Source organism: Phytophthora cinnamomi (genome assembly GCF_018691715.1).
Source record: "Phytophthora cinnamomi strain GKB4 chromosome Unknown Contig131, whole genome shotgun sequence".
NCBI lineage: Eukaryota > Oomycota > Peronosporomycetes > Peronosporales > Peronosporaceae > Phytophthora > Phytophthora cinnamomi.
Window position 1 is genome coordinate 293717 of NW_027151064.1, and position 70611 is coordinate 364327.

Genomic DNA, 70611 nt, shown 5'->3' on the forward strand with positions numbered 1-70611 from the left:
ACGATGCTTCCGTTGCGGAAGGATCGGTCACTTTGCACGGGAGTGCACAGCTCCTATGCCCCGTGGAGGTGGCCGTCGTGGCGATGCTAGGCATCGCCGCGGACCAACAAAAACGCGATCATCCAGTAGGCGCGGGGCGCCCTACTGGTAATGCAGTCACGCGTGCCGACATCGGGCACGCGACACTGAGGACTGCAACCCCCAGTGAGACTAGCTCTCGCTGCATGAAACAAGATGACAGGCCGAATCTAGTCATCTTGAAGGTTTACTCGAAGAGAGCGAGTGGCTCTTTTCGAGCTTTGGTAGATTCAGGCGCGTCGAACAACTTTGTTCGACTACGTAGCCTGCCGAAACTTGACTTCGGGGAGGTAAATGTACCTCGAAGTCTTCTGGAGGTGCGACTGGCAACGGGTGCCATCATGAAGACTGAGAAGCGCGTCGTGAACGTGCGCTTCTCGTACAAACAACGAGCGTTTGTCGAACGCTTTATCGTCCTGGACCTGGACGATAAGTTCGACGTTGTTATGGGCATACCGTGGCTTGCACGGCATGATCCGGTGATAGACTGGAAGAAGCGCACGCTCGTGCGCTTCGGCCGCGACAGCGGAACAGAGAGCGATGGCCCTGTTACCGCAGCGCACGCACCAGCACGTGCACGCGGCTCACCAGTAGAGACAGCGCTTAATGCTGCTGACCCGGAGTGCCCAGGAAGTGCGCAAGGGTGCGCACAAGTGAAGCCAACGTCGGCAAGGCTGCCGACGTCAGGGGAAAAAGACGTACTGGTTCCGGGAACCAATACCCACGTTCAAGCGTGTAAGGGACAGTCCCTGACCCGAAGCGGTCAGGTCGACAACGACGCGTCGGCTCCGTGAGCTGACGCACCCTCGGTCGCGAGGGGCTCCGCCAATGGATGGCGTCGAGGTGACAACGGCGTGTCAACTCCAGGAGTTGACGCTGCAAACACTGCGGACGGTTGCAAACGTCCCGTACTGACGCAATTTGCATGCTGTCGTGCAGCCGGGCTGCACGACGAAGCGCCATGCGATCAAGCCGGGCTTGATATCGCGCGCACGCAGCCAGGGTCTGCCGGCGAAGACGAAAGCGAGAGCGCTTCGAGGAACAAGGTTGGGACTCGCTGAAGTCGAGTCCCTATTACGAATTATTGAGGAAGTACAAAGACGTACTCCCGGAAGAGATCCCTGCAGAGCTTCCGCAGGATAAAGGCATTCAGCACGAGATTGATCTCGTGCCGGGCACGAAGTACTGTGTCACGCGGCAGTGGCCACTGCCGCGAGAGCAAGTAAAAGCAATCGACGACTTCTTTGAAAGTCGTCGCAAAGCAGGGCAAGTGCGGGAATCAAAGTCCCCGCACAGTGCTCCGACGTTCTGTGTTAAAAAGCCACAGGGCGGATGGCGCATCGTTCATGCATACAATACGCTGAACGATGCGACGGTACCGGCAGACGCTGATACCACGAAAAGATGTCATCATCGATTCAATGGTCGGGAGCACCGTTTACAGTGCTATCGACTTGCGAGATCGATTCTATCAGATCCTAATGCGTGAGAGCGACATCCCTCTCACGGCAGTGAGCACACCAAGCGGCATGCTTTGGGAATGGCTAGTAATGCCGCAGGGGCTTAGGAACGCCCCTGCGACTTTCAACAGGTGCGTGACGCACTTGTTGCGCTCGGTGCGCGACTTCGCACCGAGCTACTTCGATGATGTGTTCATCCACAGCCGAGCTGTGGACGGGAAGACGGACGTAGAGATGCACAGGGTGCATCTCCAGAAGCTACGTGAGCTTATGCGAAAGCATAAGCTCTACGCGAACCTGAAGAAGTGCATCTTCGGGGGCGAGCGAGATACCCGTCCTCCGGTGTCTCGTAGGCAAGAATGTCATTCGCCATGACCCGGAAAAGGTCAGAGTGATTAATGAATGGCCAACGCCTTCAAGTGTCAATGAACTGAGGCAGTTCCTTGGCTTGGCCACGTACTTGTGCAAGTACGTGGAGGATTACGCGGGCAAGATCCGCCCGCTGTCACAACTTCTTAAGAAAGAAGCTGTGTGGAAGTGGACAGCCGATTGCCAAAAGGCATTCGATACAGTCAAGCACAACTCGACTGAGGCGCCGATCTTGGCAGTGGCTGACCAAGATCGCCCATTTCACGTAGTGTGCGACGCATCCGACTTCGCGATCGGATGCGCGTTGATGCAGCACGATCACGAGGGCCGTGATCGTGTCGTCTACTACCAATCGCGTCAGCTGAAGCCAGCTGAGCGCAACTATCCGGTACATGACAAGGAATTCCGTGCCATGAAATACGCACTCGCAAAGTTCCGAGTGTATCTACTTGGAAGAAGACCATTTGTGGTCTACATCGACCATGCACTGCAGTGAAGTCACCACACATTTCACAGAGAATGGCGAGATGGCTCTAATTCTTTGCGGAGTATAACTTCCGGGTCGAATACAAACCCGGAAGATTGAATGTAGTGGCCGACACGTTATCACGTCGGCCGGACTACGCAGAAGCTGCTGACGTCAATGTCATTGACGCCTTGCGATCGAGCAAACCCACATCGTCTCTGTTGGACGATGTGAAGGCCGCGTACGCGCACGACGTGGACGCGAAACTCTTGCTGGCCTATGGCACAGCGCCCTCTGACAAGTCCCGTCAGAAGCTGCCCAAGCACCTTCGGGCGCGTGCACACCGTTTCGAGTGCACGACGGTATACTTCTTTATAATGCAGTCGACGACAACGCGGACCGCGTTGTCGTGCCAAATGACCATGACCTGCGACTCAGGATCATGTACGAATATCATGATGCCCCGACTGCGGGACATCTCGGTCGTGAGAAGACATACGTCCTTCTCACGCGCGACTTCAACTGGCACCACCAGTATATGTGGGTGCGCAAGTACATCCGTGCTTGCGAGGTATGCCAACGCGTAAAGCCTGCGCCATTCGCGCAGGCTCCATTACAATCACTACCGACTCCGTCGGAGTGTTGGAAGTCCATGTCTTTGGACTTCATCTGTGGTCTTCCCCCGGATAGCGGAGGGAATACCGGTGTTGTGGTCTTCGTCGACCGCTTCAGCAAGATGGTACATCTTGCTGCGGTGCCGGCAGTCGTGACCACGAAGCAGACGGCCCGTCTGTTCGTCGACATGGTGTTCAAACTCCATGGCATGCCGACCGACATCGTGTCGGACAGAGACCTGCGCTTCACAGCGCACCTGTGGCAAGAAATGTTTACACTTCTTGGGAGCCAACTTTCAATGTCGACTGCGGATCATCCGCAGACGGACGGCCAAACCGAGCGAGTGAATCGCGTGCTCGTCGACGTTTTGAAGCCCTACGCTCACACGTTCCAGTACTGGAGCGAGTGCTTATCGATGGCAGAGTTTGCCATCAACAACTCAGTGCATGCCTCGACCGGGCATACACCGTTCTACGTGAATGCCATGCGGCATCCACGCCTACCGAGTTTACTCGGAGTGATGGCTCCCACTTTAAGTGGGGGAGGATCTACGACTGCAATACAGCAGCCGCAGAAAACCGCTGACACTTGCACAGTGTCAGCTGCAACAACGGACAAACCACATGAGTCAGCGCAGGGCGCAGACTCCCCCAACAACAAGGAGAAAGACCACGGGTCTGCGCAGGGCGCAGACACCGCGAAGAACCACGCAGAGGCCGGGCCTCTAGCGGAGAGCGAGCTGAATGACTTCAGCTCGGATGCAACCAACTTCATTACCAACAGACAAGCCGTAATTCGGTTTGTCCAAGATGCAATAGCAGCTTCGGTTGATCAACAAAAGCTGAACGCAGACAATGTGGGCAGAGGCAACACAAATGAATTCAAAGTTAGCTCATTGGTCTTGTTAGCTACACAAAACCTGCCTAAACATGCAGTTTCGGACTTCGGAGCAAGCAAGCTTGCTCCGCGCTTCATCGGGCCGTTCACTGTGTTGGCACGGCACGGCAACGCATACACGCTAGACATACCGTCTAGCATGCGCCTCCATCTGACCTTTTACGTCGGACGGCTGAAGCCGTACCTGCAGCACGAGCCATCTAGCTCGGCTGACCCGAAGCCTCGGCAGAAGCGGAAGCCTTGGCCTCGGCGACGAGCAGCCTCTCCTCCAGCGCGCGGACGCGCTGGAGCAACCCCTTCATCTGGGTCCCCAACTAAACCTGGATATTCGAGGCGGTCTGCGAAACCGCCGCGACTTGGGCCTTCTGGTTCGCCAGCTCCTGCTTCAGGGTGGCGAACCCAGCGCCCTACAGACGCTCCACGGCGGTCACCCGGTCGTGGCGAGACGCGTACTGATCAGCCCGGGGCTGGTCATACCCGGGGCGTGTTCCCCCCGCGCCACCGCCGATCCGTGACGCCCGAGGCTCAACCCACTGGATTGTTGAGCGGATTGTTGACCATAGTATCCAGAAAACGAACCCTCAAGGGGTCGTTTTCGCATTCGTTGGAGAGGATTTCCTCCCCATCAAGATACATGGGAGCCGCGGAACGTCTTGCTGGAGGACGTTCCGGAATTGGTGAGGGTGTACGAGGAAGAGTCCAAACAAAAGCATTCCAACTTTGACAAAGTGCCTGCCACTCAGGCACTTTGCTGCGAGAAGATGTCTTCTTGCTTTGAAACCATCGGAGCTCATGGAAGAGTCCGATGTAATAATCGCGCCTTTGATGCGTTTCCGCATCAAAGTGCAGCTCGGCAGCCACAGCGTCATCTTTGATGGCGCTGCACACGTACAGCGGCACCTCATTCGGAGGTACCGAGTTCCCATACCGGTCCGAGATCTCGGACGCGGACGGCATCCACGGATCGCGCGCTGCAGGCGCAGCGCGTGGAGAGCCTTGAGCTTTGAAATCACGCGCTGCAGCAGCAGCGCGCGGAGTACTGAGAGCCTCAGCGGAAGCGAGTGGGGTATCGCTCTCAGTTCACGAACGCTTCGAACTCGAAGCGTCCGATTCGTCCCCTTCACGCGGGCGAATGTTCTTGGCATGAGGGTCGAGCGATTTGCTCGACACTGAGTCTTTGCGCTTTGAGGGCGAGTCCTCCTCGTCCTCCATGTCTTCATCGTCGTCGTCGAGGTCGACGACGTCGCCATACTTCGCCTTCTGGCGTTCGAAGTAGTCATCGATGGAGAGATGACTCTCCACCGACTTCGAAGTCTTCTTCTGAGGCGCGCTCATCGTTGAATGAGCGCGGATTTCTTCTCCAAACGCGGAGAATTGACGAATGGTCAATTCCGAAGATTGACGTGCAGAGACCCCGCGCGTCTAACCTTAAGGGGGGGATGGTGTAACGGGGTTAGACGTACAAGTGGCTACAAGCCACTTGTGATTTTAACAGATAGGTTATCTGTTAAAAGTTTTAGATACTTCCTCACCTTGGTGTAAGTCACACCAATGGATACATTGAAGTGGGCCACCACAATGAGTGGTCCACACCTACCCAAAAATCCTATTGGTAGAAAGCAGCATCTCTCTACCAATTAGAGACGTGCATAATGGTGGGGCTCTGACAACCAGTCGCTGTCAACCCCTTTTATAGATGATAATCAGTTTTAGCAGATTTAGGAGAAAGATCAATTTACAAACAATACAGTTCTCATTTTACCTTAAAGTAGCTACTTGGAGTCTTATCGGATTTAAATTATATTTGTGTTTTCAAATATAATTAACCTAAGTAATTATTAAGTACTTACGCTTCCTCATACACGTAGCGCGACGTGTAAGCAAAAGTAGTGAGTCAAGTTAGACCCACTACAATAACGCTCGCTGCCATTCAAAGCTTCGAGTGTTTCATCAATTCGGGGTAACGGGTATACGTCCTTGATCGTAACAGCATTTAGAGCCCGATAGTCAACACAAAATCGTACAGCTCCATCTTTCTTCTTATCCAGCACGACTGAGAACCCCCATGCACCTTGCCCTTCTTTGATAACGCCCTGCTGTAGTATGGCGTCCACTTCTTTGTCAATAATTTCGTTCTCAACTACAGCTTGCCGCCGACGTCGGAGCATAATTGGCGCTGCATTTCCAGTATTTACGTGGTGCTCGACCGTCATCTTTGCAAGTGGTGGACAACCAAGTTTTTTTTCTACGATGCCAGCATATTGACGAAGTAATGCAATCGCTAAATTACGGTCTTCAGTCGCCATCTCTCCAATATCAAGGTCGTCGTCATTGGACAGAGGTGCAGCGTCAGCTGTGCGTAATTTCACCACCCACTCCATCACTCTCTCACGTTCTAACTGCCCATTTAACGTCAGCAACTCCATTGCATCATCTGTGGGTATCCACGAACCGAGTTCAGCTCTGGCGGGCAGCTTCTCTCGCTTGCCTTTCAGGTTAAGAACTGCAACAGGTACCATACCATTTCGCACGGTTCCAACGGTAGGTGCCAGAAACAGATGGCGTTTATGTGTGGGTATTGGTAGGAATATACTGGTCGTTCCATCCACCGCGCCGACACTAACGCGCTGAACGCTACGAGTATTTGTTGTGAGCTTCACAGTTTTGGCCATGCGTACAGTAGCAGCCCATTGATCTGGCGCAGCCACCAGCGGTGTCCCTCCTACACAAGTGAAAGGCACAACCACTTTCTTCCCGCATTCATCTTGGTATTTGAGCTCCCGCTTGCCAAAATCTAGGTTCACTTGGTGCTCTATCATCCAATCTTCTCCTATTAGCAACTCGTTATCATGAGCGTCGACAACCAGTGCGTTGACCATCACTGTTTGTTGATACTGTGTTGTTCCCCTGAATTCCCATACTCCAAGCACACGTGAACGACCTCCACCAAATCTTTCAATTATATCTACGGGACCTTCTCGAGTGACACAACGTCCGAACTTTCGCAACCCCGCTCCGGCCACGCTGTACTGGGCACAGGTGTCAAGCCAGACATCCTGTTTGTGATACTTCCCCATCGCTAGTACTATCTTAGGAAGACTGATCGGAATACTCCTACCGACAGCACGAAGTTGAGCGAGGCGTAGCATTTTGCTATCCTCGTCTTCCACTAGTTCTGGGTTACTGTACACGCCTTGGCGCTCGTAGTGATACGGTTTTGTGAGGTCACCACCACTCATCGCTGCATCCTGATCCACACCACTTGGCGTCAACACATTTACACAGCGTACTTGTTTCTGCTGCTGGAGGCGCCGTAGACGTCGAGCTGTTTTCAATTGTTTCACCTCCTTCTTCACCTGCCGCCTTACGGCCCTCATCTCTGCAAGCGTTCCTCTCTCTTCTAGGTATTTTGGGACACGCGCGTCAAACTCGGCCACTCGTGCTGCCCATTCTGCATCACTGTCTGGTCTCATCGGCTTATCTCTCGGTGGCGCGGAACTCTCGCGTTTCTGGTGGGGCAAAAGCATATTGGTCTCGATGGATGCTCCATGATTGATCACCTTCACTGCTACTTTTCGCACTTGGGTCACCGTGCGCTGAAAGTCAGCTCGTTGTTGACGGGCTGTCATAATATCGTCACGCTCACGTAGCTCAGCTAACATTTGACGTACGGCAGCATGTAGTTGTTTAGCACGATCTTCATGACGTTCACGCAGTTCGCCGACTAGGATTTCCTGTACGCGAGCCATATCGTTTTCAGCACGGCGCTGATGTCGCTTGGCTGCTGACGTTGCTCCGCCGCTCAACGCCACACGAGTGTTGTGTAATGCACTCGGCGGTATGTTCGCTGCACCCTGTGTATGCTGCTGGACCGCTTTGAAGTTGGCTCGATCTGGTGCACCTGCGGCGGGATCGTTGTCTATGGCGGCGTCGCCTACACTCACTTCTTTGGTGTCAGCACTGAAAGCGGTTTCATCCCCGTCCATCGCACAACGATTGGAACTTGTCGATGTCGCTGCAATGCTGTCGTCATCACCAAATAGCTTGCTCTCGAGGGTCACGGCGCTGATGGCGACTTCTTTACGTGGCACGACCTGTAGTGCTTCTATTCCACCTACACCTTGTAATCCATGCTCCGGACGCTCTTCCCTTTCATCTATTCGATTCGTCGGCTCCATAGCGATGATTTCCGCTGCAGCGGCAGGTAAGTTGCGATCCGTCGCATCTCGACACGATATATTCGGCTGCACTGTGACGATAGTTTCTGCTTCGTCTTCACTGCTTCCATCGTCATCCTTTTCTCGCTGAACTGCCTGTTCTGATTGACTTTGTCTTCCTCCATCTGTTCGATTCTGATGCCGCCCAGAATTCATCTGCTGCTCCACAGCTTGAACGCCTCCGAGCATGCTCTCCCCCTGGGTCGGTGCACGACCCGTTGGCACGATTTCGTCTACCACTCGGCTAGTTAAGGGAGTGGCTGGCAGATTCCATCGAGAGTGCCGTCGTCTCCGCTTTGCTGCCCTTTGTTCATTGCTGCTATTCGGAGTAGTTTCATCGCTGGGGTGTTTGTTGTTTACCGACAGTAGAGTCCCCACCTCTACTGCCGTGCAGCATTTCCCGGCGACGCCTGCGGCTGCTGTTGCTGGCTTGTATTCTGGTTCGGAGTTGCAGATACATTTGGCCCACTTGGCTGTCGTGCTCTCAGCGCTTGTCGTTCTTGTGCATCGGCGATTCTCGCGGGACACTCGCGATACCAGTGGCCAGTTACGTGGCAGTAGTGGCTGTGTGTGTTTGCCTTCGCGCCTGCTGCAGAATTAGCGCTTCGTTCTGGTCCTCGCCCCGCCCAATCATTACCACCGAAGCGTCCTCCTCCTCTTCCAGGATGAATACCACCGTATCGGCCTCCTCCACGTCCAGCAAAGTCTCCACCGTATCGACCTCCTCCTCTTCCGGCATAACCACATCCGTATTGACCTTCTCCTCGTCCTCTATCACCGTAGCCTCGGCTGTTATAGTCTCCAGCTGAGTGACTGCTTGCATACGGCTGGCTACCCCCATAACGTCCACCAAATGACTGGTACACGCTGTTGTCATGGATCAACTGATTGTCTTCACGCGACCAGGTCGATGCCGCAACTTGCGTGCTAGAGGCGAGTGGAAGTGGCGCCGACGTCTCTTCCTCCTCCGCCTTCACCTCCAGGGTCTTCTCGACCTTTGGCTTGGCCTGATTCGCACTGGTCTTGGTGGCGGCTGATTTCGGCTCTGCAGCGGCAGCGGCTGCTCTTGCTGCGACAGCGATATCTTGTAATGCGGCCAATGGGAGCGAGTTCTCCATCTCCAGACCCCTCATGGTAGCCAGTTGCACCCTGTGTCTTTTGCGGTCATATTGTGGAGCTTGTTCTGCTTCGACCGCCCCAAGATTCAACCCCAGCTTTGTCCAATCGAGTTGATCGGGAGAGATCACCGCAGGCGTCGTTTCGACTGTGGCTGCTTTTCCTGCACTCTCCAGCATTCGTCGTTGCTCGTACTTCTTCACGGCCAGCTTCCAGTCTTTGATCGCACTGCCTTCTCCATAGCGCCCGCAGTTGTCGGTCGCAAAGCTGACGGCTTGCTCCAGCGTCGGCATTCTGGCGGAGGTCACCGTTTGGGACGAGATCGGATTGTCCAAGCCTCTCGCGAAGGCATCCACGTCGAGTGACGGCGCCAAACCAGGGTGGTCAGCTCCTAACTCGGTAAGGCTGTTCGAGTAGTCCAGCAAAAGTTCTCCAGATTGTTGCCTACGCGCCATTAACATGTTTTGTATATCCCATGCTGTTTCGCGACTGTCATAGGCCTCACGCAGCTTGCGCTCCAAGTACAGCAAATTGCGGCGCTTTGGGGCCGTCTGCTTGTTCAGTGCGCAGAACCAAGTGTTGGCCGGCCCTTTTAAGTGTGCAGCGACGCCGTAGTACAAGTCCACGGGCGACCATTCATCGCCGTTCAACACAAACTGAGACTGCGCTGCTATTGGGACCGTCTCCAGCCACGACCCAACGTCTTCGGTTGCCTTGCCAGTAAAGTCATCAATATCCAGCTTCTTCTTTCGTCGTCGCGGTTCTGCTTGGGGCATTGTCTGTGGTGGTGGTGTGGGAGGTGGTGGCGGTGCTGCTGCTGCTGGGACCATTGACGCTGGGGTAATCAATTGCAACGCGATGGTCCGCTGCTGCTCTGGCGTCAAGGTGTCCCACCAGTGTCGTTCTCTTTGGCCACCTTGAGGTAGCGCATCGCTGTTATTGCCACCTCCTACTTGTCGCGTGTCATCGTGTCGTGCTCTCCCGCTACCCGCTCGCTCGCCATGACGTCGTGCGTCTCCTCCACGATTAACATCATCTTCGCCCCGAAGCCCGGAGTCACGTCGACCGTCATCATCAGCATTATTGTTGTCGCTATCTCCTCCATTATCGCCAGGCTCACCTCCGCCAGCACCCACCGTGACCACCGTGGCACCCACTTCCACGTTCTCATTGCCGCCATTGTCGTTGGGGTCCACCGTCACCCTGGCCGTCCGCTGTCGCTTGTTTCTCCGGCCCCGTCCAGCGTCATCAGCATAGTCATCCAGCTCCATTCTTGTACTTCGCGTCCATGTTGCCGGCCCGAGCTGCGTGGTATCTGCTTGCAAATTCTGTACTCGCGTCATCTTTTCTTTGCGTTATCAATCTCCAACTCTGAATACTCCGCTTTTTTATCCTTCCTCTCCTCCTTTCCGTCTGCAAATACCAGCGGCACTCCACGCCGATACACACTCTCGTTCAGACCGATCACCCCGCCAGGAAGATTCACAATCCTGCAGTACGCCTAAGCACCACACAAGCGCCCCCTTGACTTTTTCTTCTTCTACTTCTACTACTGGGATTCGCCTGTGTCTTGCTTCTCGGCCGCAGTCAGGTCAACGATGTATCACGGACCCCCTTAGTTCCCTGCGACTGCTGTGCCAGGTGCTCCTCTTTGTGCCCGCGGGTGAGGTGACAAGTAGGTTACGTTCCGCGCAGCTTCGTCTTTCCGACTCCCCCTTGTCTCGCCAGCGCCTTAGAGCTCTAACCCCCAAAGTTTTGATCTGTTTGTGGCGATGCGGACTCCAAAATCAGGGAATAGCCTCGCGGCTAGACCTCGATCTCAGACCACTCAACTCAGAATCTGAGATTAGATCTCAGATCCCAACCTGGGTGAGGCGTGTGTTCCTCACTCTTGCAATCCCTTGGCTTGGTTCTTCCTAAGGCTACGCTGTGGCCCAGACTTGCGTCAGCCACACCAGCTGCCTCCGAACTCGACAGTTCCCAGATGCCCCCAGACGAAACTTGCTCCTTGCTTGGAAGGCCCTTGTACGCACGTACTGAGTCCGCTGTGCCCCGTTTTCTTGAATATAAACACGTTCACTCCACACACACTTAGTCCACTTCTCTTCTCAGGCGTTGGACTCTGGGCCTTAACAGCCTCCTCCTTGCTGAGCGACTCCGGCTTCGAGTCGCTTCCAGTCACGACACTTCCTCCGGCGGCTCAGACTGAGAGCCGCACAACGGTCTTCACTCGCCCCTCAGACCAGAGTGGCCCCGAGCGTTGGCTCGGTCTGAGCCTGCCTTGATCCAGGGTTCTCGCTCTGCACCCTGGGACTTCCGCGCACCACGCCTTGATGTAGGCGACACAGCGAAGCTGGAAACCACTATCCCAGACTATTCGCGCCACACGGATACCACTAGCAACCCCAGAAACCACTATCCCAGGTGTTGCTCTGCCGAAACCTCAGAGCGGAGCACCTTCCGCCCGAAAATATGAAGCACCGCCAGGAAACCAGCCAACCAGCACGAAAAACCAGCAAAACCAATGTCCCGCGTGTGGAAATACAACAATGAAGGCAAACCGGGCCGAAACACGAAAAGGCTTGGTTGCTGAACTTGAATTTATTTGGAGTTAGCTGAGCTTGACCGTAGAACACTCGTAGCGACTCCACCTGACCTTGCGCGCGCCGCCGGGGGCAGGGACTTGGTCCCTGTGAAGCAACACGCCCGTCGGCGCAAGCCGAACTCCGCAGCTTGCGGTTTTCGGGGCAAAACAGACTCTGATTATTATCATGCACATGCACATACAAAGGGCCTATCAAGTAAGGGTGCAAACATCTCCTAGGTACACCTTGAACAAGGGTGAGACACCCACTATGCTACTGGCTTGGCGGCGCCCGTGAATGCGCGTCGCTGCCTTGGCGCCCTTCCATTGGCCTGTCTGTGTTAGTCATCACTTGATTACACTGATTACACCTGGGTGCAAATCAGTGATATCCTGATTACGCCAGGATCTTGTGGCCGGGATTGGGCGGACTTGGTCTGTCATCACCTGATTACACTGATTACTCTGGGTACGAATCAGGTGTAATCCGGATGACGCCAAGATCCTGTGGCTCCCGTTGGCCCAGATCCATTGGCGACTGGTCAGGCCGAATCTTGTGTGCCTGACACCAAGGGCCGAAAAGCCACAACGGGGCGACCCTTCAGAGCGACCTTCCAAGCGGCAACCGCCAACTTCAAAGAGCAACTACCGCAGCTCCCAGACCGGCAATGTAGCCATCGCTTGTGTACCTACTTCATATACGAGACCACGAAGTCGCACTTCAGGCCCTGCAGGCACGCCGTAGGCTTTTAGTCACGTCCTAGGCTCGGAGCGCCAGCTGTCTTTCACCAGTTGCCGCTTATCCTCACGAACATCGTGCATCCAGACACACACTTGCGCCCACAATCACTGTGTCTCAGTTTTGGCACAGGTTGAGGGACTGCCGGGCTGAAAACCTGAGCTGGGAGCAAAAATACGATGTTGATTCCATATCCCGGCTGTCCAACCAATTTGACGAGTCTCAGTTTTGGTTCAACTTCTGGGACTCTGAGTCTGGGAATCTGAGCTGGGGGCAAAATTACGATGTTGACTCCATATCTCAGTTGTGGCACCCCAGAGCCGAGATGAAATCAGACGCCGCACGCCACGCCCTCTTCCCAGACCCCAGACTGCACATCTCAGGGTCTGGTCCAGAGGCAAACCTCAGACCGAACTCCAAATCACAGTCAGACTTTTGCCATCACTCTCAGGTCTCAGAACTCCGGGCATTCCAAACTGTGAGGTCACCAATCTGAGACCTGGGGTCTGAGACTTAAGCAACCATGAGGCTTCAAATCACAGACCCAGAAGGCCAGGGCTCAGCTCTCCGCCCAGAGTCCGATTCAAGGCCTGGAACCTCAGATCTGTGGCCTCTAGAGCGATTCTCAGACCTAATTCAAATCTCAGACCTGGGGATCTGGGGTCGCTGCAACTCGACGTTCGCAGAGCTCAATTCCTGATGTAGCCAGCACAACTTGAAGTATGTACAAAAACCAGACTTGGGTCAAGAAATATCCAATTTTCAAGTGACATGTGGCCGGTACGTGATAGGGTTTGGGCTTCTGACTGATGGGTCCTGGCCTAGAATTGGCTCGGACCTCGTCACATGTTTGCCTGAGTTCGCGCCCGCTCGAACCGAGTCTTGTGAAGGTTACAACGTAGCCTCAGCAGTAGGACCAACCGTGTTGAGCGGCCCCTGTATGACCACCAAGTAAGCTACCTCTGTCTTGCCAGCTACCACCTGTACCTTGCCCGAATCTCGCGCCTGCAGTCGTGAGGTCTTCGGTGGCTAACGACGACAGCTCGACTATTTATGCAATGTACAATATCTACTGACAGGCAGAGCTTCGCTATCGCCGAAATTGTCCCAGGTACTGCTTGCACGTGCTCTCGACCCTTTGTTTCTCCTTTAGGCCCAGAGAGGCTATAGCTGGTTGGAGCTGTCACTATGTAGACCGTGCCCACGTGCGCGCACAGCCTTCGTGTTCTCCCTTCCGACGGTCTTCTACCGTGGGGCCTGTCGACGAACGTCACCAGTGGTACGGCGACTACGGCTTGCTTCGGCTTCAGCTGCTTCCGCACGACTTCGCTCGACAGTGGTTTCTTCACTAGCGCTCCTCTAGTTGACTCAAGTGGATGCTCGCTCAGGAACTCAAGTATATTTCTTCGTTAGCTTGCTGCTGCCTGTACCGGCAGATACAATGCTCTGGTTGGCGCTTGCTTCGCAGCGCACGCTCTTCCGCGTCTTCGGCTTGTCACCGACTCCGCCGATCTTAGACTGAGCCGTCTTCTGGGTTCGCTATCCTTGGTCCTGGCTGAGCGTGTCTTTTGGGGCGGGCGATCTTTGGCAGCGACGTTTGCTAACACGCCTCAACCACACAATTCTCAACCATACAGACGATGTCATGGCGGTCTGCACTCGCTGTCACCTTGCTCACCCCTTCTGGTATCTTCGCCCTCGCTGGTGCTGCAATCTTTCCACGCCGTCGCCTGCCGTCCTTGATCCGTTACGCCACTATGCTGCTGTATCCTGCTGTCAACGTCGTCAAACACCACATTAAACACCACATCAAACATCACCTGCTCTCCGCTGTCCATTGTAGATGGTCTCCTTCACGAATCAGCGTGACCCTGAAAACCACTCTGCTTACTGAACCTCGCACGCAAATGCACAGTGCCGCAACTTGCACATTGCTATATCCCTGGTGCGCTGTCTGGGTGTTATACAATGGGTGGTATTATACGTAATGCCTACGATTAGGAAGAAACATATCCTGGGCTTTTGGCCCACCAGCTTCAACGCGCAAGTAACGCAACCGATCGTGACCATGCCGTACACACCGAAGGAATACAGTACATGTACACGAGTGCACGTGCTGCTGCGTTCGCACGTGTTGTTGGAGGCGTCCAGCGATGCATGTCCCGCAAACGCTGAGCAAAAATCCATTCACCAAAATGTAGTCTCATTAATGTCGCTGGCGGCATCTCATACCGGACAACATGTTGCTGCACCACTGGTGGGCATGCGGATCTGCTCGGCTTCGAGCGCAAACTCTCCCTGCTGTCGATGAAGATATGATCGCAGTCGGTGGCTTAGTACCCCCATCACCAAGTCTTCGACTTCTTGAAGGCAGTCTTTCTTCCCGGTGAAGCCGGTTGTGTATTCGGCGTGGAGTTGCAGCATTGTTCGGACAACCGAGCTTGGTCGTGCTTGATCGTCGGAGCGAGTGATGATAGTCCAGCGATGCATGCGGAATTGGATTCCTCCTGTTGCGAGAACCAAACGATCGGCCTGGACCAGTACCACGCGGTTCGGTTCTTCGATCTTGCGCACGAAGGTAAACCCGCTGAGCTCTCTCGCACCCACATCGCTTTGCAATAGCCACACGAAGCTCTTTTCCACGGAGGCTGGCTTGCGCTGTCGGTGCTGGAAAACAAGCAGCGCGCAATGTTGAAATTGAAGTTAGTATCTACGGGTCAGGGCAACAACCTCAAATTGACTTACGAAGTGGTACGACTTGTCGTTGTATTGCCGAACAGCGAGAAGATCTCGCCAAAACATCGCGCTCGCCTCCTGCACCGAGCACGGCAATGTGGTCGTCATTGTGATCTCGACCACCCTGCCACGTGTAGGCTCTTGCTTTACGCACAGGACGGAGTCAGTCGAAGGAGTTTCTTTGTGACGAAATACTACTTCAGAATCGAGATACAGCCCTTCAGTCGTCTTCTCCAGCCCGTCGATCACATCCACAGCGCATCCTGCTTCAGTCGACGGAAGTTGAGCTAAAGGGGAAGGCTGTCTGCCAAAGACAGATTCAAAGTTCTGTACATGTATAAACGAAAGCAAGGTTAGGAAAAAAAACTTGAGATAGAAATACATTACAGCAGAGTACGTACTCGAAGAGAGATCTGCGCCGGGAAATCATCACGTAGGGCTGTATTCATCTTCATTTGCTCTAGCAGGACCGCTCGTAGCTTCTGGTTTAGCTGTTCCGACTTGAGGCGCTCGTGGTATTCAGTTGAAGCAATCGTAGACCATGAAGTCGGCACTAAACTGTTTTCTCCATTTTCAAGTGGGACGCTCACCAAACATGGTAAAGTAGTTGGTCCAGCGTGATTCCGTTGAAGTCGCTCCAATTCCCTTTCTAATTGGTGGCTCTGAGCCCGCAACGCCAATATCTCGGCCTTTTTGCGACGCTGTAGTTGCGTAGATGCGCCCGGAGCTTTCTTCCTCTTCCTCTTCATGGGCTTTGGAGCCTCTAACTGCTTTTCTGGAAGAAAACTCGCCTCCTCCAGCACACCGTCAAGCGAGTCAAGCAGCACCGATTCCATGTCTTCGTTACTGTAAGGAGAGCTGTCGTTTTCACTCTCACTCGTAGTGACGTCGCCGGTGCCGTTGCTGTTACCATCATCCCACGCGTCGATAAAAGTCACCAGCTCCTCTAGCGTCGATATGGTATCCGCTTCCCCGACCAAGAAGCTCATGAGAAGCGATTACTGTAACTAGGTCCGATCACGCAAGACGAAAAATGAGCGATGCGGTCCACCCACCCGAGTTAGTGATTACGATAGCAAAAGGTTGACGAACACCGGGTGTTTATGCAGGCCCAATACTCACGTGAACATCGATAAGCTGCGTCGATAAGATGCAGCCGCGACAACTGGAGCTCGCGCCAGGATGGGTGAGGTCCTACAGCAGTGCGTTTCCACTGTGCAAAAAGCAGATACCCTGAGCCTGAAAACGACGCTTTTCATTGCCACCGCCACTGTTCCACGTTAGTCGATCTACGCGCTTTGCATCATCGCCGGCTCTGCTCGTGGTCCAAGACGCTCTGATCTAGCGCTAGTGCTTTGGAAAGGTGTTGCTATGGTATCGTTGCGGATAGCTTGCTGGGTTTTATGTGAAACTCCGGTTCAAGTTCATACTTGCAGATTTACGGTACTCAACACGCAGCTATTCATACACAATCGCTTTGCTCCATTCAGCGCACGCTCACACAGAGATCCCTTGTATCATCACCGCAGATCGAGTCTCGTTCAGCATCACGTTCTGTTGCGACTGCAAGTAGTGGCGGTACAGCTCGCTCAATTCCTGAAACGCTGATTCTCGAGCAAAGGAAGCTTCTTCGACTGGATGACTCGCTTCCGAGTCGAAAAATAACTGCTGAAAAGAGCGTAGTACTGATGTGTCCTTGGGGGCATCCGCCGACGGCGTGATGAACATCCACGACTGATTGCGGAACTGCAACTGGTACTTCGGCAGCCGCAAAGTGTCTACCCAAATAATGACGACTCGATCAGCTTCTTCGTACCTGCGTACGAAGTTCTGTTTCCTGAATTCGAGCGTGCCAATTTGACTCTCCAGAATTAGCGCGTAGCTTCGCTCGAGAATATTTGGTCGATCTCCCAACGACTGACAAACAGAGGTCCCCACTGTAAGTAAAAAATACTGCGTATCGAATACAAAAAATCACGGCACGTACCTCGGAGAGACTGAACCATTTCCACAGCGTATCGCTCGCCTCCTTCAACGGGCACATCATCGGCGTGGTCGACATAATCTCCACCGTCTTACCCAGCGACTGGCTGTGCTTCACCATCGCTTGCACACTGATCGACTGCAGCGCCTCCGGCCGATAGACCGCGTCTGCCTCCAAGTACAAGCTCTCCACGCTCCTCTCCAGCAACGCCAAGCTGCACGCCGATTCATCGACCAGCGGTCGACACGGCTCCGGCTGCAAGAAGTCCATGCCCTCCATCGCTGCTGTCCCCTGCAGTAACTTTCGCAACGTCTCGCTGACCTTGAGTTGGTTGGCCATGATCTTCCTCAGCTTGGTATTGGTCTTCTCCGCTTGGAGACGCCCTCGCCACTGCAGCGCCGCCTGCTCCGCGTAAGTTAATGCCCCCGACGCTGCCTTTTGTTGCAGCAACGTAGTATCTTCAACATCCAGAGCTTGTGTTGCGCCATGCTTAAGTTCCTCCAACCGAGTCTCAAGTTGCGCGACTTGGACTCTTAGAGCAACAATCTCCGCCTTCTTGCGGCGCTGTAGCACGGTCGAGGAGCTGTTCGGGTATTTCCGACGCGGTTTCTTGGGCCCAGCAGCACAGGGCTCGCCTTGTTGCTGCTGCTGCTTCTGCTGCGGCGTGAGGCACCTCGGCGCGGTAGAAACGCCCATTGGGGAGCTCCATTCGTCCACGAAGGCCAGCGTGGCCTCTAGCGTAGCGGCTTCGTCGGCGTCAGTGACCAGAATGCTCATTATTAGCTGTCGAGTAGGGGAATACCAGTCACTTTTGCACTGGCGCTGACTTATGTGGACTACATAATCATATTGACTGCGTAATCACAGACCAACATTCACACGACAAGGTTTTCAACCAATGGATGGAGCGATATGGTGTGATTGGACAAAACAGAAAGGCAAGTTCTAGTTGAAGTTGGGGCTCTGGGGGCTCTGCTGCAGCACTTGGGTGAGCGTTTGGCCCACGAGCGTTTGGTTGTCGAGGATCGTCTTGAGCACGCGGTTGGCCTCCTCGGATTTTTTCCGCTCGATGAACTGGTCCAGCGCCACCTCGCGCCAATCCACGCCTCGGTCGTTCGCGACAACGGCCACTTGCGGCTGCGAGGCTCTGGTTTTCAGCTGCTCGAGGTACGTCTCCAGTTCCTGGACGTGCGCGCGAAGGAACGCGAGCTCCGCCCTTTTGCGTCTTTGCAGTCCCGTAGACGAGCTCCAGCCGGTGCGGATACGCTTGCGCTTCGGGGGCGGCTTGGTCTCACTGGCGGAGGTCGCTCGTCTGACGGACTCGGTGCTCTCGACTAAGGCCAACTTGAGGTCTGCGTCGGCGATACCGCACTCGTTGAAGGCCCTTTCGTCCATCTTGAATGTATCGACAAACGCGAGGATTTCCTCAACGATAGCCATGTCGTCGTCCTGCAGTTGCAGAGTCATGTTCGTACTCGCGTATTTGTGTGTGTCGCTCTGGCTGTGAGAATTCGAAAGTGACGAACTACCCGAATTCCGTTGGACGACGACGGCGATGGCGATGCCAAGTACTATTTCATGGGGAGACCTCATTGGCGCCTGCGCACGAATCTATTGGTGCTGGCTCGTTGGACCTTTCCTCTTTGATGCTCATCTGCAACGTGTGCGTCCGCTTAACGCCAGCTACACGTCCACCAAGCTCTCGTAAACCGTCGTTTGGCGCAGTTGCTGCAATTCGCTAGTAGAAAGGGCACCTCCCTGTGTTCCCGCTGCGTTTTGAGGGCATTTTGCGCTGGTGACGGTGACGAGATAGCTATAGATTCATAGCCTTACACACGTGTCCTGGTACAAGTGCCGGCGATACTAGTGGTGGACTCAGCAAAGGAATACATCCTACTGTCTGGGCTTAGATCGCTTTTGCGTAAATCTACGGTATTTGCCCTTGACGAACGGCGAGAAGGTGTATCTATTATTGCGGTCCTGGTCTGTGTGATCGCCAACGCAGCGGGGCGTAGTCGTCATTGCTGATGCTCCATCAGGCGATGCTTGACAGGCATAGCGAGTTTTGCTAGTTAAACACGTGCAAAACACTAGTCATCCTCGAGATACACTAACGCGTTGCGGATGTTGTTCGTTCCGTGTTTGCGCGTCATCGATGATTACGTGTTGCAAGAAAAGGGAAACGCGGCAGCTCTCTCTTTGTTTTGCCACAACCATGGCTTACTACAGCTCACCAATGGCAGCCGTATTTCTTCCGCCCAGCTTACTGTACATCGTAAGCAAAGGGTGTTTTCAGGTTTCAAGTCGAAGCAACGTGTACGTGCACCACCCAATCACTCCGACGTGACCACAGGTTAAAATCATGAGGCGGACTTGCTTACGAGGACCAAGTCGATTACCACGTCCGGATAGACAACGAGAGGACACAGCAACGGAATACTTCAACCACCAAGCACGCGCCTTTTGATCAATTTACTCCTTCATCTCATGGCTCTGCATGACGCAGATTGTGTCTAATCAGCTCCGTGACGCCCGCTCGCTCTGGGTGTACACGGTACATGCAGCCTCTCGAGTCCTGACGTCGATACATGTATTTGCATTACATTGTTAAATAACGCCCTGCACCTTGCGAAACGATCATCGAACTATGTCTCATGCCGTAAATTCAGATTTGACTAATACGGTACATATCTACTGTTTTGCTCACTCAGAAAGTATATTCATGAATTTACGCAGGCGTCACGGAGGCTTCTTTCTCTCATACACTCCACGTATCCTCATCTGGTGCGGGCGTTGCGTTCTTCGTGCAAATGGTACTCTCCTCGAAGACGTTCTTCAGCGCGTCATGTATCTGGAGCTGGTTGTTCATAATGGTCTTCAGCAAGCGGTTGATCTCCTCTGCCTGGACGCGTTTCAGCAGCTCAGCCATCGCCAGATCCTGCCACTGACATGAATCTTCGTCCTTCGACGCGTCCAAGTCCGTGGTCGGAGGCGACTTGAGTTGCTGGAGATACGTCTCGAGGTGGAGCACGTGCTGCCGCAGGAACTGCAACTCTGCTCGCTTGCGCCGCTGCAGACCCGTGGAGGAGCTCCAGCCTGTGCGTTTCCTTCGCCGCTTGGTAGATTTCTGCTGTGCGCAGGAGTCTTCTGAGCCGGGCAGGCAACAGTCTCCAGCATCCGATCCATCGACCGCCAACGGGGACTCGCCGCCATTGTTGCTGTCGTCGCAGTCGGCGCATTGCCCCGCGCACTCGATGAAGGCGAACAGCTCGTCCAGCGTCGCTAGCTGCCCTTCCTCAAGCAAGAAGCTCATGTTGCAGTCACCGGGGCAATTCGAAAATAAAGGTTCCTGTAAGATCGCCATTGACCGACTGTCGCGGGCCACCCGAACCAGGAAGTGTTGCCCACACTCGAGTCTGTCATGGTGCACCGAAAGCTCGCGATCCGAAAATCGGCGGTACAACCAACACCGGGTTTGCGTCTACATCTCCACCCCCGACACGAACAGCCTGCCCGTATCCTCACTGGTCGAATGGCTTAGATTGCCAAGCAGCATCGCATTGACGAAGAGATGCACCGCCGGATATTTCTGCGAGCGAAATACCGATCTAAACGCAAAACAATTGGTACCCTGTCAATAACGTTATTTAGATCCTATCGACTTCGAAAGTAGAAGGTCCTTTATCTATGGTATATGTTAGCAACGTGTACTTTAGCATTACCGTATAATATATTATATTGAATACCCTCTATGAACTAGAAAGTACTATAATCGGCGGTACCTGAGGTATAAATGCGATCACTTGGGGCGTCTCACGCTCTGCGTGTAATAGCGCTACGCATAGTCCAGGTCGCGGGATTCCTCTGCCATCGCTTGTTGGCACCAGTCAGTCTCCTCAAGCTACGAATCGAGGCAAACACCGACTCCGGTTGCAATCACCGAAGGCTCTTGACAGGTCAGCAAATCACGGAACCTCGCACGCAAATGCACAGTGCCGCAACTTGCACATTGCTATATCCCTGGTGCGCTGCCTGGGTGTTAAACAGTGGGTGGTATTATACGTAATGCCTACGATTAGGAAGAAACATATCCTGGGCTTTTGGCCCACCAGCTTTAACGCGCAAGTAACGCAACCGATCGTGACCATGCCGTACACACCGAAGGAATACAGTACATGTACACGAGTGCACGTGCTGCTGCGTTCGCACGTGTTGTTGGAGGCGTCCAGCGATGCATGTCCCGCAAACGCTGAGCAAAAATCCATTCACCAAAATGTAGTCTCATTAATGTCGCTGGCGGCATCTCATACCGGACTACATGTTGCTGCACCACTGGTGGGCATGCGGATCTGCTCGGCTTCCAGCGCAAACTCTCCCTGCTGTCGATGAAGATATGATCGCAGCCGCTGGCTTAGTACCCCCATCACCAAGTCTTCGACTTCTTGAAGGCAGTCTTTCTTCCCGGTGAAGCCGGTTGTGTATTCGGCGTGGAGTTGCAGCATTGTTCGGACAACCGAGCTTGGTCGTGCTTCATCGTCGGAGCGAGTGATAATAGTCCAGCGATGCATGCGGAATTGGATTCCTCCTGTTGCGAGAACCAAACGATCGGCCTGGACCAGTACCACGCGGTTCGGTTCTTCGATCTTGCGCACGAAGGTAAACCCGCTGAGCTCTCTCGCACCCACATCGCTTTGCAATAGCCACACGAAGCTCTTTTCCACGGAGGCTGGCTTGCGCTGTCGGTGCTGGAAAACAAGCAGCGCGCAATGTTGAAATTGAAGTTAGTATCTACGGGTCAGGGCAACAACCTCAAACTGACTTACGAAGTGGTACGACTTGTCGTTGTATTGCCGAACAGCGAGAAGATCTCGCCAAAACATCGCGCTCGCCTCCTGCACCGAGCACGGCAATGTGGTCGTCATTGTGATCTCGACCACCCTGCCACGTGTAGGCTCTTGCTTTACGCACAGGACGGAGTCAGTCGAAGGAGTTTCTTTGTGACGAAATACTACTTCAGAATCGAGATACAGCCCTTCAGTCGTCTTCTCCAGCCCGTCGATCACATCCACAGCGCATCCTGCTTCAGTCGACGGAAGTTGAGCTAAAGGGGAAGGCTGTCTGCCAAAGACAGATTCAAAGTTCTGTACATGTATAAACGAAAGCAAGGTTAGGAAAAAAAAACTTGAGATAGAAATACATTACAGCAGAGTACGTACTCGAAGAGAGATCTGCGCCGGGAAATCATCACGTAGGGCTGTATTCATCTTCATTTGCTCTAGCAGGACCGCTCGTAGCTTCTGGTTTAGCTGTTCCGACTTGAGGCGCTCGTGGTATTCAGTTGAAGCAATCGTAGACCATGAAGTCGGCACTAAACTGTTTTCTCCATTTTCAAGTGGGACGCTCACCAAACATGGTAAAGTAGTTGGTCCAGCGTGATTCCGTTGAAGTCGCTCCAATTCCCTTTCTAATTGGTGGCTCTGAGCCCGCAACGCCAATATCTCGGCCTTTTTGCGACGCTGTAGTTGCGTAGATGCGCCCGGAGCTTTCTTCCTCTTCCTCTTCATGGGCTTTGGAGCCTCTAACTGCTTTTCTGGAAGAAAACTCGCCTCCTCCAGCACACCGTCAAGCGAGTCAAGCAGCACCGATTCCATGTCTTCGTTGCTGTAAGGAGAGCTGTCGTTTTCACTCTCACTCGTAGTGACGTCGCCGGTGCCGTTGCTGTTACCATCATCCCACGCGTCGATAAAAGTCACCAGCTCCTCTAGCGTCGATATGGTATCCGCTTCCCCGACCAAGAAGCTCATGAGAAGCGATTACTGTAACTAGGTCCGATCACGCAAGACGAAAAATGAGCGATGCGGTCCACCCACCCGAGTTAGTGATTACGATAGCAAAAGGTTGACGAACACCGGGTGTTTATGCAGGCCCAATACTCACGTGAACATCGATAAGCTGCGTCGATAAGATGCAGCCGCGACAACTGGAGCTCGCGCCAGGATGGGTGAGGTCCTACAGCAGTGCGTTTCCACTGTGCAAAAAGCAGATACCCTGAGCCTGAAAACGACGCTTTTCATTGCCACCGCCACTGTTCCACGTTAGTCGATCTACGCGCTTTGCATCATCGCCGGCTCTGCTCGTGGTCCAAGACGCTCTGATCTAGCGCTAGTGCTTTGGAAAGGTGTTGCTATGGTATCGTTGCGGATAGCTTGCTGGGTTTTATGTGAAACTCCGGTTCCAGTTCATACGTGCAGATTTACGGTACGCAACACGCAGCTATTCATACACAGTCGCTTTGCTCCATTCAGCGCACGCTCACACAGAGATCCCCGGTATCATCACCGCAGATCGAGTCTCGTTCAGCATCACGTTCTGTTGCGACTGCAAGTAGTGGCGGTACAGCTCGCTCAATTCCTGAAACGCTGATTCTCGAGCAAAGGAAGCTTCTTCGACTGGATGACTCGCTTCCGAGTCGAAAAATAACTGCTGAAAAGAGCGTAGTACTGTTGCGTCCTTGGGGGCATCCGCCGACGGCGTGATGAACATCCACGACTGATTGCGGAACTGCAACTGGTACTTCGGCAGCCGCAAAGTGTCTACCCAAATAATGACGACTCGATCAGCTTCTTCGTACCTGCGTACGAAGTTCTGTTTCCTGAATTCGAGCGTGCCAATTTGACTCTCCAGAATTAGCGCGTAGCTTCGCTCGAGAATATTTGGTCGATCTCCCAACGACTGACAAACAGAGGTCCCCACTGTAAGTAAAAATACTGCGTATCGAATACAAAAAATCACGGCACGTACCTCGGAGAGACTGAACCATTTCCACAGCGTATCGCTCGCCTCCTTCAACGGGCACATCATCGGCGTGGTCGACATAATCTCCACCGTCTTACCCAGCGACTGGCTGTGCTTCACCATCGCTTGCACACTGATCGACTGCAGCGCCTCCGGCCGATAGACCGCGTCTGCCTCCAAGTACAAGCTCTCCACGCTCCTCTCCAGCAACGCCAAGCTGCACGCCGATTCATCGACCAGCGGTCGACACGGCTCCGGCTGCAAGAAGTCCATGCCCTCCATCGCTGCTGTCCCCTGCAGTAACTTTCGCAACGTCTCGCTGACCTTGAGTTGGTTGGCCATGATCTTCCTCAGCTTGGTATTGGTCTTCTCCGCTTGGAGACGCCCTCGCCACTGCAGCGCCGCCTGCTCCGCGTAAGTTAATGCCCCCGACGCTGCCTTTTGTTGCAGCAACGTAGTATCTTCAACATCCAGAGCTTGTGTTGCTCCATGCTTAAGTTCCTCCAACCGAGTCTCAAGTTGCGCGACTTGGACTCTTAGAGCAACAATCTCCGCCTTCTTGCGGCGCTGTAGCACGGTCGAGGAGCTGTTCGGGTATTTCCGACGCGGTTTCTTGGGCCCAGCAGCATAGGGCTCGCCTTGTTGCTGCTGCTGCTGCTTCTGCTGCTGCTTCTGCTGCGGCGTGAGGCACCTCGGCGCGGTAGAAACGCCCATTGGGGAGCTCCATTCGTCCACGAAGGCCAGCGTGGCCTCTAGCGTAGCGGCTTCGTCGGCGTCAGTGACCAGAATGCTCATTATTAGCTGTCGAGTAGGGGAATACCAGTCACTTTTGCACTGGCGCTGACTTATGTGGACTACATAATCATATTGACTGCGTAATCACAGACCAACATTCACACGACAAGGTTTTCAACCAATGGATGGAGCGATATGGTGTGATTGGACAAAACAGAAAGGCAAGTTCTAGTTGAAGTTGGGGCTCTGGGGGCTCTGCTGCAGCACTTGGGTGAGCGTTTGGCCCACGAGCGTTTGGTTGTCGAGGATCGTCTTGAGCACGCGGTTGGCCTCCTCGGATTTTTTCCGCTCGATGAACTGGTCCAGCGCCACCTCGCGCCAATCCACGCCTCGGTCGTTCGCGACAACGGCCACTTGCGGCTGCGAGGCTCTGGTTTTCAGCTGCTCGAGGTACGTCTCCAGTTCCTGGACGTGCGCGCGAAGGAACGCGAGCTCCGCCCTTTTGCGCCTTTGCAGTCCCGTAGACGAGCTCCAGCCGGTGCGGATACGCTTGCGCTTCGGGGGCGGCTTGGTCTCACTGGCGGAGGTCGCTCGTCTGACGGACTCGGTGCTCTCGACTAAGGCCAACTTGAGGTCTGCGTCGGCGATACCGCACTCGTTGAAGGCCCTTTCGTCCATCTTGAATGTATCGACAAACGCGAGGATTTCCTCAACGATAGCCATGTCGTCGTCTTGCAGTTGCAGAGTCATGTTCGTACTCGCGTATTTGTGTGTGTCGCTCTGGCGGTGAGAATTCGAAAGTGACGAACTACCCGAATTCCGTTGGACGACGACGGCGATGGCGATGCCAAGTACTATTTCATGGGGAGACCTCATTGGCGCCTGCGCACGAATCTATTGGTGCTGGCTCGTTGGACCTTTCCTCTTTGATGCTCATCTGCAACGTGTGCGTCCGCTTAACGCCAGCTACGCGCCCACCAAGCTCTCGTAAACCGTCGTTTGGCGCAGTTGCTGCAATTCGCTAGTAGAAAGGGCACCTCCCTGTGTTCCCGCTGCGTTTTGAGGGCATTTTGCGCTGGTGACGGCGACGAGATAGCTATAGATTCATAGCCTTACACACGTGTCCTGGTACAAGTGCCGGCGATACTAGTGGTGGACTCAGCAAAGGAATACATCCTACTGTCTGGGCTTAGATCGCTTTTGCGTAAATCTACGGTATTTGCCCTTGACGAACGGCGAGAAGGTGTATCTATTATTGCGGTCCTGGTCTGTGTGATCGCCAACGCAGCGGGGCGTAGTCATCATTGCTGATGCTCCATCAGGCGATGCTTGACAGGCATAGCGAGTTTTGCTAGTTAAACACGTGCAAAACACTAGTCATCCTCGAGATACACTAACGCGTTGCGGATGTTGTTCGTTCCGTGTTTGCGCGTCATCGATGATTACGTGTTGCAAGAAAAGGGAAACGCGGCAGCTCTCTCTTTGTTTTGCCACAACCATGGCTTACTACAGCTCACCAATGGCAGCCGTATGCAGCCAAGGACTCAAAACCAAACTCCGAAATGCTTTTAAAGAAGTTGGTATGTTTGTGGCTACTAGTCATTTATGCCATTTATGAGGACTAGCCATACTTCTTTTCTAAGCATTTTAGGATTTTGCGTTTTTGCTTCGTATTATTTTTTTGTTTCTGGCAGTGACTAAACAAATATAACAAATAGTGGTGTTCTCGACTCGTCGCTTGGCTGGGGTCAGGATCCAACAGCAACGTAACAATTCTCCGTGGTTCAGTCAGTTACGACAACTTTTTCGCGAGAAAAAGCTCGCATGTTACTCCGATAGTCCACGTAAAGGCACTAGCAGCGTCGTTATCTCGACAAATAGTGTAAGGCGTGAATTCGAGTTGTTGTAGTTAAACCTACTACAATGCAGTAGTTTTTTTTTTACAGCTAGCAAATCATTTCGCTTCAGGAGCATACGTATCACGATCGCTATCCACTCCAGCTGGGTTTGATAAAAGAGACCAAGGTCCTTCGTGTTGACAGACATTCGCGCTACGGACTGATCGCTTCATACTGTAGGTTTTGATTCAGCCATTCATAGTTGTTGTACCCGTGCTTCTCGCGTCCATTTAGCGAGATATGTCCTCTATCGAACTGATAGTAGTGTTAGGCCTAACATGAACTATACACACTTGTAGAATTGGTAGACTGTTGCTAGACCATTGTAATGTTTTTTTTCTATGGTGTTTAGGTTGTCACGCCCCACAAGACACGATGCTAGCTGGTCCAAATATTTAACTAATCAGACACTATCAGTTTTGGGTAGAGGGCCTGGTTTAGACGGCTCAGTGGTGTTAAAACGCTCATGACAAGACCATTGATACCAAGCATGCTGCTATTCGGCACCAAATATAACATCAGTCCCTTCAATAGCTAAGCTTTGTACTTGAGAAGTCTAGTTGGGGAGCTGAGGGACTACATCTTGAAATGCATCCTGTCTCCACACGCAGTGGATTCAAACTACTTCGGAGTAGTAGGCAACTCTCATTTCACTCAGCTATGACGTGTCGTACTGGTATTGGTCAACGCCAATAATTTCGGGATACCTTTATCAAAGTGATGACTTACTAACGTGAAGAATTGCCATACCACGCAAACTATCGCTGACACGGTGCTGATTAGCCCATAAGACTTTCAGCTTGCGGTTTAGTTTCGAAACGTCTGGCATATAGGTTAGCAGCGTAGCCGGATTTGCTGTCGTGTCCTTCTCCTTCAGCCTGCTTGTAGTATTTGTGCTTCCTGGAAAACCATTATTTCCGCCCACTAGTGGGATTGATGACGACGTTCTTTATCGCCTTATTCGTTTCTTTTTATTCCAGGTTTGGACTCATTTCGGCTCCGACGTGGCTTTCTCGGTGAGATTGACACGATGACCCACCGTCGGACTGTCGCAGGTGGAATGAATTCGTACGAGTATCTCGAGGGAGTTGTCAGCTTCCACAAGTAAGAAATTCATCGCAGTTGCTGCCAGACCTGAGCACCGTTACGTTTTGATCCATCAATGAAGAACTGAGTATGGTCACCAGTCCTCAAGTTAGCGCAAAATATTCGACACCGTACTACTTACATGATATCTATACAACTTAGTAGGCACCAGTTCATCAATGCTGAGTGCGTTGCTGGGCAGAAAGTAAACCTGGGGAAACTATTAAATTGCCAGTTTTGCCCGTTTACTAAAATGCAACGATGGTACAATGTTTATTAAAATTCCACTCGAAAGGGCAATATATCCATTCCGCGATACTGTCAGCGCAGATATGCCTGCACCAATCGGAACTGCACTGAGCTCTTGCATCTATTGAGCGCATATATTCAGGATGCAAGTGCTGCAAATAGAGGATGCAGAACCAGTCATGGTAATCAACCCCTAAACGTGTTCCGAGTTAGCACGGCGTGTTCTAGCAAGCAAGGCCTCATCTCTGCAATTATTGTGGCTAGTGATCACCCTTTGTGGGATCATCCTTTAGAAGAAAATATTAGGCCGGTGGGTATAATAACAGAAAAGCTCTGAATGACCTTGTTCTCTCAACTTAGTGAAAGCTAAGACCGAGTCTGAATACGATTCTGCACCTGCGCAACAACCCAAAGCGTAGGCAGCAGCTCTGTACCTGAAAAAGTGGACCGTTGTGAGTTTGTTGATGCTTTCCCTGTAAAAAAGCGATATGGAGGGTGTCGAATCAGTCTCCTCAAGTGAAATGACTCCGTATAACTTTATGTATCCCTTTCGGATCTTTCGTGGTGTGTTCACGCCTTGAAAGAAATCTGTGACGATCGTCTGCCTCTTGAGGTGTCACGAGCCACAACAAGCGTCGCTGCGGTGGATTCGGTCCTAAAGCGAAGCACCTAAAACCTCCGCCTACCAGATAGTGCTGGAACATGCATAAAGTAATAGACTTGAATCAAATCAGGTAATTAACGCGACTTAGGCTGTAGGCCAAACAAGTTTACGTGGATATAAGATTTCCTTTACGGGCAATTTGCATCTTCATCACATGTCCACAGCAATATTTTACACTTCATCGCTGCCTTTCGCGTGGGTGGCATTTATTTTTTTAGTAAACTTTGTATCCATCGTGGCATTTTAACAATTTCCCATTACATTAGGCAAACTACATCTTGTTTTATGGAGACTGGTCTGAGAAGTTGCGTAAGAAAACTCGAATTCCAGTTGCATGTACTTACATGTACGTCGGAGTACGAGCTCTACTGTCTCAAAACCTTGGTTTTCTTTTCGATCCTGTATTTCCTGACATTGTTCGGTACATAATACGTAAAAACTACCATGCTGGAAGCCAACGCGTTTTATTTTCACACGATCAGAGGTATACGATTTATATGTTAATCTATCAACTAATTTAATCAATAACACTCACCTTTGACGAGGTCGGCAGAACAATACGTCCAGCCTTCTCCATCAGAGCATTTTGTTGTGCTTGAAAGAACTTTCGGAAGGCGTTGCCTAGACTTCCTATGATACTGCTCTGCGCGTACGAAAAGTCTTCAGGACTGACCTGGGATTCATCTTCGTGTTCCATGTAAAGCTCCAGATAAATCTCCACGACGGACGCATTCGTCTCGGCACTGGAAGGGTTGACTGTCATCCAGCACTCGTCACGGAATTGGAAGTTCTTGGAAGCAAGTATCATGCGCTCGGCAATGACGAAGACAGTGCGATCTGCCTCTTCGAACTTCTGCATGTATTGCAGTCCGTTCAGCTCCAACATCCCCGAGGGGCTCCGCGCGTTCATAACAAAGTTCTTCTCGTGTGCGTTCGGTTTGCTAGCCTTCATCTGAAATACCAAATACACGCGTGTCAGTCCCAGCACAATCGACGGAGAAGATCCATGTGCAGACTTACATATTTGTACACCTTGCCTGGGTAGTCGCGGTACGTCGTCAGCTCCTTCCACAATATCTCGCTCGCTTCTTGCACGGAGCACGACAACGGCGTCGTTGTGATAAACTCAACCACCTTTCCACGCTGCGCGTCTTGCTTGATTCGCATATCACAAGAAATGGCTGGGGATTGCGTCGTAGCGTGGAATTTTGTCTCCCACGTCTTGTACAACCCCTGCACGAGCTCTTCCAGCTCCATCAAAATCTCCTTGCTGTTGTCACCGTCTGCCAGACCTATTGAGCTGTCAGCCGTCAGTAGCGATTGCTCTGTTCGAGGCTCCGTCGAGAGTACGAACTCCATGCCCTATGCATCAACAAAACGTGGGCAAGCTCAGATATCCGGTGTCGCTAAGGTCCACCACAATAGTATAGAGAAGTATCGATAAGCACTTACATTGAGCACCGAGCGCTTCTGCAGCAGTCCACTCAGAGCTCCGTTCACCTTCTCCTGGTTTTCTAGGATGGACTTGAGTCTGCGGTTTGTCTTCTCGGACACCAGTCGCTCGCGGTACTGGACAATGGCCATCTCGTGCCAGTTCGCTGGTGGCTTCTGGATCACATCGCCCACCACCAACGCACCGTCGTCCTGTCCTGCGGCCAGACCCAGCGCCACATCTGCGGGTAAGAATTTGTTCTTCTTGAGCAACTCCACTTGAGCCTCGAGATCCTGGGCCTGTTCTCGAAGCGCCTGAATCTCCGCTCGCTTGCGTTGCTGGAGTCTCGTGGACGAGCTAGCGGCACTTCGGGTTCGAGGTTTCTTAACAGGCTTAGTATCAGCACTCGAGGACGACTCTGAAGTCGTGCGTTGGGGCTTCGAGCGTTTCCTGGTGGCGGGTCTCGCGCTTACAGGCTTCGGAGTCAACAGTTCAGCTGGCGTGATTTGACTGTACACATCGAGCGGAGAACTGTGGATGTGCAGGGCGCTTCCGGCCAAGGTCTCCGATAAGCTTGGTCTTGGGCCTCGCAGCCGTCAATGAAGGCGAGAACCTCCTCAAGTGAGACGAAGGCGTCGTCGTCAGCTACGAGGATTTCCATGGCTGAGGGCCTTTCAGTAGTTGCATTATACCACAAATGACCGCCCGTTTTTTTTCAACGAATATATTACCACCTACAGGTAATATAACCGTCGAATACCAAAAGTAGTCAAAAAATGGGCAAGACCTCTCGATACCTTCTGATGCAAAGGAGCATTCTCTAATTTTTCAGACGCTACAATACTTCTAAATATTGTTTCAGCTAATGCACAAATGACTGCCAGTTTTTCAAATATAAAGAACGATCCATCCTGATAGATACAATATAAAAATATAAATAATCATATATACGATCCAACGATCCAACCATAATTATGTGTGAATATATTATTCCAAGTTCAGGCAGGAAATGTAAAAAGGCACCTAATAAGCCATTTTGTCATATTGAGAGCCATCATCCGGATTATAAATCATTTACAACTGAATATCATATCCCGAAGCATGGTATTGACCCCTTTAGGGAAAGAAGACACCTATCAGCAATGGATAGAGCGTGGCTATTGAAGCACACATAAATTGTAAATATTTTTTTATCAAGCTAACAAGGCTCTATTTTTTTTCAAAAAAAATACCATTAGCTTAGAGCTCATTTAGAGCAGCTAACAACTTGGGCATCTTCTCATTAACAAAGTCATTCTTCTTTAGCCAATCGATGTATCCACAATCGAATGAATAGATCTGTTGGATAGTCTTCCCTTTGTGCTTTCCCCACGTCATTAGGAACGAGCCGTCATCATTAGTGAATTTGCTCTTAATAAAAACTCAGCAATCGCAGGGTTCGAATCAATTAGAATCTTTTGATTCAGCAGCCAACGACAGTAGCCTGGATCAGAAGCATATACATCTTCAATAACCTTTCCTTTATGCTTACCAAACGTTAATGAACTCATGATTATTATCCAGTCTATCTATATAGATAGGCATCAGGAAATATTTGAAAAATAATATTTAATTATGGGCATTCATGATCTTAGAAAAAGCAAATCAATCATTAGCATAACTATAAATAACTTCACAGATAGAGGAGTCTTACACTTACTCGTGTCCCAGGTTAGTATCGATATAAAAGTTAAGCAAATCGCTCGTGGGTCAGGTAAGACGCTCCTATTAGTCAAGACTAATGATGATAGAATTATGTTAAAGAAAGGCGATTATATAATTGTTCGATCCTACAAACGAGAACTTAGTTAGCAGAATATTCTAAAAGCTCACCTGTGAGTCTATTAAACGTCATCTCGTTCTCGAATCCAACAAGAACCAACATGTTGCAGCCTTGTGTCGAGGCGTTCGTCCCCATTACCTGGATACTCTGAGGAACATCCTTCTCGGTCAAACGTGACACATCGGCTACGAGGACACGGTTAGTCTGCTGCCAGGTTTGGTAGTCAATAAGGCCGTTCGATAACTCCTTTGTTTGGTCACCATTGATCGAGCCGAGCTTAGAGAACTCATTAATGAAATCTTGGAAATCATAGTGATAGCTGATATCAAACACTTGCTGACTACCAATACGTACATTGAAATTACGAATCGACGAACCAGGCTGGACGGTCCAAGGAGCGCTATCGAAGCAACTTTGGAATTGCTGAATGGTAGAGGCATTGAAGTTGCCTGAAGAGGTCTCCGCGAATGGAAGTAGAGCAACTACCTTAGCGTTTTTCAGTCTTGCCGACAGCTGTAGGTCAAACGCAGTATTTAGCTGAGTAGAAGATACACCAGTGCCAGCTCGCTGGTAAAACCACTGCGCGTAGTAGTCCATATATCTGATAGTCTTGTTAGGCTTACTGATGATAGCTTGGGGGTTCTCAAGATCAAGGAACGGAACATAGAGACGGGTAGTCGTGAATGGGAAGTATGTAGAATCAATAGTAGGCTCCAGGGAGTTTGTAATCGCACCCCACGCAACCGAGATTTGGCCTGCGGTCGTAACATTAAACACACCTGAGTTCGGAGCAGAGCCAGCAGCAGATGCTACCATAATAGGACAGCCCTGACCCGAAACAAGTGTAGTTGATGATAGAGTCATTGACTTAGTCGCACCAAGTGTGATGACGGACGCACCCTGATTCACTCGGAAACGAAGCTTGATCTGGGGGTTAGCCATGAGGTCCAACTCCTTGAAAATCGGGTGAAGATCGACGAGTTTGATCTTAAGCATATAGTTCCACGTTCCTGCAACAGCACCTGCAGCAGTTGAACCAGGTACAAAAGCACCACGTCCAAACTGGTTAGCGATCGTATTAGCAGCGCCCGATGCGATAGTAGCCCATCCGTTCGTGTTCTGACCACCAGCTACTGGAGGGTTGCTTAGAAGACGCTTGACGAATCCATCATTTACAGGGTACGAAGCAGCGCCGGTAGAAGACGTCCCAAGAGCTGGAGTAATATCCGCAGCAGTAACGCTGTAGCCATCACCATAGAGACTACTGGCACCAGATGTGAATAACAACGAGCCCGAGCTATCAGGGAAAAGGAAATCTTCTGCACCATGCTTATTTACATAGTCGAGCGAAGTCTCCGCCTGAGCTCGTAGGTTGTTAGCAAATAATTTGTACTCACTCATGCTAATGACAGACTTACCATTGAGCTCGAGAGACATACCATCGATAACATTCCAAACACCACATTTAAGACCAACAGATAGACGGGTGGCTACAGATGCAAGTGTACTACGTGCGTGGGTGTTCTTCATGCTAACTTTGTACGGGATTACAACGTACGCATCGCGAAGGCATGCGAAACCCTCCGCCCCATTGAGCTGAGCAGTAGCATCGATTGTAATAACGCCATTCGCGTATGAACCCTGATTTAGATCGATCACATACGGAACGCGCTTGCGTGAACTGACCTTGACGGCCGGGTCGCTCTTCAGCGAAGACTGATATAGAAATTGATCGGCGAGTTGAGTTTCCGACATACTTGTTGAGAGCACTTATATAGCTCTCGATATAGGATCTACGAAAAATAATTAAATGAACTTAGTCAAACCAGTCTCCTCTGATCACGATTTAATATCTTTAGCGAAGCAGCTGGATATCCATCTTGATCACATCTATGAGTCGAATGAGATCAAATCGGCTCTCCCAAGGAAAGGATCATTTCTGATTCTACTACGCAAGCCAAACCAATCAATAGGTCATTGGGTCTGCGTTGTTGATGGAGCGTATTTCGATAGTATGGGGGAAGGTCCTCCTATAAACTTGGGCTCAATGAGATACAACGAAATTCAAACTCAATCAGCTCATGGTTCTTATTGCGGCATATGGTGTATCCTTTGGTTATATGCAAAGCAGCATAATCACATGGATATTTTCAAACGATTTTATAATTTAAATATCGTTGTGCTTTAAAAATCTGAGTTAAATATACTACGATCATGTACCGTGAACTTGTCATCTCTAGCGGTGTCCCCGCACATAAGCTACGTAAAGCTGTCAAATCTGGCAAGCTATCGCTTACAGCAGCCGAGCTGGCTGGAACAGGTGCCAAATTACACTTGCACCCTGAATCTCATGAGAAGGCGTTAAAAGCCAAAAAGAGCGGTCGTGGCGTCCGGCTTCACATCACGAAGCATGAAATTAAGAAAGGCTACAAGAAGGCTCGGGGAGGCTCTATCTGGAGTAAGATTTGGTCGGGAATCAAGTCTGGTTTCAAATTCGCCAAAGACTCAGGACTACTAAGTAAGGCTGCTGATGCTGCCATTCCAGCTCTTGCTACCGCGGTTGGTGCTCCTGAAGCTTCTGTGCCTGTTAGAGCAGGTCTAAAGTCTCTTACCGGAATCGGTGTAGAAAATTATGATAGTGATGAGGAAGGAGGTCGCGTTAGTTTCGCAGATGTCAAGCGACATGCGGGCAATGCCCTCCGATATGCTAAGACAAAGGGGATCATCACTGACGTCATCGATGAGGGCGAGCGTTTCCTACACTCTATGGCAACCAAGCCTGAACATCACGAGCTCATCAGCAGTGTCCGCAAGGGTATCAAGCATCGCTTTGGAGTAGGTGTAGCACCTAAGCGACAACCAATTTTTCGAAGGGTTCCCCTGAAGCTAAGGTTCATATGGCTAAGCTTCGTTCTATGCGTAAAAGCAAGTCCGGGGGCTCTTTCACTATGTGATCGTACTAAGAAAAATAAAACTTATTTTTTAGCTTCGTTTCTTACGCAGTAGAAGCATGATATTAACGCTATTATCACGAAATTTCACTGGTTGATTGTTCTGGTTCCATATCGAGAGGGTAATGCTCGCCCGAGGGCCGTCATGCGTCTGGCACCAAGTTTCATGCGATGGGAAGTACTGAATCTGCTGACCTATACCAGCATTTCCTTTATCAAAACAGGCCATCGTATCTCCCGAAATCACGAAGTCATTCCTGATAAGATCACACCGAACTATGTAGCATGTAGAAGGGCTGATAGCTGGAATGGTATTGCTCAGAAGACTCGTAGAAGTCGTCTGAGATGCACTTGGATATGTTCCTGTTGTAAAGCCAAGAATCGAACCAAAATTGGCATTATTGATGATCAAACGCGGAACTCGTGCCGTCGTTGGGAGACCAGTTCCAGTTGTTGAATACAGACCCGTTGCTGGTCGCGTGTATCCAGTTGGAAGCGATGTCGGCGTAGCTGAGCAATCAAGCTGGCACGCATAATAGGTTGAATTCTCTTCGATCTGAATGTAGAAAACATTGTTTCCATTACTATCAATCAGATACGCTCCAGCTGTGACCAGCGCCGTTTGTATGTTTCGGTTGATATCGGAGTACAAGTAGTATCCGTCTTGGAGATTGACACTAATAGTAGAAGTGGTAGCAGCAGTAGGCACTTCAATCGCGAAACTGGTGTTAGCGAATTGCCCTGAATCGATGTTGAACTCGGAGTTGTACAGTGAAATCGATTGAATTGAAGCCTCGACATCTTGGAAATTACAAGCTGAGCCTGGAAATTGATATCGCCAGGTATTATTCAAGCCGTTTTGGACTAAGTTAGTATTATCAATCTTGACGAAACTACTCATATTTGTTATATAATCCGACTAATAGTTTTCGCCAATTTTAATCAATTGATCAAAGTTGTACCTGATTTGACCCTTTACCGAGTCAATGAACAACATCTGACCCTTACCACACCCGATAGCACGATTGTAGTAGTGCATTATGCCATCCTCCGTCAGTCCAAGAATATTGAAGTCTGTGATCAAAAGCTTAAGATCGCGACGAGAGTTAGCTCTCAGGATCGCTACGTACTCAGTATTGAGTCGAATCATCTTATCAGTACCAAACCAGCTGTGGCTCAGAAATATCGTACTCAACTTATGATGGCGACCTCTCGTGAAATAATGGCTGAAAACGTTCTTCTGTAGACTCTTATCATTTGAATAATCATCGATGATGACAAGTTCGGGTTTGCTGCCTGGAGTGTGTCTGATGGCATCGACTTGCGGAGGAGTCTCATGAAACGTGATGAATCCTTCCCATTTGTCCTTGAGATAGTCGTACAGCTCTTGATGAGGATTCCTCGCGATGATGTGAAGATGACTGAAAACATGAGGTGAATGCTTTAGAATATGAAAAACCAGGTTGTTCTTGCCTGAGAACAATGGGCCAAGGATGACCATTCTGAATAGCTTTTTGATACCAAGCTCTTTGATATCACCTACCGACTCAGCCTTGTATTTCTTAGGTAGAGAACCTCCATAGTCAGGAATAAGCGGGATTAGAGACTTTGTCTCGTGGCTCGCGCCACTTGACTTCAGTCTAATAGAGCTCATGATTAAGAAAATCGATCGACGTATATAAGAGAGGCTAAAAATGACAGGATTTAGTTATCCGCCACCATTATTCATTTCTAATTGCTATAACCCAGCATTCTACCTCTCGCTTGATCAGACGGGATACTTGACATATGCATACGCCCAAACACTATATCTCGGTATTAATGATTATCGACTGAGCTATATTACGGGCATAACAGCTGGAACAGCTATTCCTGGAGTAGCTCTTGTCGTTGCTCCAGATGGATCACTCAGCAGATTAGGAGCACTAAGTTGCTCAAGTCTAACTGTTAACGGTGCAGCAGTGTCATCGGCGCCAAGCTACGTCATCGGTATTACACCTGGCACTGCAGCATTATCGAAATCACTGGTACTTGATGCATCGTGCAATATCACTGGTACAATTCGCTATCATCTGCAAACCTTACTGGAACCATCCAAACCGCAGCCCAGCCTAATATCACTTCCGTTGGTACGCTAGCCGGTCTTACGGTGAGTGGAAACATTAGTGGCACTCTGAGTACATCATCTCAGCCTAATATCACTTCCGTTGGTGCGCTAACGGACCTTACCGTGAGTGGCAATATCAGTGGTACCCTGAGTACATCATCTCAGCCTAATATTACGTCTCTTGGCACTCTAACTGGAATAAGTTGCTCTGGTAACATTAGCGGAACCTTAACAACTGCTAGTCAGCCTAATATTACGGCTCTTGGCACTCTTACCTCGCTTGCAATTTCTAAAAATATCACGATTGGAGGCACAGCTGCAGCATATTATCCGTCCTGGGGAATCAATGGTATCCAGCACAATTCAATATCAACGACCTATAACATCAATTCGTCAGGCACCTTCGCTAGTGCTGTCGTTACCAGCTTTGCTCAGCCTACTATTGGTGGTTTTTCATCAAAAACCGTTACAAATGGAGCAACTGTATATATCGATAATTGCCCTGCTCCTGGTACGGCGATGACGATCACGAATGCATACAGCCTATGGATCAATGCTGGAAAAGTACTACTTGGAGATACAACAGCTTCGAGTTCTACCACTACTGGAGCTTTAATCATTTCTGGTGGCCTTGGAATAGGCGGCTCATTCAATTTAGCGGGATCCATTGCTGGAGCAACCACTATTGCAGCATCTGGCATTGTAACCTTATCGAATACAACATTTTCAACAAGTCCTAATTTTGGTTTTTTAGTAGCTAGCGGTGGTATTGGGGCTAGGAACCTCTTCGTCGGTCTTTCGACAACTCTAGCTTCGTGGACTGCCCAAGGTCCTCAAATTGCTACTCTGTCGCAAACCTATACCAATTCAAGCACTGCTGCTTCTGGCACAGCTGCATCTGCTGTAATGAATAGTTTTGCCGCTTGCACCATTGCTGCAAGTAATACTGGCGTTATCACTAGCCGAGCGGCTACATTGTATATCGCTGGCCCTCCAGCTGCTGGAAGCAACATGACTCTGACCAATACGCATTCTTTATGGATACCCAGTGGTTCAACTTATATGAGTGGAGCTATCTCCGCTACATCACAAGCCACGGGAACCCTTATCGTAGGTGGAGGAATCGGTTGTGGTGGCGATATTTGGTGTAATCTAACTCAAGCCGTATCAGGCGTAATAATCAATCCTACTCAAACGGCTACTCAATCCGCATTTGCTACGACTGTGTCTGATGGATTACAATGGCTAGATGGATCATTTACGATCGTTCAGGACTGGTATGGATCTAATTCAACAGCAGTGCGAGGAGTCGTAGAAATTAATAACGGGAGCAAGAGCACTTCAACTAATTCTTTGTATATAGGAACCTTTACAAACAATGATTTTAGATTAGGAACCAATGATCAAACTAATATTACTATTCAAGCAACTACTGGTAGGGTAGGTATTGGTAGTACTTCGCCTCTATATGGATTGTACGTGGGAATAACCGTTTCAACCACTATAGACGCTGGGGCAACTGGTGTAGCGTACTTCAAGCAATCTGGAGGTCTTGTCTCGACAGTTGGTCCTATAAGCTCTGTTCCAATAGCTATCGCTTGTGCTGGTTCAATGCTTAGCTCTACTGCTTATTATACATATAGTGATCGACGTCTAAAGCATTGTTTTGAACCGGTGGAGGACTCTGTGTGCGATGGTCTACTGAAAATTGAGCCTTGTATGTTTAAATACAAAACCGACTCGGAGGACACTCCTATGCACCTCGGATACTGTGCTCAGGAAATGCTGAAGGCAGGCCTCTACCATTGTATCAACTACGTTTCAAATCCAGATTTACACGTCGAGGATGAAACAGTTGATCTGGAAGGTCTTCAGATGACTGTTGACTATGGCAAGGTCTCCTGTCTACTTTATAAGCTGGTTTTGAGACAGCAGACTGAGTTGGAGATTCTCAAAGCGGATCGAGACGATGTGTATGCACGTCTTGATGAGTTAATAGAGCTGACTAAGAGCCTTAAGGGAGAGACCAACGAAGTTGGTTGATCGAGCCCTTTCAGGGCTCTCTCCCCTGAGGGATCTTCGATCCTCTCCCCCACCATCGTGAAGTCGCTCCGGGCGGGGCGTTAGCCCGCGCCAAAAAAAAAATTGCTTCAATTACTTCATAGTGCAAAGGTCTTGACCGATCGCTTCTTTTTTATAGGCCCATACGCCTGATCCGCTAGTATCACTGTGCTTCTCCCACTGTTCGCCAGAGGCATCAGTTTGTGTTGAGACAGTCTTTTTCGAGTATGGCTTAGAATCAGTCGCCCACACTGTCGGACGATTACGCGACGGAACCTCCTTAACGAGGAGATCCTTCATGATGGATTTGAGCTCTGTTAGATTATGATCAGCATTTAGATTATAGAGCCCTCCGCTCTTGGAAATATTTCGTGGGTCGAGTACTAACATAGCTATAACCTTGTTAGGGTCGCAGACCTTGACTTCGTCTAAGCTCTGCTCTTATAGTAGTCGCGTGATAATCGATTTGAATTCAGAATCAGAAATCAATCGATTGCTGTACATATCCACACATACTACCTTGAGTTGCTTTAGAATCGATGGATTTGTATTGCCAAGCATCAGTTCTCCCTTGAACTTATCGTATTCCATCCGAAGCGACTCGAGCGGGTCCTCAAGATGCTGATCAAAGTTGTATTGAAGATGGGTCATCTCAAGTATCTCTTAATAGCTTCTTATCATCAATAGATAGATGATCATACTTCTCCTGACTGATATCGTTTCTAAATACCAGATCCTTTATCATGGTCTGTAGAGAATCACTGATCTCACGCATCGGACCAACCTTTCTGCGATTTGGCTGAACGATGGTCAGCGTCCTCTTGACAAGATCTGGCAATCTGATATATTTAGAACCAAGCTTGCGATAAACATATGCTGATGGAGTCGCTTTGCCTTGAATGTCATTCAGGTTGTAAGTCCTACCTTTACGCTCAACACCTTCCAATGGCACGACACCTCCCCCTTGTAGTCCGCGACCTCTCAGCCCATTTGCCCGTTCAACCTTAGCAAGTGCTGAAACTGACATTAACGTATCATTATCGCCCATTTGATCATTTTCTCGCTGCTGCTGAAGCTTGGATAGGTAAGCACGAAATTTGATTGAATATGCTGTTTTGGTAGCTTTTACCGCTGCCCTTAACGCTCTTACTGCGTCTTTATCAGCCTTTGATTCCGACTTCTTAGAATCGTGTATATTCTTCTCCAAGCGGCTTTGAGCTTCTCCATATTCTTGAAAAGCAGATTCTGCGTCATCGTGTAGCTCTTGAAGGGTCTCATCGCCATAAGCTTCATATCCAAGTGGTTTTTTTATATCAGCAGCGTTGCTGAAGATGGCTTCTCGTAGCAACTTTAGATTATCATTGAGGTTTTTTTTTCTATATTTCGATTTCCGGTATCATCAACATATTTCACACAGTCTTCTAGCTCAGTTAGTAAGGATTGGAATGTGTCCATCCATCGAATATTTCTCATCAAATGCGACATTGCGTCGCTTTTCACAGGCTTGTGCTGAGCATTTCTAAAATATAGGGGTTTGTTATGAGTTGGCTCACCTAGGTAGTAAGTCGGGTGGATCTTCGAACCATTATCCGAATTAACAATCGGACGTAATCTTACTATTATCTTCACTGGATTATCAGCAAGCTTCCTGTAATAATCCGTGAGCATGGTTTTAGCTCCAAGTTCTGGGATAGCAAGCTCTTTGTCCATGTATTCATCTTTACCGGTTTTAACACCGGGTCGTTCATCGATGAGATCATCTGCTAATTCATAAGGTTTAGCAAATTTCTCGTTAGCCATCTCAGTATTTGATACTAAGCTAAGTCCTTTCTCCTTGACAATGGTCAAGAATCGTTCGAGCGTAGCAGACCAATTTACATTTTTTTGCACAGCGGGGTGATGCTTGTTAGAATCTATACCAAACACGAAGATCCTAAAATGACTGTCAATCCATAGATATCCACCCAAATACACTTTACCATCTCTAAGAATAGGAGTTATGCGTTTTTGTAGGTTGTTAGCCTCTAACATAGCTTTATTCTCAATGATAAACCATGTCAGCTTGTATTTAGCCTCATCATCATCGAGTTTTGTCGAAGTCGATTTATTTAAATATTTTAATGTAAGCCGTGGATCTTTTAGCGCATTATCGAGATCTTCAATATCATCTTCGCCCCTTCACTTTCTATCTGATCGCGGTTGGGGAGGCCGACGTTGTTGGCCGATCGAACGCTCTTCGAGCGTTCTCTTATCTTCGGCGCGCATGGCACCAAGTTCATCAATCGAATTGCTTTCACCATCGTAGAGAATATCTCGTATTTTAGACTCGGTAGCGACCCAATCGATTGAGCCATAACTTTTAAATTTTTTGCCACTCTTTACCGATCGAAGAGATCCATTTTCCCGAATGACACGTTTTCTATCGTCTTTACCATCCTTCTTAACTGGGTTGATTCCAATGGCCGCCCAGTTTGGATTAGCTTTGTAGAATGCTTTAATCCAATTTCTTGATGCAACTTGATCTTCATGATCTCGAATGACCGCGGTTGCTGAGGTCTCGATCCATGCATCAGCGGTATCAGGTTTAACACCGGCCGATCTATCCATCACATGTGGCTTAGCTGTAGACCCCATATGTGCTATAGATGGTTTAGCAACTGCTTCAGCGTCAGCCATGTCTGGTCTGGCAGTAGTTTCAGCATCAACCATAATAGGCACTTTCAGTAGATCAGTATTGATTCCAACCGATGATAACTCAGGTATTTTCTGGGAGGATTTTAGTGAATCATCTTGATTTTCAGTTGCTACTGACGGCTTTTTAAATCACCATCTCCAGCTTGATCATTCGAGTCCTGAGTGGCCCGCTTGTCAAGTGAGATGGTTTTGCCTGCGTCCGATGCCCATGATGCTTCCGCGTACATCTGTAGAGCTGCATATTTCTGTCTGACACGGAGCTTCGTCCGCTCGAGTAGATCGATACGCTTTTGCTCGCGTTGAGCAAGGGATGTAAATGATGGAAACATGTCGAATGCTATTAGATTGAAAATCGAAGGGTCGCAGACCTGAAATTGAAATCTCTAAGCTCTGCTCTATATGTGGCAACCGATATTATTTATAAAATCGCTTCTTATATTCGATAGTTTCAGGTACTTCGTCTGGAGTGTCCCAAAGTTGCATTGTGAACTGATGAACAATTGTGTTGCGCTTCTCGAGTAGCCTTATATAAGCTTCTTGACATTCATCGATTGGTAGCCCAAATATGTCCTCGACTTCGACGTTATAAACGGGATCGCAGCATAGGTAGCGGTATGGGCGTGTTAAGTCTAACTGCTGAAGTCGATACTTGGTGTAGTCAAGGCGGTGGATATCACTGAGCATCGTATTCATTTTATTGAGTTTCTCTGCGTAGAAACGCATCCTCTGATGCATTTTCTTGAGTTCCTTCTTATACATTTGGATCTTGTAATCTTTCGAGTGTTGAGTACAGAATCCACAAGCGAGAGGCTCTCTTGAGCATGGTTTATTGGAAAGGGTGATCGCGATGCAAGGCATGTTGAACTTATGTATACATATAGTATAGTTAAGAAAATTATGGATATTGAGTATATTGACTACGATCCGCTGTCTGCTTACATATATGATAATAGCAAGGTCGTTGAAGAGGCTGAGGAGCTTAGTAAGCATAAGTCTAAGAAAAAAATAGATCAGAGGATTATTGAGATGCCTAAGCCAATGCCAGCATGCTTGCCTGATCTAGCTTCGATTACCTTGTGAAATAAGTCTGTTCCAATTTACTTCTTCGATTCTTATTGATCAATCTAAGGTTGTCTTGACTCTCCCAGGTAGGTTCATCATATCCCTTCCACTTGACTAAGTACTTGAGCTTGCCAGATGGCATTTTTTTATGCTTCAATAGTCGCTCAGCTTCATAGATCTGTCCGTTTTCGAATGGTGCGTCAGTAGGTTTTGAATTGAATAGTTTGATATCGTTGGGACTCTTATAGAGGGTATGTCCATTTTTGGATCGAATCTGAACACGATATCCATCGATACCAACGATCTCATAGATGGTATTGCTCCATCGAGCGTTTTCCTTATCAAATACACCTTTAGATAGACGATAGAGTACTGTAGATTTGATTGGTAGATTTCCTTCTACCTTTTCAATTAACTCACGATTATGATCAAGATCCTTTTCTATGGTTGAGCCTTTGGCTTGATTTGGGGTCATTTTGATAGAACTATGCCACGTGTTATTATATCCACTTACAACGTCGCTAAGTAGTTTCTCAGTGATAGGCTCATTAATTTTAAGTAATCGCATCTTCAACGTTCGATTGAAACGTTCAATCTTACCCATTTTAGCGTGATCGCCAGCATCGTTATTGTAGTGTGTGATCTTTCGCTCTTTGAGGAATGCCTGAAGCTTACGATTGAGGAACTCCTTACCATTATCCGACGTTAATACATGAACCCTCTCTTCCTTAACAAATTGCTTGATTCCACCTAATACTGCGATTGCTCCTTTGTTTTTGAGGATCTTCGCGAAACCCAGTCGAGAGTTGATATTGATAGCTGCTAATATTGGAATCTTGTGCCAAAACGCAAGATCCATTTGCCATGAATTCGGGTCGTGAGAGGTGATTCTAAAGTTGTCGTAGGTATCCTTCTGCGATACATGTCTTTGGATGTCGAGCTTGCCCTTATACCACTCCTCAACATCTTTTAAGCGGATAGATGAATCTCTTTCCTTAGCTTTCCTAAATAAGGCTTTTGCCGATATGAAACCAGTGGCTGGATCATAGTATAACCCCTCAAGTAGATCATCCATAGCTTTATATTATATGATTAAAAAAATGGCAAATGTTTCCCCTTAGATATTTAAAGGAACGGTAGAAATACCATCCGACAGTACTTGTCGCTTGTCGTAGTAGTAAGAAAGGGCTGTCTTTGTCTGAGAGTAGGTAATGATTGAATTAGTCTCTTTGCGAATGCGGAATCCAGTGTTATTTCCCTCGAAAGTGAATTGTTGTCCCTTGACAACGGCTTCAAAGTTGTCAGAGCACAGAACATTAGCATTCTTCGATTTTTGCACACCCTTAGCTGATAGCTTGATCTTCTCCTTACCAGTCTTATCATCGATTTGTCCACTCAGGTAGCAGATGTAGTTTTTGGACGATAGACTGACCATAGCATTGCAACGAAATTCCTCCTTGAAAAGACCTGGCGTTCTTCGATCGAAAGCAGCATTCTCCTTGGTATCGTCTCTTGGGAACCATTCATACTTATGTTTGTTGAAATGGTCAAGAAGCTCAGGCTTGATGAGATTTGGGAAAGGATTATCATTACTAAAGGCAATATATCCACTATCGGTATCCATCTCCTGATACTGGAAGTCAAATCTATCGAAGTAAAAGTCAATGCAATCGTAGTAAAATTGTAGCATACGTAGCTTAGCTAACTGATATATGGCAATAGAAATATGGATAGGATTGGTAAGCTTGATTCGTCGTTTATGCTTAACTAACTCAACAGTCCCATTGGAAAACTCCGTTCTTGATAGGTGTGTGAAATGCTCGATAGACTGCTTAATTTGCTTCTCATCATTCAAGAATTTAATTTCCTTGTGCTTGCTCATATCCATGCCAAAGCGACCGAAAGCGGCATTACCGACAAGCTTCATCATATCAGCAATCATAGCTTTGCTATCATCAACATCACCTTCTCGCCGTGCAGCAGACACCTGCTCCATGAATGACTTGAAGGGTCGATGACTGTGAGCCTTGATGAAGCTATACGTCTTCGTAATAACTAATCCATGCTCCAGATACCACTTGAGAAGAGGTGTATAGATGAGGATTTGCTTGCCGAAGTAGCTCCCAATAAGCTTGCGCCCTGCTTTAGCCATGTTCTTACCTCGAGTTTGATTGTAGTCAAACATATGCTGACCAATGACTTCAGCTGTCGGCTCGATCTCAATATTTTTGAAAATGGGGGTCATCTCACTAAAATAGTCTTTTAAGTGGTCTGGAGTTTCTATATCGCATTCAAGAAAACCAAAAATCTTATCGTCTTTGATATCGTCAATGATCGTTTCGTAGGCGTCAATAGTAGTCAATCGTCCGCAAGGCATCTCATTGCCTAGACACCACAGGTATAGAGCGTTAGCGTCGTATCCAATAACCTTCGTACACTTTTTACCACCAGGACCACGAAGTTTCGTCTCATTACGCTTTGCATAGCGATTGAAGATGATTGATGGTCCGCCGGCGATATTGGCCTTCATTTTGTAATAGATGTCTGACTCTTCCTTATCGATAGAGAATACCAATCGATTGGCATTGTAATCGAGTAGCTTCTTGTATCTGAAAGCCCTAATATCCATGTCCTTGCGTGCGACGTTGCATTCAATGCAAGTAATCATGACATTGTCATCGATATGCCCGAGCTTATTATTGATACGATCGACTGAAACAATCTCTTCATTTAGCTTGCAATAGCATAGGGCACAGAGATACCTCTGCTTCTTCATTAGCTTAGCCATGTGATCTTTCGTCATATCGAATTCACGTTTAGCTTCCTTGTCTTCAGCGATATAGCCTTGGAAACGCTTCGCAGGGAAGACGAATGATTCAGCCGGCTTCTTAGGCGGAAATTTGAGCTCACTCATTGTAGTCTGATACATGACCTTTTCGCTCAAGCCTGGCAGAGAGACACCATCACAGAACATATCCAAATCGAAACGCTTGAATAGCTCACGATGCTTTTCGATTGCCATCACGAATGGGGCAACGTCGAGGTTGTTATACCAGATGAGATGGTCCTTGATGGTCTTCATTCCATAATGCCTCCAAACGAACTGTAGGCGGGCATAGTCCTTATCCTTGATATTGATCTTGCGCAATTTGCTGTAGAAAGCTGATTTAGGTGGAAGCTCAGTCTCATTGAGAACACCATAACTGGTGATGTATTCGTATGGGAAAACACCTTTAGTCATACCACAGACACAACGAATGCTATCAACACATTTACAGCCACCGAGATAAGTAGTGATATACTTATCAAGAGATGTTCCTGCTGGAACATAGTTGATGATATCGAGAAACTTATAATCGTCAGTCGATATGGCCATGTAGCCACCATTTTTGATGACCTTATCGATACGGCCTAAGACTTCAAACAAATCGGTTTTGATCATATTGATATCATAGCTCCCACTGTTGAAACCGAGAACTGGAACTTTCTTAAGGATACCCAATAGATGCTTAGCTTTCTTATTGATGAAGCAGTCGCAGGAACAATCAACGAATTCGGCCAAATTCGAAAACATTCCGGGTTTGATCCAACGGTGCAGATCCTTACTGAAGAATGTGTCGGTAAGTTCTTCGCCTGGAATCATAGTCATGCCAAGCGAATCCATTAGAGTGATAATCAGTTTCTCATACTTGCTGACGTTGTAAGCAAATATTTTGTCCCTAACCACTTTGATGTAGCACATCATATCAATAACAAGCTGCTTCGGGTCAGAATTGACAAAGCACTTAACCTCCCGTGTCAAGCTGTCGCAAACGCTTGCTGAAACAGGAACGTGTTCATTGAAGAATTGAGGTTTAGCTTCCTTATCGAAGTCTTGAGGTGCTAAAATGGCTTCAAGATCGAATACGATGAAATGATCAATGTAATGATCTACATTCTTCACGTTATAAGACTTCAGAATCGATTTAATGGTGTTAGTGTTAGGTTGATAGATCTTAGGAGCCTTAACAAATGATCCGATATTGATCTTATCACACTTACACTTGCTGTGCTCCCTCAATCTGATGCAGTTATCAAACGTCATCTTACAATCGGGACAAACATATCGAGACTGGACCTTGTCTGGGCTTGTAATATAGTGTGCGTGATTAGCGTGAGATAAGATATTGATCGCATCTTCGAACTTACCGTCAGTAGGGCGAAAGTTCTCAACAGCTCCTGTCTCTTCATCGTATGTATACACATTAATGTTGAGATTGAAGCACTTCTCAAGGTTATCAAACTCAAGGAGGTCGATAGGCTTAAAGTTCTTATAGAGACTGAGAGAGTATTCAAAACCCTTGAACTCACAGTATTTCTTGAAGGCAGCTTTGACCTGGGTCTGAATTTTTCTTGAGTCCTTCTTATCCGATAAATGATATGCAAGGCAATGGAATACGCACTTGTTGTTAGTCTTCGTGAAATTAACGATATATTTACGTTTCTTAATGAATTCAGGTACGAGAGCATCGCTGTCTCCAAGAGCATGATCGCGGTAATCGATTTGAATCAGAAAGCCCGAGATAGCTTTGAGCTTGACACCTGACTTCGGATATTTAAGTCCGTCGGCCAGCTCACGGGTTCTAATATCCGAAACAATTTTTCTAGCATCAGCACGGCTATTGACGGTGAATGACCTGTCATACACCGCCGTGTTAGCAATGTTTGGATAGAAGTAAAATTCTTTATCATTGACTGGGTCATAAAGCGTATAACCCAGTGCGATGTTGATCTTATAAGCCTTAGGCTGATTTAGAAGCACGTTTTCGAGTTTATCATAGAATTCACTCGTTGGGATGTATTCATAGAAGTGTCTCTCACCATATTTCTCCTTCTTGAAAATGTATTGCGTATCGAGTTTGTAGTCGGGTGAAAGTTGTTTCGTGAGCTCATCGATCGAGACATTGTATTGCTTGGCAATGAGCTTCATATTCTTGGGTAGGCTTGGTTTTCCAATGAAAACCATTCTACCAGTGCGTCCACGCACCTTCAAACGGTAAGAGGTTCCCCATTTGATGGGCTTAATATCGAGTCGGCGTAGTCCTTCGAGTTCGTATCCAAACATAGCTATATATGGGTGGCTATATTTCGTCGCGTAAAAATGTCTTTATATTAGTTTGATCTTCGCTTAAGATAGACCTTTATATCTGATTGATGACAAAAAAAATGAAACTAATTAATTCGATTCCTTGGTTTCGTTTGCTGTTTGCGCTTCCTTGAGTGCTCTACGCCTCTCACGACGTCGAGCATTGATTTTGTCTTTGTTAGCAGTATCATATTCCTTCTGCTTGGCGACGCGAGCTTCCTTATTCTATAGATATGAACGCCTCATATTCTCTTTGAGGCGATCCTTGTTAGCTTGGTAGAATTCCGGAGTATAAGTCATTCTATCTATGATTATCTATATATTATTGAATACTTTATATCAGGTTCGATGAAAACAAATATTTACAATTTATGTGTGCTTCAATAGCCACGCTCTATCCATTGCTGATAGGTGTCTTCTTTCCCTAAAGGGGTCAATACCATGTTTCGGGATATGATATTCAGTTGTAAATGATTTATAATCCGGATGATGGCTCTCAATATGACAAAATGGCTTATTAGGTGCCTTTTTACATTTCCTGCCTGAACTTGGAATAATATATTCACACATAATTATGGTTGGATCGTTGGATCGTATATATGATTATTTATATCTTTATATTGTATCTATCAGGATGGATCGTTCTTTATATTTGAAAAACTGGCAGTCATTTGTGCATTAGCTGAAACAATATTTAGAAGTATTGTAGCGTCTGAAAAATTAGAGAATGCTCCTTTGCATCAGAAGGTATCGAGAGGTCTTGCCCATTTTTTGACTACTTTTGGTATTCGACGGTTATATTACCTGTAGGTGGTAATATATTCGTTGAAAAAAAACGGGCGGTCATTTCTGGTATAGTGCAACTACTCAATTCCACACAGCTTCCTTCTTGAGAAGCTGTGACAGCGGGCGGATCTTGCCCGCATAATCCTCCACGTACTTGCACAAGTACGTGGCCAAGCCAAGGAACTGCCTCAGTTCCTTGACACTTGAAGGCGTTGGCCATTCATTGATCACTCTGACCTTTTCCGGGTCAGGGCGAACATCATTCTTCCCTACGAGACACCCGAGGACGGGTATCTAGCTCGCCCCGAAGATACACTTCTTCAGGTTCGCGTAGAGCTTGTGCTTTCGCATAAGCTCAAGTAGCTTCCGGAGATGCACCCTGTGCATCTCTACGTCGGTCTTCCCGTCCACAGCCCGGCTGTGGATGAACACATCATCGAAGTAGCTCGGTGCGAAATCGCGCACCGAGCGCAACAAGTGCGTCACGCACCTGTTGAAAGTCGCAGGGGCGTTCTTGAGCCCCTGCGGCGTTACTAGCCACTCCCAGAGCATGCCGCTTGGCGTGCTCACTGCCGTGAGAGGGATATCGCTCTCACGCATTATGATCCGATAGAATCCATCTCGCAAGTCGAGAGCACTGTAAACGGTGCTCCCGGCCATCGAATCGATGATAACATCTTTTCGCGGTATCGGCGTCTGCGCCGGTACCGTCGCATCGTTCAGCTTGTTGTAGGCATAAACGATGCGCCATCCGCCCTGTGGCTTATTGACACAGAACGTCGGAGCACTGTGCGGGGACTTCGATTCCCGCACTTGTCCTGCTTTGCGACGACTTTCAAAGAAGTCGTCGATCGCTTTCACTTGCTCTCGCGGCAGTGGCCACTGCCGCGTGACACAGTACTTCGTGCCCGGCACGAGATCAATCTCGTGCTGAATGCCCTTATCCTGCGGAAGCTCCGCAGGAATCTCTTCCGGGAGTACGTCTTTGTACTCCCTCAACAATTCGTAATAGGGACTCGACTTCAGCGAGTCCCAACCTTGTTCCTCGAAGCGCTCTCGCTTCGTCTTCGCACTGAGAGTGTCTTCACTCTCAGTGGTACTTCCCATGAAGAGCTGCCTCAGCTCTTCGCTCTCGCTCGCCGTTCTTTCGCTGTCCGAAAGAACGCAGACTTGATCGATGCGTCCATCGTGCAAGTCGCGCGTGAAGCGCTTCCAGCTCATGGCTGGAAGCGAAGTGAACTCCGACGCCGTCGTCGGGGGACTAGCGAGTTCCATGTCGCGACACTGGAATCCAGTATCGGTGCGCGTCAAGACGCTTAGCGTCTTGACATTCGGCTTCACCACCGCAGTCTGCCCAGCAGACTGCTCTTGTTGGGTCTCGGTCCCGGACCGAGACTTGCGCAGCGTTCTCCGCTTGCGCCGTCTTCTTGTTGTGCGGAGCCCGGCTCCGCACAGTTGTTCTTCTGGTCCAGGCCCGGCCGTGGATAGTTGTTCGCCGGCGGACCCTGTCCGCGGGCGCGCGGTATCAAGCCCGGCTTGACCGCATTTTCCTTCGGGCAGCCCGGCTGCACGGTAATGTGTCCCTTCGCCGGCAGACCCTGTCTGCGGGCGCGCGATATCAAGCCCGGCTTGACCGCATGGCGCTTCGTCGTGCAGCCCGGCTGCACGACAGCATGCAAATTGCGTCAGTGCGGTACGTTTCCAACCGTCCGCACTGTTTGCAGCGTCAACTCCCGGAGTTGACACGCCTTTGGCACCTCGACGCCATTCATTGGCGGAGCCCCTCATGACCGAGGGTGCGTCGGCTCCCGGAATTGACGCGTCGTTGTCGACCTGACCTCTTCGGGTCAGGGACCGTCCCTTACACGCTTGAACGTGGGTGTTGGTTCCCGGAACCAGCACATCTTTTTCTTCCGACGTCGGCAGCACCGCCGACGTGGATCCCAATTGTGCGCATCCTCGCGCACCCCTTGGGCACTCCGGGACAGCGCCATTAAGCGCTGTCTCGTCTGGCGAGTCGCGCGCACCTGCTGGTGCGTGCGCTGGGGTAACAGGGCCATCGCTCTCTGTTCCGCTGTCGCGTCCGAAGCGCACGAGCGTGCGCTTCTTCCAGTCTATCACCGGATCAAGCCGTGCAAGCCACGGCATGCCCATTACTACGTCGAACTTATCGTCCAGGTCCAGGACGATAAAGCGTTCGACAAACACTCGTTGTTTGTACGAGAAGCGCACGATCACGACGCGCTTCTCGGTCTTCACGATGGCACCTGTTGCCAGTCGTACCTCCAGAAGACTTCGAGGTACATTTACCTCCTCGAAGTCAAGTCTCGACAGGCTTCGTAGTCGAACAAAGTTGTTCGACGCGCCTGAATCTACCAAAGCTCGAAGAGAGTCACTCGCTCTCTTCGAGTAAACCTTCAAGATGACTAGGTTCGGCCTGTCATCTTGTTTCTTGCAGTGAGAGCTGGTCTCACAGTGTCGCCTGCCCGATGTCGGCACGCGCGACTGCATTACCAGTAGGGCGCCCCGCGCCTACTGGATGTTCGCGTTTTTGTTGGTCCGCGGCGATGCCTAGCATCGCCACGACGGCCACCTCCAGGGGGCATGGGAGCTGTGCACTCCCGTGCAAAGTGACCGATCCTTCCGCAACGGAAGCATCGCACGTTACCTCCCTGCTGCTGGTAACCAGCAGTTGTTGCGTTCGAGACGTCCATTGGCTCCGGACCTCCCGTCCTCGCTACCGGGCGCGGTTGCGGCCTCGGTACGTTTGCATGGAGTTTTGCCTGCCGCAGGCGAAACTCTTGTTGCATGGCAAGGGTGATTGCAGCTTCGAGAGTACTCGGGTACTCTCGGAAGAGATAGGTCTTCACGGGCCCATCTCTAAGGCCTTTCATGAACGTGACGACCTTGGTCGCCTCGTCAATCGGGTTAGTCACGATATTTGATACCAAATATCGTGCGCGCTGCGCGTAAGCATGGACGTCATGCTTACCCTGCTGAAGGTCGAGGAACTCCGCCCTCGACCGGAACTCGTTTTGCGGGGGCTCAAACGCTTGTTTGAGCTCCTCTTTGAACACTTCGTACGTGCTGAAGCACGTAGGATCTGAGAGTCGGCGTCCGTACGCCTAACCCCTCGCTCGTCCGCCAAGACATGACATGGCGAACGCAACCTTTGACAACGGGTCGACGATACGTCGAGCCGCAATGGCTGTGTCGAGTTCGACAAGCCATCGGAGGAGAGGCTCTCCCTCTCTTCCCACGTGATTGCTTACGCTCAACTTTAATGGTTGAGCACGCGGTGTCGTCCCTGACGACGCCGTCACTGAGGAAGCAGCATCACGCTGCTCCTTCATGATGAACCCCAGAGCAACACCATGTTGCTCCGTCGGCGATAGCGTACGCAGCATTGTAGCTATCGCCGCTTCTCCAATGACTGTTGACAGTCGTTGGAGGGCCTCCCACTCTGGGTCAGACAGGTGGGGGCAGTCAGCGCGTGCAACATGCGTTGCAGGCGTGTTGGAGCCCTCCATGGGCACCTCCGTGCTCATGTGGTTCTCGGCTCCGCGTTCGTACACCCTGTACGAACGTCAAGCAGTCGGTCGTTGGACGGACTACAAAGTGCTACCAGGTGTAGTTGGTCTAACTTGACTCACTACTTTAGCTTACACGTTGCGCAACGTGTATGAGGAAGCGTAAGTACTTAGTAATTACTTAGGTTAATTATATTTGAATACACAAATATAAGTTAAACAAGAAGGGATTCCAAGTGACTTATATTAGGTGAAATGAGAACTGTATTGTTTGTAAATTGATCTTCCTCTAAAATCTGCTAAAAACTGTTTATCATCTATGAAAGGGTTGGCAGCGGCTGGTTGTCAGAGCCCCGCTAATATGCATGTCTCTGATTGGTAGAAAGATGCTGCTTTCTACCAATAGGATCTTTGGGTATGTGTGGACCACTCACTGTGGTGGTCCACTTCAATGTATCCATCGGTGTATCTTACACCAATGTGAGGAAGTATCCAAAACGTTTAACAGATAACCTATCTGTTAAATTCACAAGTGGCTTGCAGCCACTTGTACGTGTAACCCCGTTACAGACACGATGACACGCGACAAGTAGGAGGTGGCAATGACAGCGATGCGCTACCTCAAGGTGGCCAAAGAGAACGACACTGGTGGGACACCTTGACGCCAGAGCAGCAGCGGACCATCACGTTGCAGTTGATTACCCCAGCGCCAATGGCTGGAGCAGCAGCAGCACCGCCACCACCTCCCACACCACCACCACAGACAATGCCCCAAGCAGAACCGCGACGACGAAAGAAGAAGCTGGATATTGATGACTTTACTGGCAAGGCAACCGAAGGCGTTGGGTCATGGCTGGAGACGGTCCCAATAGCAGCGCATTCTCAGTTTGTGTTAAACGGCGAGGAATGGTCGCCCGTGGACTTGTACTACGGCGTCGCTGCACACTTAAAAGGGCCGGCCAACACTTGGTTCCTCGCACTGAACAAGCATACGGCCCCGGAGCGCCGCAATTTGCTGTACTTGGAGCGCAAGCTGCGTGAGGCATATGGCAGTCGCGAAACAGCATAAGAGATACAAAACAAGTTAATGGCGCGTAGGCAACAACCTGGAGAACTTTTGCTGGACTACTCGAAGAGCCTTACCGAGTTCAGAGCTGGCCACCCTGGTTTGGCGCCGCCACTCGACGTGGATGCCTTCGCGAGAGGCTTGGACAATCCGATCTCGTCTCAAACGGTGACCTCCGCCAGAATGCCGACGCTGGAGCAAGCCGTCAGCTTTGCGACCGACAACTGCGGGCGCTATGGAGAAGGCAGTGCGATCAACGACTGGAAGCTGGCCGTGAAGAAGTACGAGCAATGGCGAATGCTGGAGAGTGCAGGAAAAGCAGCCACAGTCGAAGCGACGCCTGCGGTGATCTCTCCTGATCAACTCGATTGGACAAAGCTGGGATTGAATCTTGGGGCGGTCAAAGCAAAACAATCTCCACCATATGACCGCAAAGGACAGAGGGTGCAACTGGCTACCATGAGGGGTCTGGAGAAGGAGAACTCGCTCCCATTGGGCGCATTACAAGCTATCTCTGTCGCAGCAAAAGCAGTCGCTGCCGCTGCAGAGCCGAAATCAGTCGCCACCAAGACCAGTACGAATCAGGCCAAGCCAAAGCTCGTGAAGACCCTGGAGGTGAAGGCGGAGAAGGAAGAGAAGTCGGCGCCACTTCCACTCGCCTCTAGCACGCAAGTTGCGACGGCATCGACCTGGCCGTGTGAAGACAATCAGTTGATCCATGACAACACCGCGTAACAGTCATTTGGTGGAAGTTATGGGGGTAGCCAACCGTACGTAAGCAGTCACTCAGCTGGAGGCTATAACAGCCAAGGCTACGGTGGTAGAGGACGCGGAGAAGGTCAATACGGAGGTGGTTATGCCGGAAGAGGAGGAGGTCGATACGGTGGACACTTTGCTGGACATGGAGGAGGCCGATACGGCGGTATTTATCCTGGAAGAGGAGGAGGACGCTTCGGTGGTAATGATTAGGCGGGACGAGGACCAGCACGAAGCGCTAATCAAGCAGCAGGCGCGAAGGGAAACTGTAGTGGGTCTAACTTGACTCACTATGTTAGCTTACACGTTGCGCAACGTGTATGAGGAAGCGTAAGTACTTAGTAATTACTTAGGTTAATTATATTTGAATACACAAATATAAGTTAAACAAGAAGGGATTCCAAGTGACTTATATTAGGTGAAATGAGAACTGTATTGTTTGTAAATTGATCTTCCTCTAAAATCTGCTAAAAACTGTTTATCATCTATGAAAGGGTTGGCAGCGGCTGGTTGTCAGAGCCCCGCTAATATGCATGTCTCTGATTGGTAGAAAGATGCTGCTTTCTACCAATAGGATCTTTGGGTATGTGTGGACCACTCTTTGTGGTGGTCCACTTCAATGTATCCATTGGTGTGTCTTACACCAAGGCGAGGAAGTATCTAAAACGTTTAACAGATAACCTATCTGTTAAATTCACAAGTGGCTTGTAGCCACTTGTGCGTGTAACCCCGTTACACAAACCCACACTGCCACTACTGCAACGAAACTGGTCACTGGTATCGCGAGTGTCCCGCGAGAATCGCCGATGCACAAGAACGACAAGCGCTGAGAGCACGACAGCCAAGTGGGCCAAATGTATCTGCAACTCCGAACCAGAATACAAGCCAGCAACAGCAGCCGCAGTCGTCGCCGGGAAATGCTGCACGGCAGTAGAGGTGGGGACTCTACTGTCGGTAAACGACAAACACCCCAGCGATGAAATTACTCCGAATAGCAGCAATGAACAAAGGGCAGCAAAGCGGAGACGACGGCACTCTCGATGGAATCTGCCAGCCACTCCCTTAACTAGCCGAGTGGTAGACAAAATCGTGCCAACGGGTCGTGCACCGACCCAGGGGGAGAGCAAGCTCGGAGGCGTTCAAGCTGTGGAGCAGCAGATGAATTCTGGGCGGCATCAGAATCGAACAGATGGAGGAAGACAAAGTCAATCAGAACAGGCAGTTCAGCGAGAAAAGGATGACGATGGAAGCAGTGAAGACGAAGCAGAAACTATCGTCACAGTGCAGCCGAATATATCGTGTCGAGATGCGACGGATCGCAACTTACCTGCTGCTGCAGCGGAAATCATCGCTATGGAGCCGACGAATCTAATAGATGAAAGGGAAGAGTGTCCGGAGCATGGATTACAAGCTGTAGGAGGAATAGAAGCACTACAGGGCGTGCCACGTAAAGAAGTCACCATCAGCGCAGTGACCCTCGAGAGCAAGCTATTTGGTGATGATGACAGCATTGCAGCGACATCGACAAGTTCCAATCGTTGTGCGATGGACGGGGATGAAACCGCTTTCAGTGCCGACACCAAAGTAGTGAGTGTAGGCGACGACGCCATAGCCAACGATCCCGCCGCAAGTGCACCAGATCGAGCCAACTTCAAAGCGGTCCAGCAGCATACACAGGGTGCAGCGAACATACCTTCGAGGGCATTACACAACACTCGTGTGGCGTTGAGCGGCGGAGCAACGTCAGCAGCCAAGCGACATCAGCGCCGTGCTGAAAACGACATGGCTCGCGTACTGGAAATCCTAGTCGGCGAACTGCGTGGACGTCATGAAGCTCGTGCTAAACAACTACATGCTGCATTACGTCAAATGTTAGCTGAGCTACGCGCGCGTGACGATATTATGACAGCCCGTCAACAACGAGCTGACTTTCAGCGCACGGTGGCCAAAGTGCGAAAAGTAGCAGTGAAGGTGATCAATCATGGAGCATCCATTGAGACCAATATGCTTTTGCCCCACCAGAAACGCGAGAGTTCCGCGCCACCGAGAGATAAGCCGATGAGACCCGACACTGATGCAGAATGGGCTTAAGAACGCCCCTGCGACTTTCAACAGGTGCGTGACGCACTTGTTGCGCTTGGTGCACGATTTCGCACCGAGCTACTTCGATGATGTGTTCATCCACAGCCGGGCTGTGGACGGGAAGACCGACGTAGAGATGCACAGGGTGCACCTCCGGAAGCTACGTGAGCTTATGCGAAAGCATAAGCTCTACGCGAACCTGAAGAAGTGTATCTTCGGGGCGAGCGAGATACCCGTCCTCAGGTGTATCGTAGGAAAGAATGGTGTTCGCCCTGACCCGGAAAAGGTCGGAGTGATAAATGAATGGCCAACGCCTTCAAGTGTCAAGGGACTGAGGCAGTTCCTTGGCTTGGCCACGTACTTGTGCAAGTACGTGGAGGATTATGCGGGCAAGATCCGCCCGCTGTCACAACGTCTTAAGAAGGAAGCTGTGTGGAATTGGACAACCGATTGCCAAAAGGCATTCGATGCAGTCAAGCGGGGCTTGACTGAGGCACCGATCTTGTCAGTGGCTGACCAAGATCGTCCATTTCACGTCGTATGTGACGCATCCGACTTCGCGATCGGATGTGCGTTGATGCAGCACGATCACGAGGGCCGTGATCGTGTCGTCTACTACCAATCGCGTCAGCTGAAGCCAGCTGAGCGTAATTATCCGGTACATGACAAGGAACTCCTTGCCATGAAATATGCACTCGCAAAGTTCCGAGTGTATCTACTTGGAAGTAGACCATTTGTGGTCTACACCGACCATGCTTCACTGCGCACCGCAGTGACGTCGCCACACATATCACAAAGAATGGCGAGATGGCTCTCATTCTTTGCGGAGAATAACTTCCGGGTCGAATACAAACCCGGAAGATTGAATGTAGTGGCCGACGCGTTATCACGTCGGCCGGACTATGCAGAAGCTGCTGACGTCAGTGCCATTGACGCCATGCGATCGAGCAAACCCACATCATCTCTGTTGGATGATGTGAAGGCCGCGTTCATGCACGTCGCGGACGCGAAGCTCTTGCTGGCCTATGGCACAGCGCCTTCTGACAAGGCTCGTCAGAAGCTGCCCAAGCACCTTCGTGCGCGTGCACACCGATATCGGGTGCACGACGGACTGCTTCTTTATAATGCAGTCGACGACAACGCGGATCGCGTGGTAGTGCCGAACGATCATGACCTGCGACTCAGGATCATGTACGAATATCATGATGCCCCTACTGCGGGACATCTCGGACGTGAGAAGACTTACGTCCTTCTCACGCGCGACTTCTACTGGCACCACCAGTATAAGTGGGTGCGCAAGTACATCCGTGCTTGCGAGGTATGCCAACGCGTGAAGCCTGCGCCATTCGCGCAGGCTCCACTGCAATCACTACCGACTCCGTCGGAGTGTTGGAAGTCCATGTCTTTGGACTTCATCTTTGGTCTTCCCCCGGATAGCGGAGGGAACACCGGTGTTGTGGTCTTTGTAGACCGCTTCAGCAAGATGGTACATCTTGCTGCGGTGCCGGCAGAAGTGACCGCGAAGCAGACGGCCCGTCTGTTCGTCGACATGGTGTTTAAACACCATCGTATGCCGTCCGACATCGTGTCGGACAGAGACCCGCGCTTCACAGCGCACCTGTGGCAAGAAGTGTTTACACTTCTTGGGAGCCAACTTTCAATGTCGACTGCGGATCATCCGCAGACGGACGGTCAAACCGAGCGCGTGAATCGCGTGCTCGTCGACATTTTGCCATCAACAACTCAGTGCATGCCTCGACCGGGCATACACCGTTCTACGTGAATGCCATGCGACATCCACGTCTACCGAGTTTACTCGGAGTGATGGCTCCCACTTTAAGTGGGGGAGGATCTACGACTGCAATACAGCAGCCGCAGAAAACCGCTGACACTTGCACAGTGTCAGCTGCAACAATGGACAAACCACATGAGTCTGCGCAGGGCGCAGACTCCCCCAACAACATGACCAACGACCACGGGTCTGCGCAGGGCGCAGACACCGCAAAGAACCACGCAGAGGCCGGGCCTCTAGCGGAGAGCGAGCTGAATGACTTCAGCTCGGATGCAATCAGTTTCATCACCAAAAGACAAGCCGTGATTCGGTTTGTCCAAGACACAATAGCAGCTTCTGTTGATCAACAGAAGCTGAACGCAGACAATGCGGGCAGAGGTAACACAAATGAATTTAAAGTTGGTTCATTAGTCTTGTTAGCTACACAAAACCTGCCTAGACATGCAGTTTCGGATTTCGGAGCAAGCTTGTTTGCTCCGCGCTTCATCGGGCCGTTCACTGTGTTGGCACGGCACGGCAACGCATACACGCTAGACATACCGTCTAGCATGCGCCTCCATCCGACCTTTTACGTCGGACGGCTGAAGCCATACCTGCAGCACGAGCCATCTAGCTCGGCTGACCCGAAGCCTCGGCAGGAGCCGAGGCAGAAGCGGAGGACTTGGCCTCGGCGACGAGCAGCCTCTCCTCCAGCGCGCGGACGCGCTGGAGCAACCCCTTCATCTGGGTCCCCAGCTCGACCTGGATATTTGAGGCGGTCTGCGAGACCGCCGCGACCTGGGTCTTCTGGTTCGCCAGCTCCTGCTTCAGGGCGGCGAACTCAGCGCCCTGCAAACGCTCCACGGCGGTCACCCGGTCGTGGAGAGGCGCATACTGATCAGCCCGGGGCTGATCATACCCGGGGCGTGTTCCCACCCCCGCCACCGCCGATCCGTGACGCCCGCGGCTCAACCCGCTGGATTGTTGAGCGGATTGTTGACCATAGTATCCCGAAAACGAACCCTCAAGAGGCTCGTTTTCGTATTCGTTGGAGAGGATTTCCTCCCCATCGAGATACATGGGAGCCGCGGAACGTCTTGCTGGAGGTCGTTCCGGAAATGGTGAGGGTGTACGAGGAGCAGTACGCGCTGGCACAGCGGAAGTAACACGAGCGCTGCGATCATCGCTAGCGCCCGAACCCTCACGTGCTAAGAACTTAGCACGGAGCTCTTTGAGACTCTCGGGCACACGGAATGACGTGTACCCGTTCAGGTCGCGGTCGCTCAAGCGGACCGCGCCTGGAAAGCACTTCGTGCACGGAAAGCCCTCGGGCACAGCGCACGGCACATTAACCTCCTCAGCAGCAACATGAAGTTGCTCCAGCTTTCCACGCTTCGAGTACGTCTCGAAGCGATCACGCGCTTGCTTAATCCGATCACGGTAAGCACTCGGCCTCTTGTTGAAGTTCTCAACAAAGGCATTCCAGCTTTGACAAAGTGCCTGCCATTCGGGCACTTTGCTGCGAGAAGAGGTCTTCTTGCTTTGAAACCATCGGAGCTCATGAAAGAGTCCGATGTAGTAATCGCGCCTTTGATGCGTTTCCGCATCAAAGTGCAGCTCGGCAGCCACAGCGTCATCTTTGATGGCGCTGCATACGTACAGCGGCACCTCATTCGGAGGTACCGAGTTCCCATACCGGTCCGCGATCTCGGACGCGGACGGCATCCATGGATCGCGCGCTGCGCCTGCAGCGCGCGGAGAGCCTTGAGCTTTGACATCACGCGCTGCAGCAGCAGCGCGCGGAGTACTGAGAGCCCCAGCGGAAGCGAGTGGGGTATCGCTCTCAGTACGCGAACGCTTCGAACTCGAAGCGTCCGATTCGTCCCCTTCACGCGAGCGAACGTTCTTGGCGTGAGGGTCGAGCGATTCGCTCGACACTGAGTCTTTGCGCTTTGAGGGCGAGTCCTCCTCGCCCTCCATGTCTTCATCGTCGTCGTTGAAGTCGACGACGTCGTCGTACTTCGCCTTCGAAGTAGTCGTCGATGGAGTGATGACTCCCCACCGACTTCGAGGTCTTCTTCTGTGGCGCGCTCATCGTTGAATGAGCGCGGATTTCTTCTCCAAACGCGGAGAATTGACGAATGGTCAATTCAGAAGATTGACGTGCGGAGACCGCGCGCGTCTAACCTGAAGGGGGGGATGGTGTAACGGGGTTACACGTACAAGTGGCTACAAGCCACTTGTGAATTTAACAGATAGGATATCTGTTAAACGTTTTGGATACTTCCTCACATTGGTGTAAGATACACCGATGGATACATTGAAGTGGACCACCACAGTGAGTGGTCCACACATACCCACAGATCCTATTGGTAGAAAACAGCATTTTTCTACCAATCAGAGACATGCATATTAGCGGGGCTCTGACAGCCAGCCGCTGCCAACCCCTTTCATAGATGATAAACAGTTTTTAGCAGATTTTAGAGGAAGATCAATTTACAAACAGTACAGTTCTCATTTTACCTTAAACTACCTACTTGGAGTCTTATCTAAAGTTAAATTATATTTGTGTGTTCAAATATAACTAACCTAAGTAATTACTAAGTACTTACGCTTCCTCATACACGTAGCGCGACGTGTAAGCTAAAGTAGTGAGTCAAGTTAGACCCACTACAGTAGATCCATAGCGTGACTCTAGATCCAAGTAGCCGGTTTGATCCAGGAATCAGATCAGATCCACCTGAGTCTGGATCCATACGGATCCTGGATCCAAATCCATCCAACCTGTGGATGTAGTCTTCCCATATCCTGCGTTGTCTTCAGGGGTTTTGACTGTTATCTCCACATACTCCATGCACTTCGTTGCGCTCAACGTATCCCAGGTCCATACCTAGTAGTAATTTGCTTTCATCTCTGGGATCTGGATCTAGCTCCGTCAGTCTTATGGTTTTATGACGTTGTCCGGATCCCGCATTCTCCCATTTCCCAAATTCTCGAGAACTACCGCACCACATAATCCGTCGTCCTCCATGATCCCGTTGAAGTACACGTGTCAGCGGAACACTCGGGCATCGCAGTCATCAATGGACAGGTCCATCTTGAGCCTCTGACAAATCAGAGACGTGGCGTCAGGCACAAACTCGTTCTTGAGCGTGCAGCAGCGGGCCTGCACCGCCCGCATGATGTCGGCATCGGTCACATCCGCCACCAGCTTTGTTAACACGTAGGTAGCTAGGTTTCTCAGCGTTTTGCGTTCGAACAACTCTTAATAATGGCTACCACGTCCTCGTACGTCTCACCAGTGGTGGTGCACCGGTGGCGCATCTTCGTTCCCATTCCCGAAGTGACTCGATCAGAGTAGCATGATCCCAGCTGGATAATTCGGGGGCTCGGGTCACTTCGAAAATTGGCTAAGGGACCCACATCTCCACGTCGCCATCGAAGTCCACCGTGCAGCCTGGCATGGTTGAAGTTTCTCGAACTTAAGGCGAACTTAACATAACCACACTTAATCCAGTACCGAACTTTCGCAAATTCGTACTTAGGCGACGTAGATCAGTAGAGTTGGACCAGACGGGGCATTCCGGGATCAAGAAACTCACGCTTCAGAGAGCGCAAAGCTAGCTTTGTCGCGAAACCGGGGGTGTTTCCTAAGGGGAAAGGTTATTAACGATGAAACACAATGCAAACGAGTTTTACGATCTATCTCCTGCAGTTCTTCTTGTGTTCTTGTTCAGATCCAGCGTTATGCAGTTGTGAGCGTGTACCTTTGCCCACTTACAGCTTGTGCCTCGTGCACTAAGCCAGTAGAATTTGCTGCCGCAGTCCGTCGTAGCTCATTGGCACTGCTGCACGCGCCATGCTGCTTCTCGCTCTTCTCATTGGGCTCCAACTCGAGCAGCGCCGCAAGATGACGCTGCTGTCGAGCAAAAGCTTGATCTCGAGCCGCAATCATGGCGACGGAAGAATTTATTTTGGTTCGTATACCGACCTGATCTTGTTCACGATCCGGAATGCAGATCAGGCATGTGAACTGAACGATTTGACGGTGAAGCACGTGTGTATTGGGGAAGTTTCTGCATTATAGGAACGTGCTAGTAGCTACCGAACACTATCTATAGTGTGACAGTGGCGCTTGAACCAGTGGCGGTGTCGGAGGGAGTCACCTCCTCAGCCATCTCCTCGTCGGTCCCAATGTCGGCAGGAATGTCGATGGCTTCGGGAAGCTGGATTACTTCGCGAGCAACTCGTCGGGTACGACCACGAGCAACGTTGGCAATACGACGCACATACTCGTGCGAGATCGTCTTAATCACCGTGACGAATGTCGCCATAGACGGATGCGGCGTCGGGAACCTACTGTTTAACTCGCGGTTAAACCGCTCGAGAGGATTGTTAGTCCTCGCGACCAGTTCGCTGTCCAGCCCAAACACATTCCAGACCTCAATGGAATACTGTTCAAGCCATGTGCGCTCAAAATATCCCCAGAACTCTCTCCATTTTCCTACAGAGTAGGCCACCCCAGCTATAGTGCATCGCCGCTTGATCTCACGCCTTACCCACTTAATGCCCCGTTCAACTGGATCATGCTGAATCACAGTCAGTGTGTCTAACGCACCACGCGTCATGGCAATGATGCACTCATCCTCTGGTATAGCGTAGCGCTTCATTGCGCGACGGAGTGCCTGCTTCATATGAAACAGACACCCCAACACAATTGGGTTAGGAAACTGTGTTTGGAGCGAATCCATCAAGCCGACCTCGAAGTCGCAGATAATTTCTGCTGGTTCAATTTGCTGATCAGTAGCTTGAACGATGAAATGTATCATATCCCAGTAACAATCGGCCGTTCGGGAAGTGCTCAGAACGTAAAATACAGGTACGAACACACCAGATGCGCGATCATATACCATGAACACGACGCATTGCGCGTAGCCACTCGGGACACAACGAAACGTCCCATCGACGAATAGCGTCGTGCCATGGTAGCGTAAGAGTGCCACCAAGGCAGGGTGCGCCCAACCCAGAAGACGCGTAGGCTTAGTCAGGTCGTCACGGTTTGGTGTAATACAGTGAAATTGGAAAAACGTAACTGCCTCGTTGAGCGCTAGCGAAAGCGGTGGGATCTCGATAGAGCCGTGTACGTTGCCCGAATAATGCTGTTTTTTTTGCATGGTGCACGCGCCGTATCACTTGCCGCTCCGACAGGCCGCGCACGACATCAGGATTGTCCGCTGAGTAGAAGCGGCGCTGGAGCTCCTCCCAGACTCGACGCACAGGCCATGCAACATGCTCAATCGCTAATAGGTCAGTTTGTGCCTTCATTTCAGCTTCTACGTTGGCGACGGAGCTAGCTACAACTGCCTCGCTGCAAGTATGCGTTCGGACGCACGAGTAGCCCATTGATGCAATCGTAAACTCCATTTTGCCACAGCAGCCCGCTCGATACTTAGAACACCGATAAACTATCTTCCTCGAAGAAGCCCAAGCGCGAGTGTACTTGTACCCCTTGAAGAAACACATCGTACGCTCAGCACATCTCGGGGCGCTGCTGCCGGTGAGTTTAGCTGGCCGGGCCGCTTGCCTGTCGCCATCTTCAGGTACTTCTGCTACGTTTTCAGCTCGAGAGGCACCCTCGCTATCCACCACCGCGGCCCCCACCTCCCCGTCCTTCCCGACCGCACTAGCACCTTCCTCCATGTCACGTGAGCCCTTTGACGCAACTTCCCGACTGATTCAGCACCCAACACTGCCTGCCCTAAGACACTCTCCATCCTTAGTGTCCCGATCCCACACCCGATCATCGGTGCGACATCCGTCGGATCATAAAACCGATCAGTTCCGTATACGACCCATTTTGGAGGTAACCATGGCGACAAGTGTCTTTATCAAGCCTTTGGCAACGTTTTCCAACCGCAGCAGGCCCCAATCGTCAGAAGCAGAAGTGAGCCTAACTACGATGAGAAAACCTAGTCCCGAACTCTCGAGTTCATCACCACCACGTCGCTTGAGATTTCCACTGACGGTGTAGTCGACACACTTTGAGATTTTCTCGCGAACAAATTCGTAAGATGATGTCCAGAGCTGTCAGTGGTGCTTCAATTCATGCTAGTATTTTCTAGTATCGTGATTTTACTGTATAGGCGAAAAGACCAGAACTCAATCTTGATCACCGCGGTTGTGTCATTCACTTCGACAAGTTCCACTTTCTTCAGAGTTTGAGAGGTGGGTCCGGTCGTCATCATTTGGTCCGACTGTTTGTTGCTCTCTTCGAAGAAATTTCGGTATCGCACTCTGGGATACACTGTCATCACTCCGCTGGAGACGAATCCGTTGAAGGGGTGTATAGTTCACACCGAATTGAAGCTTCACAAGGAATGCGGAGGCGAGACAACTGCTACTAAAGGTTTCGACGAGGCTCACAACATGGCTCTAAGCTCTCTCAGCAGGATGATGAAGAGCATCTGGAATACCGAGCAGAATCGGTTGCTCTCCTGTTGTGCAGTAGAGCAACTCACTACTCTAGGTTCCTTCGGTTTTGTGACAGTGATGGTTTCGAAAAGTACACTACATTGACTAGCTCATAGCTCTTGTATGCTGCCGCGGCGTCGCTGCTGTTTGCCTAAATAATGCGGGTGATACAGATTAATACTCCCCACTCTACACAAATCGGCTGCCACGAACTTCCAAGAAAACTCGGATGTGTGTCAAACGAGCTTGCTTCACCATGACCTCGAATGTATCGAACGCGGTATTAATCACTACAGGATACACGTGAGTTTCGTGGATAGATTTTTTGCTACTGGTATGACTTTTTTGTGGGATGTGGCGTTGACTGCATTCCAGACGCTCGTCCCCCTGGATCAACCGACCATCACGTACGAGGACATGGCAGCCCATATCAAGGAGAGCAAGATTCTTTCGGCGGTCGGAATTAACGACCAGCGCGTTTCATTTACGCAGTTCACGCAAGCGTTCGAGTGCATGTTTAAGTCATGATGAGGCTTTTGAGGCACAAAAAGCAGTAAGGAATATCGTGTCTGTGTTTCGATAGTCTGAAGAGTTCTTGGTGTTAGTTTTTCTCTTGTTATAGCTCAAGCTTACGTTACTCGAGCGAAACATCCAGCGAATTCGATTAACCTAGCGAGAAATCTACAGACGCAGGAGGTCTCTGGAACAAGTTTTTCAAGGTTGGTTAGCGCGGTCTGTAAAGTTATTTGTCACTTAGTGGTGCTTGACCGTATTCACGCGACTTTTTTTCGGAGCTACTTCTACTGTTGAGACAACGATCGTTCAATATACTACTACGTAGTATATTATTGATGTCTATTTGATTCGACTACTTTCATTTTGTCTCAACGTCCCACGCGTACGTGTGGCCAAGCGAATCTTCCATGCGATACGAATCGTCCAGGTAGTTCAACCGCTTCAGAACCAGTTCGACCACGTCCTGGACCTCATCAACAATCATGTCATTTTGTTTGTTCTGGGTGTTACCCACGTGAGCCGAGTAGTCCTGACCAAGAAGCCGTGCTTGCTCCCAGAAACACGGCACGAAAAACTGGCTGGGATCCGGAACAATCTCGATGAGCGCAGTTCGAGGTTGAGCAAAGCGCGCGTTGTAGAATGCCGCCCCATGGGGCCCGATCATCATTTTCACACGATCGCGCATGAAGGTCGCAACATCCTTCAGTCCGTGAAACTTATCGTGTTTGAAGTACACGAGCTTTTCCGGCCGACCGGTGGCATTCAGCCTCGCTGAAATTGCGTCGAATAGCTCGGGCTCATTCAAAATCCGGCGCCCGCCATTGACTGCTTGACCACCCCTCGACCGTGAAAGGAACAGGATGATATCACGATCAGGCTTAGAACTATACTTCGGTGGTGGCAGCTCTCGCAAGATATTTTCCGTGATACGCTGCGTCGTGAAGGGATGAATTAGAGGCGCACGGCACGAAAATACTAGACGCTTTGCCGCGACCAACTTGGGCCCGTGAAGGTGTTGCCCAACCATAACGTCGTAGATCTCGTTCACGATCGAGTCGCGGGGTTTCCTTCCTGTTACGATCACCGTGCCATCCTTCTCCATGGTGGGGATTACAAGTTGCGCCTGGCTCCAGACAACTGCAACGCGGTCGATGAAGTGCTGGAAGGACCAGGAATCGGGGCTCGTCGCGACGACAAGTGTATCCACTCGCGTGTCATCCTCCAGCTCGCTGGAATACATCTTATGCATGAAGGACGCGTGGGATACGTCGTGGCCCATGCAGCCTTTGTCCGACCAAATGTCCGGCGGCGGGTCTCCTCGGTACACCGCGTTTGAAAATACCATATTCTGGCCCTGGAACGTTGGGTACTCCGCCCACTGTAGGTCCTCCGATATACGCATCCGTGCAACGTGAAAGCCACCCGAGAGCCACTTACTCTGCATCGGTCCATTCGTGAAACTTGGCAACTTGAGTCTAAACGCAGGATACAGGAGCTCCTGTGCCTCGACCAGATTCGTTTTGTTGGCTTCCTTGATGCATGGAGCCGCTCGGCCGTCCATTCCGTGGACACATTCGGATTGGATAACAGGCGCCCAGTGTTGGTACGACTCGGAGAGCGTCAAGTCGTCGATATGGAGAACTTTGACGGTCACGGTCGCGTTCCGGCGCTTCTGGACAAGGGTGAAGAGATCCGCCTTTGGCTGTGTGGCTAGCTGTGCTGGAGTCGTTGGAATTGGTGAAACTGGCCGACGCAAGGCTTCGTGCGACGGTAGCTTCGTCCACAGGGAAAACAACATCATCACCGAGAACAAGGCAGAGCCTCCGAGCAAGAGTTGGGGCCATCGAGGCGGTCGGACTGTCGACCGCGATTGCTGGTCCATGGTTGTCAGCGCGTCCGTGCTTTAGTACTGTAATCGGGGACCAACAAGCTCTTGGCCAGCTACGCAAATCCGATACTGAGTGTGAACCCAGGGAAAGTGTGCAACAGAGAACTGCATCACGCCGCGTGATGCAGTTTTCATGATTGTTGGCATGAATCACGCGAACAATAATGTCTTGGACATCAAATCTCACGTGGTTTTCCTCTAGCAGATACTAATACCAGTTGGCGTCCTGTAACCTAGCTAGGTAGGGTTGCCATGGCATACGTATAAAAAAATCTGCCTGATCAGTACTAAAAACTAAGTAATCATTGTACGTTTCTACATGTACAAGTTCAATACACGTGAGTCGGTCCAACCCCCACCATCCTACCGACATCGACCATCCCAACCACGAGCTTCGTGACACCGGTACGAATTAAAGCGTCGGTGAAACGTGTACCGGTACGGTTGTCACTTCTGGATTTTATTTTTTCAGGCTTTTCTTGTATCGTGATTTTACTGTATAGGCGAAAGCACCGACACTGAACTCATTCCAGGCGGTGCTTGAGCTCAATCTTGATCACCGCGGTTGTGTCATTCACTTCGACAAGTGCCACTTTCTTCTGAAGTTTGAATCATGTCGTCCGACTGTTTGTTGCTCTCTTCGAAGAAATGTCCGTATCGCACTCTGGGATACACTGTCATCACTCCGCTGGAGACGAATCCGTTGAAGGGGTGTATAGTTCACACCGAATTGAAGCTTCACAAGGAATGCGGAGGCGAGACAACTGCTACTAAAGGTTTCGACGAGGCTCACAACATGGCTCTAGGTTCTCTCAGCAGGACGAAGAGGAGCATCTGGAATACCGAGCAGAATCGGTTGTTCTCCTTTGTTGTGCAGTGTAGCAACTCACTGCTCTAGGTTCCTTCGATTTTGTAGCAATAAGTGAAAGCGATAAGAGCGTTTGCAACCGGAGCGAAGCGGAAGTCTGCAATGGTCGGCGCGCGGGTCGAGGTAGTTGCTCTGCTACCTATTTACCGACGCCTTGCCCGCCATGAGCGAGGCGAAATTGGCGGCGCACACTTAGCGAGCAAGTTTTGTCCAGGGCTTTCATTGTACCTGAAAGCCTGACCTAGCCATCAGGCCAAACCCGGAAATCAGGTATGATTAATAACAGCTTGGGAAGCAGTAAAATTAGGCATTCAACAACTGGAAGCGCGTTTTGTACAAGCGAGACGTGCTAAGTGTAAGTTTGTGCTCATGTTGCTTGCTCTGTGAGAAGCTTACCGCTTGCTGTGGATTTCGTGCGATGCAGATGCTCACTTCGCCTTTCGCAATTTCCAATTGGAAAGTAGTCAGCTCAACACACTCACGACGTAATTTTGCAGACCGATGCCACCAGTTTTGGCAATGCGAGCAAACTTGATTGCTGGAACTTAATTATTTCTCGTGCAAGTAGCGTTAGAGTTATCGCCGTAAGGATTAATATGTTTCTTGTTCTCATAGTATTGGCTATTTTTTTGTAAGATTCGTGTCATGTATTGTAACCGTAGGAGTCACTTGTCGTAATCGACAGCTCGGGTTGTCTGCTGTTTACGCCACGTGGTCTGGGTGATTCTTCTGTGACACAAAGCTTCGTACCTATCCCCCATCTTACCGACAACCGCATACCGTATTACGTCGACCCGGTGTCTCATGCAGTGCAGTAAGCAAGCAAGCTGACCGAGGCTACAGCAGTATCACTGCAATGGATGGAGACAATTTGGACACGCTGGATGAAGCGTTGGCCTTCATCGACTACTGCGAAAAAGGCAGGGCAGATGAAGACGAGTGCTCCAGCGCCAACGCACTGGAGCCCCTCTCGCTTGAAGACATCGAAGACCTACTAGGCGAATATGTGGACGCGATATCCCCCGCGAGAACAAAGCACTCATCCAAGCCGCAGACGCCATCACTGCCACGAAAGAAGAGGAGTGTGCGAAGTGCGTTGAGCTCCTCCACTGACCTCCAACGTCGTAAGAAAGCTGAGCTCGAGGCGCTGAGAAAAGAAGCTGCAAAGTTGGCAGGGTATTTGGCTCTATTGAGAGCTGAAAGCCACCATAGTGCGCCGGCTGTCACTTCAATCGATGCTCAAGGTTCTAGTTGGCGCCGTGAAGTGGCGACACAGCGTGAAAGCCGGCAGCAAGCGGAGCAGATGAATGCGCGGCTGAAGGAAACACTCGAGAAGCAGTGGAGAGTTTCCAATAAGCTGAAGGGTATGATATTCAAGCGGAACGTGTTTACTGTAAGTACTCGAATTAAAATGGCTCTCTCAGCGGGCAATAATGGTTAGCTAACCCCGTTGGTTCGGCAGGGAATGGATTTTGTGCGGTCGTTTGAGTCCCCGTACTATGGAGACGCGCACTTCACGTTCGATCAGTCTTCGATGCTGATGGAGCAGCTTCAAGGTGAAGTGGAGAGTGTTTATCGGCGTTTTAATAAGGTGTACCGACCTCAGAATGGTCCTACACCTTTCTTGATTTCTCAAACCTCGTACAACGAGACATGCGAGCTCAATGTGATGGAGTTTGAGACCACGACACCGCTGGATTGGCCCATGAAAGCCGCGTTCGATCACGTTTGGTTTTCTCTCCAAAGCAGCTCGGTACGTGATTACTGGATTGGCGAGTTGGCTAATGTTAACACGGGTTTACTGCTCAGAATCGCAGTCGCAAGCCCAACACGGTGGAAACGAAAGTGAACGGCACACTTTCTCTTCACGGCAGCAGCTACCACTTCCACAAGTTGCACTTCCTGCGCAAGTTTGAATCGAATGATCGGATCATCGTTATCTGGTCCGACCTGCTCCAAATGACTACTAAAAACCTTCGGTTCCGAAGTCAAGCCTACGCGGTCTTCGCTTGATCCAAGATGGATCCCTTCAATTCGTGCGTGATGTACACGAACCTGACACTCTCCATGTATTCACCAGCCGACGAGCTAAAGCTCTCACCCGAGGACGTTCAATACGCCCACGACACGATTTTGCGTGGCATGGGCAGACCGATGCGTGAGTTTTGGCAACGCGAGCAGAATCAATTGCAGGATCTTACTTCTGGCTCATGCACGTAGAAAAAAATACTATGTATGGATTCAAGTAGAGGGTGGTGTCATTGTTTGCCCAGACTAGAACGATTACATTGGATTCATGTCGCTCTTCCTAGCTTTTATAATAATGCATGACAAGAAAATAGTTAGCACTACTACTTAGCAAGTTGAGAAGACCCAATAATCGGTAACCGACATTTCTTCTTTTATAAGCGAAATAAAGCAATCATGCTCGTGCGAGTCATAAAAGATAAAACTCCAACCCTGACGTATGCAATAGTGCCGCTGACGAACGATGCCTGCTTTACTATATACAGTACAGTATAAGCAGACCCGATAACTCCAGCTCAACTACAATGTAGAGAGCCGTTGAGGAGTCGAACTTGTCTCGTGCACTAAGAAAGGGTCAACTCATGTTGACCGGGCCAATGCAAGCGATGGATACTTGTGTACTGTGTGGCATACGACGAGAACGGGGTAATCTGGTATAACACCCATGTGATGCCCGTCGACGTGGCTCACCTGCCAGGTAATCTACGTGGAAGGGCATCAGGTGACCTGGTGCTACCGTTGCCAGCTTGCTTCGGTCACTTCCCTGAACTCTCCTGGATTCCCCGCTGTCTATGCTGCAAGCTGCTCTGCTGTTGCTGCATAAAGCATGGTCCGGTCGACTATGTGGTGACCTGTACAATATGCCGTATGCAACGCGTGACTTTCTCCGACTCTTGGGTCACAGGAT

The 70611-nt window shown here is 50.2% G+C and overlaps 11 protein-coding genes across 11 annotated transcripts; 2 read left to right on the top strand and 9 right to left on the bottom strand.

Annotated features, from left to right (window-relative positions):
• Positions 1–14767: 14767 nt before the first annotated feature.
• On the bottom strand, positions 14768–16266 carry IUM83_17638 (uncharacterized protein; the record flags this gene model as incomplete). Its single annotated transcript, XM_067942600.1, has 3 exons — positions 14768–15208; positions 15287–15604; positions 15679–16266. 3 exons carry the CDS (start codon positions 16264–16266, stop codon positions 14768–14770), a joined length of 1347 nt encoding a protein of 448 aa, XP_067779968.1.
• A 508-nt stretch (positions 16267–16774) lies between these two features.
• On the bottom strand, positions 16775–18038 carry IUM83_17639 (uncharacterized protein; the record flags this gene model as incomplete). Its single annotated transcript, XM_067942601.1, has 2 exons — positions 16775–17194; positions 17265–18038. The coding sequence occupies 2 exons, from the start codon at positions 18036–18038 to the stop codon at positions 16775–16777; spliced, it is 1194 nt and encodes a 397-aa protein (XP_067779911.1).
• Positions 18039–18206: 168 nt separating this feature from the next.
• On the bottom strand, positions 18207–18728 carry IUM83_17640 (uncharacterized protein; the record flags this gene model as incomplete). The annotated part of the gene is made up of 1 exon (XM_067942602.1): positions 18207–18728. The coding sequence occupies one exon, from the start codon at positions 18726–18728 to the stop codon at positions 18207–18209; it is 522 nt and encodes a 173-aa protein (XP_067779926.1).
• Positions 18729–20019: 1291 nt separating this feature from the next.
• Positions 20020–20574, bottom strand: IUM83_17641 (uncharacterized protein; the record flags this gene model as incomplete). The annotated part of the gene is made up of 1 exon (XM_067942603.1): positions 20020–20574. The coding sequence occupies one exon, from the start codon at positions 20572–20574 to the stop codon at positions 20020–20022; it is 555 nt and encodes a 184-aa protein (XP_067779927.1).
• A 991-nt stretch (positions 20575–21565) lies between these two features.
• IUM83_17642 (uncharacterized protein) lies at positions 21566–23065 on the bottom strand (the record flags this gene model as incomplete). Its single annotated transcript, XM_067942604.1, has 3 exons — positions 21566–22006; positions 22085–22402; positions 22478–23065. The coding sequence occupies 3 exons, from the start codon at positions 23063–23065 to the stop codon at positions 21566–21568; spliced, it is 1347 nt and encodes a 448-aa protein (XP_067779928.1).
• Positions 23066–23573: 508 nt separating this feature from the next.
• IUM83_17643 (uncharacterized protein) lies at positions 23574–24851 on the bottom strand (the record flags this gene model as incomplete). The annotated part of the gene is made up of 2 exons (XM_067942605.1): positions 23574–23993; positions 24063–24851. The coding sequence occupies 2 exons, from the start codon at positions 24849–24851 to the stop codon at positions 23574–23576; spliced, it is 1209 nt and encodes a 402-aa protein (XP_067779929.1).
• A 168-nt stretch (positions 24852–25019) lies between these two features.
• Positions 25020–25541, bottom strand: IUM83_17644 (uncharacterized protein; the record flags this gene model as incomplete). Its single annotated transcript, XM_067942606.1, has 1 exon — positions 25020–25541. The coding sequence occupies one exon, from the start codon at positions 25539–25541 to the stop codon at positions 25020–25022; it is 522 nt and encodes a 173-aa protein (XP_067779923.1).
• A 3664-nt stretch (positions 25542–29205) lies between these two features.
• On the bottom strand, positions 29206–30680 carry IUM83_17645 (uncharacterized protein; the record flags this gene model as incomplete). The annotated part of the gene is made up of 3 exons (XM_067942607.1): positions 29206–29640; positions 29709–30050; positions 30141–30680. 3 exons carry the CDS (start codon positions 30678–30680, stop codon positions 29206–29208), a joined length of 1317 nt encoding a protein of 438 aa, XP_067779924.1.
• Positions 30681–53507: 22827 nt separating this feature from the next.
• Positions 53508–64932, top strand: IUM83_17646 (putative polyprotein; the record flags this gene model as incomplete). The annotated part of the gene is made up of 3 exons (XM_067942608.1): positions 53508–54021; positions 54107–54282; positions 64780–64932. The coding sequence occupies 3 exons, from the start codon at positions 53508–53510 to the stop codon at positions 64930–64932; spliced, it is 843 nt and encodes a 280-aa protein (XP_067779948.1).
• Positions 64933–65278: 346 nt separating this feature from the next.
• Positions 65279–66322, bottom strand: IUM83_17647 (Glycosyltransferase AER61, uncharacterized; the record flags this gene model as incomplete). The annotated part of the gene is made up of 1 exon (XM_067942609.1): positions 65279–66322. One exon carries the CDS (start codon positions 66320–66322, stop codon positions 65279–65281), a length of 1044 nt encoding a protein of 347 aa, XP_067779925.1.
• A 2210-nt stretch (positions 66323–68532) lies between these two features.
• Positions 68533–69689, top strand: IUM83_17648 (uncharacterized protein; the record flags this gene model as incomplete). Its single annotated transcript, XM_067942610.1, has 3 exons — positions 68533–69069; positions 69139–69429; positions 69486–69689. The coding sequence occupies 3 exons, from the start codon at positions 68533–68535 to the stop codon at positions 69687–69689; spliced, it is 1032 nt and encodes a 343-aa protein (XP_067779930.1).
• Between the last annotated feature and the right edge of the window lie 922 nt (positions 69690–70611).